The sequence below is a fragment of the Glycine max genome, chromosome 10 (genome assembly GCF_000004515.6).
Source record: "Glycine max cultivar Williams 82 chromosome 10, Glycine_max_v4.0, whole genome shotgun sequence".
NCBI lineage: Eukaryota > Viridiplantae > Streptophyta > Magnoliopsida > Fabales > Fabaceae > Glycine > Glycine max.
In genome coordinates this window covers 1,241,715-1,293,946 of record NC_038246.2, presented here as the reverse complement: position 1 = coordinate 1,293,946, position 52,232 = coordinate 1,241,715, and the positions used below count along the sequence as shown (strand labels likewise).

Below are 52,232 nucleotides of genomic sequence, written 5' to 3'. Positions count from 1 at the left end.
ATGACATCAAACTCATTGTTGGTTGTCTCACTGAAATTGCTATTTGTTATGGTGGTAACTTGGAACAATAAAAAGTAGGTTTAATTTTATATGCTGAAATTGCCATTTTATCCAACTTTATTAGATAAAAATCAGTATTTTTTTTGCAGTTGTGTTTCGCACGAAAAAAGTCAGAAATGGTTTTTTTATTCTACGTTGATAGATAATTCCTTTGGTTGACACTGTACATCTACAAACAAGTCACTACTAACTCTTTAGGTTATTTAAAGCAAGCCCATTTGTATCAGTATCTTTACGTGAAATGAATTTTTTTTCAAAAAATAAAACATAAATCACTTTTCTATGCATTCTTTAAATAACTTGTTTGAAAAGTTCAAGAGCCGTTTGTTTAGGTTTTTAAACAATATGAATTAAAGGAATATAAAAAGTACTTTATCTTCTTTTTAGAGATTTTATAAAACCCAAAGCCACTTTTTTTATTACCAATGTAAACGTACTTTTATTTTCCAACTTAAATAATTACATTTTTTCAAAAACTACTTGAAACAATCGGAAATCTATTTTTTATATTTTTCATAAACTTATGCAAGCATACTAAATGTTCAAAAGTAATTATAGTCAAAATTTAAGTGATTTTTCATTAAAAAAATTAAAACAAGCAGCCTTAGAAGCTCTAAAAACTTAATTAGATTTGTACACATTCTGAAAATCATTTTTTAAAAGCTTAAACCAATGAACCCTTATCTTACTACTCCGTTCGTGTTGAATTAATTTATTTTGAAGAAATAATTACTTTTACTTACAGCTTCCTGAAAGCTTTTTTTAAAATAAAATATATATATATATATATATATATATATATATATATATATATATATATATATATATATATATATATATATATATATATATATATTTCTTAAATATAAACAAAAACATGCGTATAAGGCACAAATTGATTTTAAGATTATGTATATTTGAGTACGAAGATAAAACAAATTTTCAATTCGATCATGGACGTTTAGGGATTAAGTTCATATCTAGAGCATCCTCAAAAAGGCGAAACACATCATAACCAACAAAGAACAGGTTAGCTGAGTCATTAGTTCGTTTCAGTAACTTCATTATTCATCCTTCAACTGAGTCATTAGTGCATTTCAGTAACTTCATTATTCATCCTTCAACTGAGTCATCCACCTCAAAAACCTTCCTCAGTTTCTCTTCGTCTGATTCAAAAACCTTTCTTGCTTGTTTCAGCTCTTCATTCATAGAAAGTAGTTCTGTACAGCGGTTAAGTTTTGGCGAATCCTGCAGTATATAATGGATCTTAGACAAACAACAAAAGATTATCATGAAACGGAAAACAAATATGATTGTAGTGTAATTCTGCTGTTTATAATATAGAGCATATTAACTTATGACTAATGGTATGTTAGCTCATAATCTTCTCTATGAAGGCTGCAACATTCCAGGTTTTTTTTGTTGTGTGAACGGCGTCTAGGCTTGCGTGCCAATTTCAAATTTCTTAACTGCTGTCTCTCCGGAATAAGATCGTCAAGAAGGTTGTTGCATAATCAATCGTCAATACCAACCACCAAAGAAGTGAGTTCAATTTTTTCTTCATTTTAGAACAAAACAGTCTTCACTAGTTTCTTATAGTATCATGGTACATTTGCTCACCTAAATGAAAAATGATGGCGTAACTTTCATGCAGGAAGGTTTTCTGCCAATGCATGTTTAAGCCTTTGACGAACCAGAAAATTAACCTCTGCAAATGTCAGTAGGGTGCAACTTCGACAATCTATGGTACTGACATTTATATTTGCTGGAAATGCTTAATGATCCTTAAGACATTGTTAAATCAACCTAAAATTTGCCTCATATAGATCTAATGCTAATAATTAATGGTCTCATTGCTACAAAACCAAAGTGGGTTCAAGTCTAGACAGGAGTGGAATAAAAAACATTGGTATACATAATTATACATTATGCATTAGTGGTTCTCTGCAGACTCATTTGGTAAAATAATAGTACGTCAGTTCCTAGTCTCAAAATGAGGGTGTTAGGAGTATATAGTCATGAAAATGTCAGATTCCTTGGCTTGCCATGTTAATAGTGCTAATATCCATTGTTAGCATGAAGACAAAGGCAGATTGGAAACATCAATTTCTGGCTAGTATTAGTGTTAGATTACTAATTCCAATTGTGTTGTGAAGTTTTGATTCCGAATAAATTAGGAAACAAAAACTTATAAAAAGATGGGTCAATTAAATAGGGTGTTCTCAATATATAGAAGGGTGTTATAGAGGATTTTTCCTTTAGTTTCTGCTGGATTCCTGTTTAATTCATTTGTTCAGTTTTGCATTACCCTTCTAATAGATTTAAACAATTAACAAAAGGATTTAGGGAGACTAAGATAAAAATTTGCTAAAATATTTCAAGGTTCCCCAATAACTTTTAACCTTCATAATAATTATTTGCAATTTTTTAACAAAAGAGTACCTTGCGAATCAAATAGAGGAAATCCTCAACTGATAGCTTCCCCCTCTGAGATCCAATATCTTGGGCTTTATGTACCTTGGCAGACAAATTTAGCATAAGGACAACCAAGCTATAACTACTCCAGGAGTCCAGGCCACTCAGACAGAGTTGAACAACTAAAAAGTTAAAGAGTCTTACCAGTTCTGTGACATACTCCACAACAATGTCCTCCATAAGAGCCACACTTTCAGGAAGTGGCTAATCAAAGCAGCAAAAAAAAGAGTTCAAGTTAATAGACATTATTCTTTAAAATTTACATGAAAAGAATGTAGTTAAATGTTGCATAACCAAGACAATACAACACAAATTAAGTGTACATCGGAACACAAGCATGGGGGAGGGTTTCACACTCACATTAGGATCATCTCCAAAGCCATACATCATGTGCTGCACTACAGGAACCAAAAAAGAATATTATTAGGATTAGAAAAAACTAGACTAAAATGTTAAAAAATCAGAACAAAAACTCTTACATTCTTTTTGGAAAACTCCTCTTTTGCGCTTGGACGAAGTTTCTGATGGTTGTGAGGAAGCTGTTCTTGGTTTTGATGAGGTTCCAGCAGAGGAATTGCTCATTTTTATTGCCCAATGCTTCCAATGTTATCTTCAGTGAGTAACTGGAGTTAATGAATAGGAGAAACTGATGATATTCTTGTATCTTCCAATGCAGTGTGTAGGTTCTGTTCTGCACACAGAATGCCAGAGAATGAAAACTGGAAAGATGATATGTTTCAACTAAGGAGTAAGGAAAGAATCAGAGACACTGGTCTTAGCAACCGCACACCCCTCAAATGAACTTCCAACTTGTCCCAACCTACCCTTTGGTTTGGGACAAAAACCCACACCCAGCCTACCCCCACACAGTAGTTGTCATCTTCTACCCAAGCACCACAGTTGAAAAATAAACATAACCCACCAAAAATTATGCCAACTGTTTCTTTTATTCCAGTATGGTCAATTTTCTTCCAACTAGTAAAGGGGAAGATTCTTAATTTTTGTCGTAGCTCAAACAAACTTATACATAGTATTATGAGCTCAAACAATTCATTTCGAACGTAAAAAAATCCACCCAATTTATTTGTATTATGAGTTCAAACATAATCTTATACCTCCGCAATTTGAATTGCTCACAAGTCACAAGAGAGAGATAAACTTCGTTCTTCAGTGGTATGGCATAATGAAACCCTAGACAGAAAACGAAATCGTAAAATCAAACTCGAAACACAAATTGATTGAAGAAAAAACGAAACCTAGATCGCAGAGACCAGTGACGAACCACCGTGAGAGAGGAAGCGTACTCTGAAGTCTGAACAGAGAGAGAAAACATACTCTGAACGGAAAGAGAGAGTGAGAACAAAAACGAAAACAACTAGGAATTGTGAGAATAAGAAAGAACAAAAACGAAAATAAAGAACACGAGAACAAGGAGCGAATGAAATATTACCTCGACGAGAATGAGGACACGTGATTTGCTAGTCACTTTAGAGCCAAAGGCGAAGCAATTTGTTGAGTCTCTGAGTGGCGAACCGCGCAAGATTGTAAAATGATATATTTTGCTTCTAACAATTATATATGATGTCAGGGCCTAGTAAACATAAGTAAAGACATTCTACTAAAGCTAACATGATTTATTATTTGTTGACAAAATCTATGTTTCCGGTAAACAAAAAAAATCTACTTTTGAAAATTATTTCTCATATGATTTATTAATATTCATATTTTTTAAATATAGTTTGATGTGTGTTTAATAACTAAAGAAAATAAATTAAATTAAAGAAAATATAAAATAAATAACTATAAGATAGAAGAGAACACAACACAATTGAAATATCTCTAATAAGTTCACAAATTCTATTTTGTTTTGGCAAATCTCTTTATATGTGTTGTTGTTTAAAAAGAGAAGGACTCAATGATTATTTTTTCACCTAAACCAAAAGTAAAAATTTTGGTAAATAGGAATCTCATAAAAACTTCTTTCAAGGAATTGGCAAAACTAGGTCATTTTTCAAGAATAGCCGAGGGACCATACTATTACTTGGACTTGGAACCTACATGCCGATGCTTATGATTTTGATAGCCATACTAATGATTTAGAGGAGATTTTCTAAAAGAAAAAAATTTAGTGTCCATTTCAACTAAGTATCTGTCATCTTTCAGCTGAGTGGCATGTTACTTACTTTTTTTTTTAATAACAACTATTTTTATCAATTAAAAATGACTAAATTTTATATAATTTAAATAAAAAAATAGTTTAAAATCACTTTTCACTTAAAATATTTAAATATAAGTCTCATTTCATATGATTATTTTTACCAACAATCAATTATATGCATTGCTTTTAGGCTAAAATAACATTTTGGTCTTTTATGTTTTAGTTTTTTCTATTTTGGTCATTTAAGTTTCAAAAATATTTTTTGGTCTTTTATGTTTTCGAATTCTTTCATTTTAATCCTTTTAAACATAAATGATAAATATGTTAACAAAGAGTATGATGTATTAAATGATAAATATGTTAACAAAGAGTATGATGTATTCCTTAATGTTAATTGAAATGACATTGTTTTAAATGTTTACATTTAGCTCTTTTATTTATTTTAAATAGTTCCATTTTGGTACTTTAAATTTTAAAAATTATTTAATTTTGATCCTAATAATTACATATGATGTTAGGGTCTAGTTAATACAATTGAAGATATTCTACTAAAATGAACACGCAAATTTTTTATCTTTAACACCTTGACATGTACAATAACTTCAAGAAACACTTTTCTGGTTTGAAGTTGAAGCAAATATTGTGGAGGATTGCCAAAGCCAATTATTTTGCTCAAGAAGAAAGTGTCTTATGATAAAAGTGAATATTGAATTTACTACAACACAACATTAGTTAATTAGGTTTGCTTTAGTCTTTGACGTGTAATATATTTATTGTTTTAAATTTTTTAAAACATAAATAATTGACCTATTTATGTGCAAGTGTGTATACCACTAGTGTGTTTATTTCTAACATGATTTTCATCTCTAGGTAAGTAAGTCAATCAATGAAGTTAAAAAATTTGAAAGCAATAAATATATTACAACATCCAACACTTTTATCTAGAAATAATTTTGATAGAATGCCATCAATTATAAACACAAGATCTTGACATCATATGATTCTTAGGATAAAAAATGTACCATTTTGCAAATTTGATGAATCAAAATGAAACCATTTTTTTTTCAAAACCAAGATGAAACCATTTAAACAACTTAAAGTGCCATAATAGAACCTTTTAAAAAAAATTAAGAACCAAAATTCAACCATTGGGGAGAGGATTCGATGACTTTGTGGCACCAAAGTCATCCTTACTTTCCTATTTTTAGCTCGCGGGATTAATTTTATGATCTAAATTTTGTTACTTATTTTAAAGATGTATTTTCGGTCTCTAACTAATTCAGATGAACCTTTCCCCCTCCTTTAAGATCATATGATCGGCATCCAATTTAGATTGAGTATCGATTATAACATTGATTCAAGAGCACACTACAAGATCCTAGATATTCATTTGGATGTAACCATCCACTATCTAAAAATATCAAGACAAGGACTAGATTAGATAAATTTGGAACTACCCCAAGAATATTGAGATCGTTCGCATGCGATGTACACGCTTATATAATCTTTAATGCTTGACCTAAATATATAAAATATACTTTACACTTGAATATTATTGAATTATGTCTCAGTTCTCTTTTCTTAGGTACGATCTTACTACAATTGCTAATAATGACATCATTTAAGATATACATAAAAAAGAGATGCTAAAATGAAAATGGACTTATAGATAAATATTTAAAATATGCGTTTTGAACAAGGAAAGGGTTAATATGACCGGTATGGCGTTTAGCAGCAACCGATATTACCCGTGACGCAGGGGGCGATCCTCCAGAATAGAAACGATAGGAAGCAAAACTATTAATGCTCTTACCGACACGTCACCGGAAGTACGCGTGCACTTCATCTACGCCTATGAGGTGGCACTTTCATCTTAAAGTTTGGAAACTGTCAGAGATTCACACGCTTTTTCCTACGAAAGTGCAATTGCAACACACTCTCTCTCGCAATTCCCAAACCAAACACGGAAAATCCCCCCTCCTCTTCCCAACGACGCCGTCGCCTCGAGAGAACACTATTTTGTCTATTTAACACTAAAAAACGCCGTCGTTTTGTCCTTAAAACCCGATCCGGTAGACACGTACTCCCATAGCTAATTGTGAGAATTTCGGTCACCTGTTTTATTTTTTTATTTTGCCTTTTTCGGTTGCCCTCTCTTTAAATGCTCCCTCCTATTTTTTTTGTTCTCTCTCTCGTTTTTTGAAGACGAACATTAAACAACCGTGAAGAAGCAGTTAAAGCAAACTGCGAAACGCTGAACATTTGAAGCAAATTAAAAAAAATAAAAGAGAAGAAATCATCGTTGTTGTGGACATTGTGTTTGTTTTCTAAGAAGAATGGAAACTGTGTGTTTAAAATCTGGGATGGTTCCCACGATCTCTATTAGTGGGTCGCTGGATGCACGTGCCAATCCTTCTCAGGTGAGCACGGTGGGGCGCGCCGCCGGGGATAAACCGCCGCAGAGGTCGGTGTTTTCGAGGTTTTCCTTTTGGTACCCTTTGGAATCTCTCTGGCCTCGGGGGAACAACAGCAGGTACAAAGGGCTGGCCCTCGACGACGCCGTTTTGGCGGACAACAACGCCGAAGCGAAGGCCGTTAGAGATGACGGCCAGGGTGACGGAACGGAAAGGCAGACCGGAAACTGGGTTTTGAAGATTCTGCATGTGAAGTCCGTGTGGGAAGGGAAACAGCGCAATGAAGAGGATGGTACGGTTCATGATCAAACTCAAACCAATTTCGACGAGGAGGAGGTGTGTGAATGTGATGCTTGCGGGGTTGATGAAGATGACGGCTACTGTGAAGAAGAAGAGGCTGAATTCGATAGAGGCTCGTTTTCGAGAATGCTTCGGAGGGTATCGTTAGGCGAAGCTAGATTGTACGCTCAGATGTCACACTTGGGGAACTTGGCTTACGATATACCTAGAATCAAGGTATGAGACTTGAGATCTTTCTGCTTTTAATTTTGGTAACTCGTAGGGTTAGGTCGGTTTCATGCTTCTTTCTATTTGTGATTTTTTTTATTGTTTTGAGTCTGATTCGTAGATTTTGAGAAGATTCATCTTGTACTTAACTGATCTGGATCTAGCACACATTGATTGCTTGAAGATCCTGTGTGTTATGATTTGTCTAATTTTTCAAAAACCTATAGAAGGTTTAAGTTTAAACTTCACGAAGCAGTAATCTGAAAATGGAAGCGCTTTGTTATGACACATGTTTCATTTAGCGGAGTGTAATTTATAACAGCTATTGGAATACCCATGGTTTAATATGATCTGATTTATGTTTTACGTATATTTCTGCAAGGAGAGTATGTTGGAGGGGTTCTGTTTGTTTACCATTTACATGAGTCATGAGATCAATTGCATTTTATAACTAGTCATATTTTTGTAAAGCTCTGTTACTGGTTTTTTATTTTTATTAAAATGACATGTTCAGAAATTGATTGATAAATCTAGGAATTTGATTTTCTACTAAATGCATATAAACACTAATTTATAATTTGGATTTGATAATTTAGCCAGGGAAACTCTTGAAACATCATGGTCTGCGCTTTGTAATTTCATCGATAGAGAAGAAGGAATTGGCAGTGGCAGCAACAGCTGAAAAGGATCCCCAGAAAGTTGGATCTTCAATAGAGAAGAAGGAATTTGCAGCAATTGCTGAAAAGGATCCCCAGAAAGTTGGATCTTCAACAGAGAAGAAGGAATTTGCAGCAATTGCTGAAAAGGATCCCCAGAAAGTTGAAACTGATGAGAAGGTAGAAGAAAAAGAAGAAACAAAGGATCCAAAGAATGCTGGATACAAGATAAGTGCAACTGCTGCTTATAATATTGCTGCCTCTGCTGCCACTTATCTGCATTCTCAGACTAGTAGCATATTTCCATTCAAATCCTCAAATGCTGTGACTGGTGAAGGTTCACTTGAAGGAAGCAATGAAAGCCTTGACACTGTTAACATGCTAAACACAGAGGTGGCATCTTTGATGGCAACTACTGATTCAGTGACAGCAGTGGTTGCAGCAAAGGAGGAAGTAAAGCAGGCTGTTGCAGATGATCTGAACTCTGCACATTCAACACCCTGTGAATGGTTTGTCTGTGATGATGACCAGAGTGCTACAAGGTTTTTCGTTATTCAGGTGGGGAAACTTAATTGAGTACATACTCTTGCTTTTTGCACTATAATTGTACTTGTTGGTTGCAGCTTGCAAGTTTGCTGTAATTTGCGAAAATTTGTGAGCTTAAATATGATAAAATCATTATCATGGTGGTTCTCAACATTTATTTGCGTTGTTTAGCTGATGGTATTTTAGAGTGTCTGTATTTCACTGCTAATTTTTTATGTATATTTTCTGGAGTGCTCTTTCTCACTATATTGTTTTAATAAATATATGCAGGGTTCTGAGACGTTGGCTTCATGGCAAGCAAACCTACTCTTTGAGCCAATTAAATTTGAGGTAATTGTCTATATTGCATACTAAAGTAGTAGTTCTTCACATGTCATTCTTTTTAAAGGGGAATTTCATTCTTTTTATGGTTATAAATAAATACTTTTTGAATCTTTCTTAATGTGTATCTAATTATCTATCCTGAAACTGACATAGTGATGTACTCATTTTCCCCCAGGGTTTAGATGTACTTGTGCACAGAGGTATATATGAGGCTGCTAAAGGGATATATCAACAGATGTTGCCAGAAGTACGTGCTCACCTAAAATCTCGAGGTTCTCGTGCAACTTTTCGTTTCACAGGCCATTCTCTTGGTGGAAGCTTGGCATTACTTGTGAATCTCATGCTATTGATAAGGAATGAAGTGCCGGTCTCCTCTCTACTTCCTGTGATAACATTTGGTTCCCCATCCATCATGTGTGGAGGTGATAGTCTGCTAAAAAAATTAGGTTTGCCTAGGAGCCATGTTCAAGCAATCACAATGCACAGAGACATAGTACCACGAGCATTTTCTTGCAATTACCCTAATCATGTTGCAGAACTATTGAAGGCTGTCAATGGGAACTTCCGTAGTCATCCTTGTCTCAATAAACAGGTAAAGTTCTGGTTTTCAAAAAGTTTTGAAGTAGATGAAGAAATTTCTTTCATATAAATCTCTGAAGTAGTTTTATTTGTGAATTTTTACTGCAGAAGCTACTATATGCACCAATGGGTAATCTGCTGATTCTGCAGCCAGATGAGAAATTTTCACCAAGCCATCATCTCCTACCATCTGGCAGTGGTCTATATCTTTTGTGTTGTCCATTATCAGAATCCGATGACACAGAGAAGCGGCTCCGAGCTGCTCAGATGGTCTTCTTAAACTCACCTCATCCACTTGAGATATTAAGTGACCGATCTGCTTATGGATCTGGAGGAAGTATACAACGAGATCATGACATGAACTCTTACTTAAAGTCTTTGAGAACTGTGATTCGCAAAGAACTTAACCAGATCCGTAAAGCTAAGAGGGAGCAACGGCGTAAGGTGTGGTGGCCTCTTCTGTTATCTCGTGGAGCTGATACCAGCATTGTTGCTGGGAGGTCCATGATATCAATCAATGTGGGTCAACGCCAGTCACCCTTCTCCAGCGTGATACAAACAGGGAGAGAGTCCCTGAAAAGGTTCAGTAGGATTGTTACATCCCAACATATGCATTTGTTTGTGTTGCTTTTGTTCCCTGCTCGGTTGTTGCTCTTGGGAACATATAGCGTAATTAACCTCAAATGAATTTATAAGATGATTCATTATTAAGCATGGGGGACACAATTGTATAGGGCGAGGGCACATGCTTTGTAGGACATTACACATTTAGACGATTCTTTATTCATTGATTTCAAAATTGAAATATTGCGTTCTTACGAGTCCTTGCTTGCAGAGGAATATTACTCTAAAATAGTAATTAATATTTAAAAATTTAATTGTATTTTAATTCAAGTTATATGCTTATATTGGTCCCATGTTGAGTGTTTGGTTGGACTAACAAAAAATGGGTTAGACTTATTATGTAAATATTTCTCCAATTCTCAAGGTTGCTTGCGCTTTGTAAGTAAGATATTAAATTCGTCATTTGTGGACCACAGTTAGCTGAATCTCATCGATAAACGTTTTGATCAAGCAATATATATTATTACTCATGTGTTACGTGCGAAATCTCAAATGGGGCTGTTAGTTGTAACTTGAAAAAGTGGAAGATCAAATAGTTGCTTTGCAAGATAGGTAGACAAGGAAAGACAGTGCCAATTCATGAAAACGAGCTAGATTCTGTTGTTTCCACTCGATGTCTCATTTTATGCACATGCTGATTCACATGCCAAACCAAAAATAGCCGACAAACTTTGGAACCAGATTCTTTCGTCTACTCAACAAGTTCTAGTCTGCATTATACGGCTGGTGTTTTCACTCCCAAACAAAAAAAGGAAAAGTCGGCACCACCCAGTCCAATTGGGCTTCATTGCCTATCCATCCAACAAAGCAAAATTGAGTCTGTATTATAGGTCTTGGACCTCAAATTTTCCAATTTTCGCGCTTTTGGCGGCATTACACGACCTACACGTCGATTTGGATATGGTTAAACAAACCGATTTTGCACTCATCATTTTCTTTTGGTACCAACTACCAAGCGGTGAGCAAAAAAATACATGGAATTGGCTTAGAAAATTAAAATCTAACTCTCGGAAAGGTCAAGAGCAATTAGCAGATCAAACTCCTTTAAAAGTTCACCTCAATAATAATAAGTCGCTGGTCAAGAGCATAGTGGATGGATAAGTAGATATTATCTCGGCGATATGCAACATTTTTCGTGTTCCCGTTGATTGATGCGGATGGTGGGTCACTACACACTCGTTATTAGTTGTAAAGATCCGAAAATATCGATGTCTGCTGGATATTATTGTTCGTAGCGTCAAGCAAGCAGTAGTTGTAAAGATTCAAAGTATTGATGATTTCATTGGTTTGGAGTTCAAAGCTACCTATGGAAATAATTAGTCTTCACATAATCGCATCCATACATGCAAAGTAAAGATTAATATTGATTCTTAATGGGACTATCATTTATTTATTATTGTCATTTTTTTTATTTGTAGGTATTAAAATTCATACATAAAGGCACATTGTTCAATAGGTAGATTTTTCTTGTTATTTTATTGTCAATTTAAAATAGAAATGAGATAAAGAAGAATTAATAGAACTTTTTTTTTTTTATGAATGATAGATGCATAAGAGAAATAAAATCGAAAATTTGGATAAGTAGTAGGGTGAATGAAAAGAAAGAAAGAAATTGTATAAAGAACATTTTATAGTAACTAAAAAAATTAAAATACACTGACAATATGATTTTTCTTATACTCTCCTCTAAATCACTCACATTAATAAACCTGTTAAAAATTGTTTTACAATAATTTTTTATTAATCGCACATCATGTAAAAGTTAAACTATTAAAAAAATTAAATTAAAACAAAAACTATTATTTTTTAAATAAAATGAAAAATCAATGAAACAAATATTTAGGGGGATGGTGTTTTTCATATGAAGCCCACAAAAAAACCTCTTTCCCATGCATAATTAGTTTTGGAAGAAAATATTAGATGAGAAAGTTATAAGATAAAACTACTGTTTGGCGCATGATTCTGAATCTTACACTAACTTTGATTCTTATATATATAAAAAAATATAAACATAAATTATATTTTAAAAAATAACTAAGTCTAACTTAACTGGTTGAATAGAGTGTGTGTGAAGATTATAAATCTCGTGGTGTTCATATAAAAAATGTTTAAAAAAATAAAATGAGCGTCTATTTTTGATTTTTTTGTAAATAGACATGGTCAATACGTATTCTTTTGGATCCAACCCAGATGTGTATGGGCCATATGAGCCCATGCCATTTAGGCAGAGTGAGGAGCAAGCAAATTAAGTGCCCTTCCTTTGGGTAACTCGCACTCTCGCAGTATCCCCTGACTCACCCAAACAAAAAAACAAACGCACGCTTCTCATTCTCTCTCTACTCGTTCAGAAGATGTTTCTCACAAGGTGAACTCCTCCCTCACTCTTTTGTTGCAAATTTGCATTTCCATTTAATTGAGGAACGAATTAGGGTTTTTCTGTTTGTTTAATTGCGCGAGTGAAACCTAACAGGACTGAGTATGACCGAGGAGTCAACACCTTTTCTCCCGAAGGCCGTTTGTTTCAGGTTGAGTATGCAATCGAAGCCATCAAGGTTTGTCTCTTTCGTCCATCATTGTTTCATCCATCTGTCAGAATTTTCTTGGAGCTGTTGCATTTCTAAGTTCCCTTTTTGTTTGGGTCTTTGTGTTTGTAAATGGGTTGCAGCTGGGATCAACTGCGATTGGGTTGAAGACCAAAGAAGGAGTTGTCCTTGCAGTTGAAAAGCGCATCACATCGCCGCTCCTGGTCCGTTTTTTAACTTTTTAATTATGTTACTGATTTACTGTAAAAAAAAGTTATGTTACCGATCTTTTTATAATCTCACTCTGACATTTCTACACGTGAATGTGCTACTAATTATTAACTATTAACTATAATCATCAGTATGATGGAATCAAGTAAGACACTTGAGCAAAATATTGATTGCAAACACTTGACACGGATGAGCTTCCCATAAATTGATTTTTGGGGTCAAGCTGTTGGATTTTGGACACACTTTTGAATTTTGATCGTCGTTGTTCATTTTAGATACAATGTGTTCTATGCATATATTCATGAAAAATAATGCTGTTTACCGTGATGTTATTTTATACATGTATTCTTCATTTTTGTTTTTGGGTGAAAAGAGATCCTTTTTTTGTTTTTCTTTTTTTTGGGGGGTGGGGTGGGGGTTGTAAAGGCTTAGATAATTTATTGTTAGGTTCTCTTCTCTGCATACAATAATCATTACTTATATTATATCCGCTTGCATGAAACTTCCATTTCAGGAGCCTAGTAGTGTTGAGAAAATTATGGAAATTGATGAGCACATCGGTTGTGCAATGAGTGGGTTGATTGCAGATGCTCGAACACTTGTTGAGCATGCACGGGTGGAAACTCAGGTATTGTTAACCTTATAGCATATATTAAGGTAGTTGATTAGCTAATGATTGACATATTTTGGTTTATTGTTCACAGAATCACAGGTTCTCCTATGGTGAGCCTATGACTGTTGAGTCCACCACCCAAGCTCTTTGTGATCTAGCCTTGCGTTTTGGTGAAGGTGATGAAGAGTCCATGGTAAAGAACTTCTCAGCTTTGATATTCGCGTCTATTTTTGTTTGCTTGCTTATGAGGCTTCTATTTGGGAAAAATAATTTATGAACATTTCTTGCAAAGTTGCTTCTTATTTATGCATCTGCTAGATATACTGGTGCCTTACATATTGCATTTGACAAATGTTGATTGGAGATGTAAACAAGAGTTATTTACCTGAAAATTTTGGAATGCACAGATATCATCTTATTGCATCAATCATTGAATCAATGTGCAACATTTATAGTTTATAATTAAGCGTCTAATTCCTCATTTAAGATGCTTTTCAGACAGACTGGTTCAGTAGCTGTGCCAATAAAGTGATAAACCTTTGCTTTTGTACAAGATACTAAATGGCAGTGTTTTTGTCACAGTAGATCATCATGTATATATTGTAACATGCACCATTTCTCTTCTCTTTGGCAGTCCCGACCATTTGGAGTATCTCTCCTCATTGCTGGTCATGATGAGAATGGACCTAGCTTGTAAGTACTTGTTCCATCTATTAAGCAATGGCTACTTGTGGGTAGTATGATGGAGTTGTTCTTTTGGCTTGTTTTCTGTGTTTAGCCAGTCATTACATTAAAAGATTGTTTGTCTGAAGCTATGATATTAGTGATCGTTTTAAATTGATGTCATTATTCCGAGTATATTATGATTTTTTTTTTCTGGGGATTAGTGGAATTACAAAAAAAGAATCCTGGACAAAAAGTATTTCAAGAACAATTACAATTTTATGCTGATTGACCTTGACAATGATCAAAGAGGGGTTAGTGAGTAACCACTTATCGACTTGATTAACTACTTGGGTATATTTAATGGTTTCTAAACTGGGCATATTTTTGCTAAACATTCCTTTTCTCTAATTTCTCTCTTTTTCCCCCTTCTTGAGGATACATCCTCTTCTGTTGTCACTTAAAGCCTTTCTTTCTATTCTGAGCCCTTTGTTTATGCTTAAAAAAAGTAATTTTAAGATTGTGAATAATGTGAGTTTTTGTGGAGATTGTTTTAGAAGCTATATTGTAGTTTTGCAAAATAATATAAAATCTGATCTTTTTCAGATTCTATTCTTTCAAAAAAGATTATGGCTTTACACAAACATGTTAACATATTTCAACAATTTTTTTTTAAAAAAACTTAAAGAATGTACTGTATATTTCATCTTCCTTTGTCAAAAGAAGTAGGATCTGTGTCATTTTTCGCAGTTATTTCATAGTCATGTTATCATGTAGCACTGTCTCACCTTATCACTCTTTATGGTTTAAAGAGAATGCTATTTTAGGTTCAACAGTGTACCTTTACCTTCTCCTAGCGTTGATTTGTGATATAAATTAATTGTGTGGTTCAGCTGTCTACCTTGCAAGTTCGACTCTCAAAGTATGCATTGGTGTTTTAGCTTCTGAATGGAAATCAGTTCATGGTTGCAACTTGCAAAATTTACTATCTTAACCAGGAAACAGTTGAGGGGTAGAGTGTAGGACATTTACCTAAAAAGGTTTAAGGCTCAATTGTAAACACTTTCCATTTTCATGTATGTCACAGACACACTAATGCAGATCATGGGTATTCTGTTTTTGTTGGTGCCTAGGATTTATTGATTCAGTCACTGTAGTTTTATATTGCTGCTGGTCTTGTTCCCATCCTTTTTCATTTTGGATTTCTGACGTTTACTCACTACTGAATTGAAATGTTCTGATTATTAGATACTACACTGATCCATCTGGCACATTTTGGCAATGCAATGGCAAAGCTATTGGTTCAGGGTCAGAAGGTGCAGACAGTTCTCTACAAGAACAATTCAGCAAGGTATCAACAATTTAATATTGATTGTTTCAAAACCTTCTGTTTATAACTGTAAATTTATTGTTGACTGGGTTTGGAAAATGAGAAAAGAGTGAAAACGTAAAGAAATGAAGAGACCTCATACTCATCACTCGTGGCAGGGCAGGTAGACTAAATTGAAAACAATGCTATACAGTAATCACCCACCTTTATAAATAATGTATCAAAGAGGTAATACTATTCAAATAATATATTCATTTTATCTGGAATCACAAATTAAACTTCACCTTCCAAGTTTACCTTTTAATTTTTATTTTACTTATTGAGAAGATAAAACAAACCATGCCAATGGTCTGCAAAATTGTTTCTTTAATTTAATCCTATTTTCATATCCCTGTCTTACCGTGTAAGTATACTTAACTGTTCATTTGATACTGTTCCGTTTTTTTCTTCCTGTTTAAATTTCTATGAAGCATAATTACTTTTGTGCAACTTTATGCTCACCATCGTCTTGGAAAATGTTAAACTAGTCAAATTTCTTGTGATCGTCAAATTAATGCAATGCCATTATCATCAATCTTCCTCAATTGTTTTGTCTATGCACTGCCAATGTTGCTCTGAAGGATTATCTCTCATGCTAGACGCTTCTTTTAGCTCCTTGAGAGTGTTTAATGAGTGATTATTTTTCTAAAATTATGCCGAACCATAACATGCTGTAAGATGACTTTAAAACAATGCAATTCGGTGTTAATTTAATATGTTGTGCAGGACCTAACCCTTCAAGAAGCCGAGACTATTGCTTTATCCATTTTGAAGCAAGTTATGGAAGAAAAGGTACGGATAAAATCATATGCATGTTCTGTGAATTGATTGACGCCCCACCCCTCCCTAAAATAGAATGGAAAATAAAAAATAATCGTTTCTTTTGTATTTTTCATCTTAGGTCACTCCCAACAACGTTGACATTGCCAAGGTGGCTCCAACGTATCATCTTTATACACCGTCTGAGGTGGAAGCTGTGATAAGTCGTCTATGATTATCTCTATTCAGCATTGTTTCCTATCCTTCCTGCCGTACGTCTAATTATTTAGTATCATGGGGAACTTCTTGTGGATGATGCTACACTTGTTGCAAAGTTGTATACTGTACGAGATTCTGGTGTTATATTTGCATTTAGTCTAGTTGAAATTGAGGACTAAAAAGGCTTCAATGGTTGGGAAAATTTAGAACTATTACCCGATTGGGGGAGGCAATGAAGGGAAAAAAGATTTACACAACGATCTCTATGCATTATGTATATTTTATTGGAAGAATGAAGATTTATTTTTACCGTTTTCTAAACTTTGAAGTCTAAGAAAATTGCTCACCTCTATCAAATATATAATAAAGATAGTTTGCTATTGGATTTTTTTTTTTAAAAAAAACTTTGTAATAATGGTTTTTATTATAAATTTTTAGAATCTGATTATAATCAAATTTTAAATTATTTTAATTAATTTTTTTACTGATAGAACTTCAACTAATGGACACCAAGGAAGTGTGGTTTAATTGGTTGAAAATCTCCTACACTTGTCTTCTATAAATAAATAAAAAATAATGAACTTATAAATTTTTAAGTTAATTTTTATTGTCTATGCTTTCTCCTTCCTTTCCTTTATTATTTTGCTCTAGATTAAATATGGAGGTCAACTAATGAGCACCAATGTTGTTAATAGATCAATTTTTATTCCATGTTCGTTTTATTTTTCTGTTATTTTATTTTTCATTAACTTGGATGGATATTATTCTCATGGTGACATGCATTATACTCCTGTATTATTTTTAAGTATAATGTAATTTATTTACATTTCATGTTACATTAATACGTATATAGTTATTTTGGAATTTGTTTAATTTGTGCATATGATTTAAAAAAATCTTTCCAGAAGTTTGTAGTTATTTTTTAATAACTGGACGTGGTTTAATACGTTTGGAATGTGTCTAATCACATTGTAAATTGGAAACGGGGATGCAAAGGGATGATTTGTCGTGGCATCGTTTGCACAAGAAGGAAGAGATATGTTAGCCACATGAAATCAAGTCAAGACTCAAGCGTAAAAAACCCTATGAATCGGTACATTTTGAATATGAAGAAAATAACTGATTTTAAAGGGTTCTCCATCCCTTATTTGAGTATGTTTCAGAACTGGTTTGCGCGGAAAACAGAAGCCTACGAATTATATCCAGAAATAATGAGCAATTTTTAATATTTTTTTAAGTACATCTCTTGAATCCGCAATCCGGCTTCTTTTGAGCATTATGGTTTTCTGAAACAGATCTTATGCAATATTGGAGATGGCTCACTATCACGGACCTACAAGGCATCACAACCACGCCGTCTGAAACAGATCTTATGTTAAGCCATCTTTTGTTGTTTGGTAAATGGTGGTTAACCTAGCATTATTATATCGTATGTGTTTGCACCGTGCAAATATACAAGTGCACAACACCTTCTATATAATGAACATGGCTTAACAACTCAAGCCTTTTGTTTCCTTCCAAGTTTTGAGAAAATATTAAAACATGGCTAGTGTTGTCACTCGATGGCCAACAATCATTCTAATTTCACGGATTTGAACTAGGAGTGACAATTCAATCCATTCAAAGATTTATCTTCCAATTTTTACTATATATCCAAACAATTCATTCAATTATAAAGACACAAATTAATGAATTAATTAGATTGGATTATCGTTTCGTTTTAGATAGATAGTGATCCATACAACATATTTTGGTAATCCACTAAATCAAGTAGTTCAAAGTTCATTGAATGAACATAAGTATTTAAGAGATGGAACTTGAACTATATAGTATTCAAGTACAAGAATAAAAACAAATTTTGAACTTTATTTCATAAAAATACTTTTTCAAAAAAATAAAATATGATATACTTTACATAGATAGGTTAAAAAATATTAATGGATGATTATAAATTTATACTTTACTTATTATTAAATAAGTAATGGATGGGTTAAATTTGCTAATACATTTTTAAGGGATTTAGATGTTTTATTTTCAATCTATACATTTTAATTAAAAATTTATCCAGTCCATCCAATCCATTCCACACCCCAAATTTTAACTGAGAGTATCCAAAATGTAAACCGTCTCAAAGAGACTACTTATTTTATTCATGTGAGGTAGGATGATTACATTATGTTTCCATGGCAACCCATAAGATTTTCTTGACCAATCAATATGCTGTAATACTTAGATAGTACATTTCATAAATTGCACAGACATTCTAGACTCTTTTTACTTGGCAATAAAGCAAGAAAGTGGAAGATAGAGAGAACACTGAGATCCTCACTTATACATCTCTTCACAAGAAACTCACTTGTCTTTCATAGAATTGGAAGCAGAAACTGAATCAGAGATCAATTTTACCTGCCAAGTACCAAGAGTGTATTGCTAGACTGCCAAACGACATTATATTGGCAAGGGAAGATAATCCATGAATCATACCAAACTTCTTATTCATGGCTGCAAGCTTTGGGTTTGACTTTGCAACTTCTACATTTTTTGACCACCCAACTTCTTCCCCTATATTATTTTCTCTCTCCACTTTATGCCTCTGCTTCATCATCTGCATCAGAACAACAAAATGATCAATTATAAACTACCAGATAGTAGTATAGTAACCGTTGGCAGCTTAACAGCATAAATTGACATGACTCAGATATTTGTTAGAAGATACGATCAAGACCATTGCTTCAATGCTAACATAAATGTGACAGATGAAATGAAGAAAGGTTAAAATAAAAAAGTAAAAAAAAGGAAGAAGAAAACCAAGGAAGAAAAGAAGTTAGAACAGTAATGTGAACGTGGAGGGAATGAGGGAGCAGATATAAGAGATTACAAACTTCTACAAATCAAGAAGTTTATTGATAATTAAATAAGAAATGTTACTTTTAATTATGGAGACGATACTCATTACTCGGTATATGAATATACATAAGCAATATTCAGGCGTAAGTATGAATGTCCAAAATCCCATACAGCAATGAGTGGAAAGACCAGAAGAGCTGGTAATCAGTGTGCAAACCAGCAGCCAACTTATCAAATTTAAGATGAACACAAGTTATAGATTTGGATGATTTGGTTGGTCTTTATTTAAGCCTATGAAAGATAATAGGACAAATGCTTAGCTTAATTTTGTGAAACATTTCCCCTCTCATATTTGGTTCAATAACAGAATGTTAACACTATTGACAGGATCCAGAAATGAAATCAAGCTTCTTTAACCACTCAAGGTTTTAGACTTTTACTGAACAGCTAAACTTGGTGAGGGTGAGCCCTGGTGCAGCGGTAAAGTTGTGCCTTGGTGACTTGTTGGTCATGGGTTTGAATCCGGAAACAGCCTCTTTGCATATGCAAGGGTAAGGCTGCGTACAATATCCCTCCCCCATACCTTCGCATAGCGAAGAGCCTCTGGGCAATGGGGTACGAAGTTTTTTTTACTGAACAGCTAAACTGTTTCAACTTTCAAGGGCCTGAAATTTTGACAAAATTCATTTTGACATAGGCAAATTAATTTTGCTAAGCATGCATATGAAAACAGACACACACACCAACACTTTGGTCGTCACTATAAACAGTTTATGCCTTTATGGCAATCAATCTGCCATTTTAAGTTTCCAGTTCCAACACATAATAAAATTATAAAACGTTTAACTAATCCAACTCATCAGAAAAGTCATTCGACCCCTGTAATTCCTATTCTATCAAGCTACTTTAGTCATTGTTAGTTTTTTTTTAATCGACAAATGTTAATTGTTAGTTTGTTAGTTTTAGGTCAGCAAGATAGATCGAACCTGATCTTTCCCCCTTCCCTTCTTTCCTGACCATCCAACCAACCTTAAGGCTTTGTGTTTGTTTACTTGCAAGAACAATGCATATACATAAATAAACGCTAATAGAATATTTCTTTACCTCAATGGTCATGGGTGTAAAGACAAACAAGTTGGTAAGATTGAACGCAAAGGAAGAGAGCAAAAACCCAAGTTGGTATCTCTCAGTGGTGGAGGAAGTTTTCCACGGGTGAAGGTAGCCAAAGGAAGCCACCGATACGGCGCAGCAGACACCCACCATCGAGAAATACGCCGGAAACATCTTGCTTTGCAGGTTCCCAAACTGATGCCGCGGCAGATTTCTAAACCACAACATTCAACAAAATCACAATTGTTAGAAAATCCCACATGGATTAGTCATATGATCAAAATAGTGTATATAAGTGACAGCCCTTGTCACTTGAGCCAGCCTTTGGAGTTAAATTAGACTCATCCAAAATTCTAAGAATAATAAATACATAAAATTAGGGATGATAAAAATAAAAATGCGTACTTAAACATGATGATGCCGCCGATGAATGTTACCCACAGAGCGGCGCCGAAGGCGGTGGAGAAGCAGAGGAGGTGAGCGAGTTTGAGGTAGGTGGAAAGTGTGGTTGATTTTGACCCCAGTGTCTCCGGTGAGAATATCACTCCGATGGCTAAGAAAGCCACGGCAGTTATGAACCGACTAAGCCAACCCATAGAAGAAGATTAGATCACACAGTGAGTAAATAGGAAAGGTGATGTTCTGCTTCAGGAGATATAAAGCAAACGAAGATACCTTTCTTTCCAACCGGCGCTCATTGAATGACTAAACCGGTTTAGTTGACTTGCTTTCCTTCTGGAATATTCGGCCCGGCCCAATTATGTATGGGCCAGATGAGCCCATTTATATTTCATGATTTCATCGTCCCGCCTCCAAAATCAAAAAACGAAGAAACAAATAAAAATTCCCTCGCTTTCTTTTTCTTTTTCTATTTAGCCTCTTCCCGCTTCTTCTGGTTACCATATCAAGTCTTCCTCCACAAGCTTCTTTACCATTTCGCTGCCGGTGAATAGTAAAACCGTTCTCTTCAAATGATGGAAGCCACTTACCCATCGCCAATGTTTCGCGGTGTTCGTTTCGTTCTCCGTGGCTTCAATCCCGTCGCCCAAAACCAGGTTTGTCTTCTCTCTCTCTTTTAGTATTTCCTAATAATAGGGTTTCTCTTCTTAATTTATTCGATGAATTGCTGCTTGTGATTGTGTAGATCCGGTTCAAGCTTGCCAATGGCGGTGGAGTCGACGTAGGACAGTACGGCGGGAGTTGCACGCATGTCATTGTCGATAACGTTGCTTATGTGAGTTTGATTCGATTTGCTCTTTCTTTAACGTTATTCGTTGGTCTTGATTTTGAAGGCAGAGAGAACTATGTGTTGTGTGTAGGACGATCCTGTGTGTGTTGCTGCCAGAAATGATCGGAAGACGGTTGTCACTGCATTGTGGGTTGAACACAGTGCTGATATTGGAATGCCTGTTGATGCTACTTCGGTTAGTTTGTTCTTACTTCTTCCATTCCGTTAATTGGACTGCCTTTTTTTCTTATGAAATATTTCTGGTCTTTTTGGAACAACTTCTTTGGACTTATTTTATAGTATAAGCACTTGTGCAAGTTTGTGATGGGGGAGACATTTTGAGAGTAGGTAATGGTGTATTCATAAACAGTTTTTTAGCTCATTTTTTGATAAACTTTCAAGAGTAACTTATGAAAATAATTTAACTCAATTTCTAGAAAAAACTTATACATAATTCATAAGTACTTATATATGATAGACATTTGCTTAATAAGCTCTTAATTGAGCTTCTTATCCAAACATTTATTCTCACTTTGTACCATGTGGCAAATTCACATAGGGGGATAGACTTGGTTAGTTCCACATTAAAAAAATTAGAGAGAAATTATTGAAGTCGCTTGCAGTTGAACAGATTTATGGATATAACCACGAGACCAATTTGTTAATTGGTTTTGTTTACATTCTGTGTCCAGAAATTTCTTGAACTTCTTCGAGTCCTTTTGAGAACCAGTGGTTGGCTTTACTGTTGTGCTTCTTTGTAGGATGAATTTATAGTAAATTGTGTTTTCCATTTAGCAGGTTATGTACAGACCTCTTAAAGACTTAGATGGAATACCAGGTGCGAAAGATTTGATAATGTGCTTGACTGGTTATCTACGCCAGGATCGGGATGACATTATGGTGAGCATCTGTTATACTTTTGTGTTGATTTTTTCCAGGAGTTTGTGCGCATTGTTATGTAACGTTATTTGACTTCACCTTGTTTTACCTCTTCAGACAATGGTTGGCCTAATGGGTGCACAGTTTTCTAAGCCTTTGGTGGCAAACAAGGTTACTCATCTCATATGCTACAAATTTGAAGGTTTGTTCCGTTTTCTAAAATTTTGGCATCACATTCAACTGCATGTGTATGCTATTTTGTTCCTCTTAATTGCTTTCTATTACAGATTATTTATGTTTATGATGTATTTCATTTTGTTTGTTCATGGTGTTTTAAAATTTTACTTTCAATATAGGAGAGAAGTATGAGCTTGCCAAGAAATTGGGCACAATAAAGTTAGTTAATCATCGTTGGTTGGAAGATTGGTACGTATGTCATTTTCATGTTAACTTTACATGGATGTGATGTGAATGAATCTCTTCTATTTGAGCCTTTCCATTTGACTTGTTAGAATTATATAAATTTTTCAATTAAAGTTCTGTTTATTTCTTCAGCTTGAAGGAATGGGTGCTTCTTCCCGAAGACAAATATAACAAGAGGTTAGGGCGCTGTACCGTATAAAAGTGCAATACAATTTGGAATACACTTTTATCCACATCCTAGCATGCTGTGCAAATGTGGCATTCCACGTATTATGCCATAGAGGCTGAATGGGGGCAGAATTGTTCTTTATATGCTTCCATGTTTATCACACACTCTTCTATATTTGGAGATTTCTACAATTTGTTTAATGTTATTGGATGACATTGATAAGTATTGTGGCTAATTATCTTATGGGTCAAGAAATGATAGCATAATTGTATTTGGGTGGAATATAGGATGTCATTTGCTATTCTGAACATCTAAATGTCAGTATGCATAATGCACCTTGAGCTCATCCGTTCTTGCATGCTTTGGGATTTCAATGTGATTTGCACCCATGCACTTGCAATGTTCTCTATCGTATCACAAATTAGGGGGGGGGGGGGGGGTTAAACTGACTGAGGCATGTGGATGAATTACTGTAATAGGCATACAATATGAAAGTTGAGAAACTTAGATTATGTTCTTGTTTGAAATGCAAATTACTGTAATAGCCTGTAATAGCCATTTCAGATTATAGTTGAAGAAGTTTGATAAAATTGCTTTTTTTCCCCTAAGTTGACCTAAACATTACTTGTTTATCTCCCCTAGCCTTTGAAAGCTCTTATCTTTTCAATTAATTACTCAACCTTTGTTCCTTTTCAATAGTGGTTTTGAACTAGAGATGATGGAGGAAGAGGCTAAGGATTCTGAGCAAGAGGCTGAAGATTCTAAGCTGGGACAATCAGGGGGAAGAAAAAGAAAACAAAGCCCCCTTAGTTCGAAAATTGGTATCGCTGCTACTCCTGGATTGTCCAAATCAGCAACAGAGGCATCAAACGCCTTACCAGATTCTACTGGTCCACAGGTCTTGCCAAATGTCAATAATGGTGAAAACTCTTTAACCGTTCCAGGAAATAAGAGCAGACCTGATCAAGGCTCGAGCTTTCATAATGTTGATGACTCAAAGGTAAGCTATCAGGCTGCTGATATTTCTAGACATTCTACATCATGCCAGTTACCTAACAAATATGTAAAGACCAGTGAGTCTAAGAATGCTGATTCTCCAAAGGCACCTGGCTGCCAGGATCTTGGCAATATGGGAAATACAAATTCATCTGATCAGCAGCCTGATCTGAATGGCGACATCTCAGAGTCTAAGAAGGTGGCAAGTGATTTGAGAGAAACTTCTGCAAGTGCTGCTGGAGTTGCACATTCAAATGAAAAGCTTAGAACTGCAAGTTATTCTAGGAAGAACCAAAAAGGATTTACTCTTCCAAGGATCTTAGATGAAAGCTCAGGTAGAGAAGGCAACAACTGTGATAACAGTAAGGTTCAAAAGGCCAGTGAGGGTGTCAAATCTACCAGTGTTGAAGTTTCTGGGAAAGGAAATGATTTTGTTAAAGATGAGCCAATTAGTTTATTGCCTCAAAAGAGGATAAACAAAGCTTCTTTTACTAAATTAAAATCAAGAAAGAAGACTTCAGTCCCATCAGCTAATGGTAAATCTCAAGGATTAAAAGTGACATCTCAGGTTGATGAGCCACCTGAAGCTGATGACTACTTTTCTATAGGTAAAGATGGTATAAATAACTCAAACACTTGCTTAGTTTCGAAACCTTCAGGCTCTACCTCCAACTCACTGGCATTTGATGAGCTTCTTTCAAGAAATGCAAGCCCAGAATCTGTTCAGTGTGATAATGTCTGTCAGAATTCATCAAAAATGGCTGTTCAGAGCTTAAGTGAGTCTAAAATTAATGGCAAACCTGATATCACAGGTTCTGGAATGCAACAAGTTGGTGGTAATGAAGTAGAGCAACATACTGTCACTAAAAATCTTGATTGTTCATCTCTGGGAAACAAAAAATCATGTAATGTGGAATCTGCTGGTTGTACTAAATTGGATTTAGGCACCGAAGAAAGTAATAAACTGGTTAGCAAATCACCCCGAAAGAAGTCGGTTGCCAAGAGAAGTTTGGGTTCTAAACCTAAAGTAGGTGCCACTGCTAAACAGAAAAAATCACTTTCCCTGACTAAAACTACCCTGCAAGGTGAAGGTGAAACTTTTTCCAGTGGAAGCAAAGAGGTTGCAACTGGTGATGCGAGGATGCATCAGGGATGCCCCCAAATCTTTGATGTTAATAAAACAACAGAGCAAGAAACAGTTAGTAAAAATGCTGGTGACAGAACTGAGTTTTTGGACGATGAAACTGAGGCTCCAGATGACAAATGTGAATATGAGTTAGGAATGGCCCTTGACGAAGACTTGGTTCATCTTTCAAAAAAGCCAGATACAGCAAAAGAAGAGAAGTCAGAAGCAACTTACCCTGCAACAAAATGTGAAGAGGCAATGCCTCCTAAGAATGGCACAAATAAAACTGAAAAACAGAAAACATCTTCACTGGCAGTAAAGCATCAAGCTAGAAAACTTCCTGCTGGTAAAGTCAAGGCCACAGTTAGTAAATATGCAGAAGATGATGGTGACAGAACTGAGCTTGTGGGGGATGAAACCGAGGCTCCAGATGGCAAATGTGAACCCGAGTTACGAATGGCACTCGATGAAGAATCTCATCTTTCAAAAAAATCAGATACAGCAACAGAAGAGAAGTCGGAAGTAATTTGCCCTGAAACAAAATGTGAAGAGCCAATGCCTCCTAAGAAAGGCACAAAAAAAACTGAAAAACAGAAGCCATCTTCACTGGTAGTAAAGAATCAAGCAAGAAAACGTCCTGCTGGTAAAACCAAGGCCAAAGTTGCCAAGGAATTACCAAAATCTATGGCAGTATATGGGGAGAAGATTCCTAATGAGACCGAGCATGAGCCAGAGATAGAAACCATGGAAGAAATGCCCCTTCCTGATGATAAAAGTGACCAGCCAGCCATTCAAAGAAATAAGTCAGAGAATTTTGCTGAAGAGAAGGAGAATAGGCCAATTGATGGAGAGCAGGGCAAAAGCAATGGCAGTTCAACTATTAAATCTAGTGTAAGGACAGCAAAGATCAAGTCTAAGAAATCGGGGCTCAATCCATCTATAACAGAATCTAACACGAGAGTGAAAACTGAAGCCGCATGTTTTATATTAAGTGGGCATCGTCTACAGAGAAAAGAGTTTCAACAAGTAATCAAGCGATTAAAAGGAAGGGTTTGCCGGGATTCTCACCAGTGGTCATATCAGGCGACACACTTCATAGCTCCAGACCCCATACGCAGGACTGAGAAATTTTTTGCTGCTGCTGCATCAGGAAGGTATGTACAAACTAAAATAAAGCTCGTATAGCAAGACCCCTGCTAATAATTACAGCAGTGTAGTTTGTTATCTTTGATTATGTATATAAATTGTCTTAACCTCTGGTGGAATGCACAGGTGGATTCTAAAAACTGATTTCCTAACTGCCAGTAGCCAGGCAGGAAAATTGTTGGCAGAGGAGCCTTATGAGTGGCACCAGAATGGTTTCAGTGAGGATGGCACAATTAATATGGAGGCTCCAAGAAAGTGGCGGCTGTTGAAAGAAAGAACAGGTCATGGAGCCTTCTATGGAATGCGTATTGTTGTATACGGCGATTGCATTGCCCCACCTTTGGTATGTTTTGCTTTGAATTTATTTCGTTTAATATTCTTTTACTACTAGCCAATGCTATCATGATCTTCATTTGAATTGTCATAGGCTTTAGGACTGGTCTTTTATATTTTGATGCAGTTAGTTGTCCAAACATAAGGGTGTATAGTCATTAACTATTATCACATGTACGATACTTGCATCTTATGCAATAATAACACAATTATTCTAAGTGTATATATATATATATATATATATATATATATATATATATATATATATGAAACGATATGTGTAGTATACATCTCTAAACATGTATAAGAATTCTTAAGTTTTTTTCGAATTTCTGATCTGACTCAATTGTTTTACAGGATACTCTGAAACGTGTCATTAAAGCTGGAGATGGAACAATATTAGCAACTTCTCCTCCTTATACTCGCTTCCTTAGTACAGGAATCGACTATGCTGTAGTTAGCCCTGGCATGCCACGTGTTGACATGTGGGTGCAAGAGTTCTTAAAACATGAGATACCTTGTGTTGTAGCGGACTACTTGGTTGAGTATGTTTGCAAGCCCGGGTTCTCCCTTGAGAGACATGTATTATATGGCACTCATGCTTGGGCAGAGAGATCATTTGATAAACTTAAAAGCAAGGCAGAAGAGATTGTTGAAGAACTCGTTGCTCCTGAGGATTCTGGTGATGATCATGATCATGATATAATTTGCAAAGTATGTGGATCCCGCGATAGAGGAGATGTAATGCTGATTTGTGGTGATGAAAGTGGTTCCGTCGGATGTGGAATCGGTACTCATATCGATTGCTGCGATCCTCCTCTAACACATGTACCTGAGGAAGATTGGTTTTGCCCAAAATGCAGTAGCAACCGAAACTGCTCAAACAATCCCAGTAAAAGGAAAAAGACTGTTTTATCTTCATCAGTGTATGTGAGGTGATATTCCTTCCCCCTTTTGAGTCAGTCATCGTTTCAATTAGATAACACCTGAATTGTGCCAACAATTTATCCCTGGTCCCTAGAGTAAAGTTGTCATAATAGTTATGTACAATCCTTGGTAATTAACAAAATAATGCTGATTTCAAACATGTTTTGGTCACGTTATGTATGGACTCAGCGGTGAAATGGCAAAAGGTTTCTAAACTGGGAGATATAAGGTTTGTTCACACTAAGTTGGACGGACGATAATGTTAAAAAAAAAAACAGAAGCAATATTATGAGTGGACGGACGATAATCTTAAAATAAAAAAAGAAGCAATATTATGAGTGGTATTGAGTTGAATAGATATAAGTTGTTTAGGTGATTCACAACTTTATTTAATTCTATATGTAATTTTATTGAATTTGTCACGTATTTAATTGATCTTGCTTATCTAAAAAAATTGACCTTGTTGGTTTGGGAATTATCAAATTTCATTAATTTCCTCGATCTTCAGTTTACAAGCCTCCAATTGTATGCAGAACGAGATGGATAACAAAACGAGTAGTAACAGTGATATATTTTTACCAGAAAAAAGAAAAACAGACAAAGAAGCAAGAGTCGGGTTCTAGTCTAATATTTTTTTATTCTTCAGGTTTTACTAATTATTAAATGGATTGGAAAATGTATTGGGCTTTGTTTAACTTTTCAACCTAAAACGAGTACGTGAAGCCCATACACCTTTTAATGGGAAGTACATAAGCAATCAAGCAACCAAATCTATCCCCAATAGAAAGCGTACTACACTGAGTAATTCCAAAAAGCTTTGTTTGCTTACTTTCCCATCCCTCTGACTCAGAGTAATTACTAATTTCATGTTCATGGTACAACATTTCTCATGTTTCTTGCCCATAACAACCTTTCTTTGTTGAGGCAAATCTGATGTGTCTAGTGGATACCTAACATGGTCTTTTTTTTTTTATTGCATGTGTTATGGTCTCTCTGCCTTTAAAGGGAATAATAACGTCTTAAATGAAATTGAAATGCATGTGTCGTGGTCCATTTGTCCTTAATGATGGAACAGTCGAACAAACACATAGATTAATAGGCACTATAAAGCAATACACTAAGGTACCCTCATATTCACTATTCAGAGATCCTAGCTTCTAAATGGAATCTGACTTCAAGCATTGGTTATTTTTCACACTGTCCTCGAGCTTGAAAAGGATTCAAAGCCATTAGTGTTACCATTCAAATCAGATATAAGTTAGCAAATAAATTGATAGGTTTGTTTGCGTATAGTGACATAAAAACCATTGAGCATGTGTTGTAAAGGAATATTGTTCCCTGCAAACTCAAATCTCAATAAAACTCAACACTTTTTTTTTCTTCCTAACTGGCAATGAAACAGTCCCGGCTACTCGGGAAAAAGACACATTCCTCTTTTTACCTTTTCTTTTAACTTTTGTGTCTCTTTCAATTATATTGTTGGATAAAATGATTAAATCAAATAATAACATTCTTCTTTGTGTAAAAAAAAACATTTCTCTTTTTCACCTTTTTTATTAATCTAATTTCAATTATTTTTTCATCATATTACTTACTTTATTTCATAATTTTTTTTATATCTTTTGGGAAAACACGTCATTAAAACATAAGTATTAATCAAAATAGGTAATGTGAAAATAATTTATCAGAAATTTCTTCCAGCGCATTATGCCAATGCCACCCAATTTTGACAAAAGCTCTAGAAAAGACACTATATATTATCCATGATTATCTGGACGGAGAAGAAGACACATGCATGATAGCAGCACATGGTGCCTCGGGCATGATTATATATACCTGGCTACCACTTCCCCTCTTTCAATGTTCCCTTCATTCAAACATCACGTGTTATTTTCTCTCTATATAACACCTCTTATGTCTGTGCCTTACTCTTGATAAAACAGGGAGGCCAAGCCTTTCCTTTTAAAATAACTTACATGGATTATTTTTTTTTTAATATATAATTGTGAAAAAAAATTCTTTTAACCACTTTTTATATATATATATAAGGTGGTTAAATGAATTTTTGTTCAGGTAGTAAAATGAATGATACATATATAAGTTTAATTAAAATTTTCATAAATACAGATAGTTTTTAAATTATTATTTAATAATTTTTTTTTCAATCAAGCATTTGAAAAAAAATTATTTTTTATTTTACTAATTTTGTTGTTAGTTTTTTCTTTCTTTTTTTCGTTAAGTGATAATCAATTTCATTGACACATATTTTTTATTATTTAAAAAATTATGTTCTCCTTCTTCCCCTTCTTCTCGATCGCGCCGCCGCCGTCCTCCGTCGCGGGACGCACCCTTCTCGACCTCGACTCTGTCCCACCGAGCTTGCCAAGTGGTTCAACTGCACAAATGATGGCATAATCTTCGCACGCGACGGCACATTCTTTGCTCGCACCAGAACCCAAATCTGCAACAAGAACACTCTCGCGAAAACTGCTTGGGACTGAGCAAAGGGGAAGGGATTTTTTTATATATATACAAACAGAGGGGAAGGCTTTGTGGATTAAATTCAATTGATTGATTGGGAAAAACTCATCCTATGGATACTTATGTAGATCCCCCCAAAGTTTCTGACTGCAGAATACTAATAATTAAAGAAATGGTTCCCTCGTGAGATGCACCTTTTCCTTCGGCACAAGATATATTATATTGTTATACGCTTTCAATGCGAATATCAAAGTATATAATTCAAATAAAATAATACATTCAGCAGTTCAACAATACCAACTAAAGTTTAACGACTATATAATCCATGTTTTTGCAGAATTAATTAGTAGTATTTTGTTGTTTACATAAGAATGATGGAGATGTGCATACAGTTGGTTCTTTTTTATCATCAAACATATTTTATAACCCCTATACACTTGGTTCATAGTGTATTTGATTTAATGTTCCCTTTTAACGTTTCAGATTTGATCTTCAAAAGCTAATTGATAATTATAACTTCTTAGTCCAAATGCGATTCCTCTCCATTTTGAATGAATTTCCAAACATGCACTCAATCTGTTTGTGTTTGTGATTAACTTATTCTTTTGGAAATTGTCTTCCTCTCTAAGAGGCTGCAATTTTTGTTCAAATTCTTTCATACTTACTTGGTTCATATTTGGTTGTTTTTTACTGTATTGGAGTAATGTGTACAAGCTGACCCACGGTTTTCCATAAACAACTCACCTTCCAACCATGACACAGTTTTTGCTACGATTATTACTTAATGAATTGAATACTTTGAGAAAGAAGACATATATATATATATATATATATATATATATATATATATATATATATATATATATATATATAATACGCACTTGCATTTAACATCAAATTTGGCTACTCCAACTGTTAGCTGATTTTGAAAGCCTTGTTTTCTCTCGTCATCTGGTCAGATGTGGAATACAGTTTGACCTGGTCAGATGTCACATTTGTTGTTATTTGCTGAGTGAAGGGTCTTTCTTTGTCTCTTTGAATAATATTCTCTCACGTTTTAAGTACCTTTCTTCAAAAATATATCAGCGTATATATGTGAATAAATTCAAACTTTTATCTGCAGGCAACAGTTGGATCCTTCCTCCTAAGTGAGATCAGGGAATCAGTGTAATGATGCATCTCTTACACAGAAGAACAAATGCTCAAGCTTTTGCGTGAATCAGAAAGAAAGCACGCCTCAAACAAAAGACAATTAATTATTAGGCTTCGGAGGTTGAAATGTTGAAGCCTTTTCATTGATTCCCAACAACGACCCTCTTCAAATTGTCCATATATAAGCAGTACTGTATAAATTTTTACAAGCATTATTAGCTGTATAATACTTAAAATATACTACAAAAACTTAGGGTTTGTTCGATAGGCAGAAAATAAATTGAGATCAAAATTTTAAATTAAAATAAAAAATATAAAAACATAAATATTATTTCATTTTACTCTTTATTTTTATTATCTTTTCACACAAACGAACATATCCCTAGAAATCTTATTGATTCTTAAACATTTAAACAAAATTGATCGTACGGAATACAAGGGTAAAAGTTGAATTGACGTTCCCTATCTAATCCTTTGTTTTCTTGTATTGAGTGCAGATTAGACAGCTTGTGTGTGCAGAACTGATTAAGAAAAACTGACCACTTTTTCCCTTGTACACGACTTCATAATGCTCATCCAGTTGGCACCACCGCACCACTATCTATTTCCAGCAGCCGTGGAATTCAATTACTATATTCTGCTTCTAAAATTAAGGTTTTAGTTCTTATGGTCTTAATATTTTTTTTAAGAAAAACCTTTAAAAATATTATATAGTTTAAAACATTCTTTGTCTCTAGAGTTTCATATATTTTACTCTTTTAATTCTCACTATCAAATTTCAAATAATACAGTTTGAAAAAGCATGAACAAATTAAGAAAAAAAATGAAAAAATAAATTCAAAGGTTATTGAATGTTGTCAAGTTTCTACTAACATTGTTTTTATTCAATCGACATTAGTCAAAACATAAGAATGAGGATTAAAAGAGTAAAAATCACATCTATCAGAACTTAAATAGGATGTTTTAAACTATAATGACTAAAATTAAACAAGGATAATTTAACCTAAAATTAGCAAATCAATGAACTTTTTAAGAACTTGGTGGCATTGTATGTAATATCGGGATGAACATTCTGTATATGTTATCTTATAACCGTTGTACAATGTGGATGTCTTTTGAAACTTTTGGAAATTTTTCACAAAATTTTTTAGATTTGTTGTATATATAATCGATTTAGAAATTACTTTTGACATTAATTTATTCTTATAATTAATCTAGATTGTTAACATTCTTTTCAAATTTTAAAATTCCTGAAATATAAATTTTAACATATATAAAATCATTTTTCACTCTAGTTCTCAGAACACTCGTTTTAGAAAATTCATTATATATTTTTTATTATTTTAGTAGTTTGTTCATATTTTCGTTGCTTGAATGTTTTCAACACGGATATAGGAAAGGATAAAATTGTTATATAAATATTTTTATTGCGATATTCTTGAAAAGTGTGATTATTTACTTTAAAACAAACAATACCTTCAAAACTTACAACTCTAAAATAAATAATTCACTTTATGCAAAGAAAAGAATAAGAAATATCAATTATACTAATGAAAGCTTTACTAGTCAATTTTAGGTATACACACGTAATAAATTGTAAACATGTTAAAAATATAATAATAATTAATTTTTGTTCACTAACAGCTAAAATTACACATTTTGTGTGTATTTGATTTCACGTTCGAGAATTGATTTTAGATATAAAATTGATTTTAGATCAATTTTTATATATTTGATTTTATATTATAAGAGATTTCAAAATTGATCATGAATTTAAAATTGAAGTAATTTTGAGTAATTTTTGTGATAAATAAAAAAATTGTTAATTTTTTTTCTTAATTTGATTATATAATAAATATATTCAAATTAAATCACATCTATTTAAAATAAATTTTAACTAGAATTAATTATATCAATAATATTGATTCAAACACGCATTTTATGTTTATCATAATAATTAAAAATACTTTACTCAATTCAGTATTATAAGAATTATACCAACCGAAGCTAACCACATCTATGCCCAGTCAAATATTATTTTGCCGTCACATTAAACTCGCTAGAGCCAGTAAGCGTGAAGTGAATGAATTATATCAACCCAGAATCACCAAAGGCTACACACACTTGGAAGGAGCAAAGTTTATGGTGTACACAATTACAAATGCTAACTTTCTAAGAAAATCTATAGAATGTCAGAGAGGTCAGTTTCTTGGGTGACTAACCACAGGAAAATTGAATGCATTTGTACCAAACATAGGAAGCTACAGTAACTGCTGCAATGAAGCATGCTTTACCTCCGGTTTGATAGTAGAGAAAGAAATTTCTCCTCTCTTTTGACAAATAAATCTTTTTATATGCAACTCGTCATCTTTATACTTCTTTCCCATTTGTTTCATCACAACTAAATAACCTCAATTCAATCATTTCCTATATCTTCCTCTTCTTAATTTTCATATTAATTATTTCAGCTTTGCCAAATAGAGGATTAAAATATTTTCAAAGTGAGTTGTCAAGTTCTTAAACTAAAGAATAAATTCTTTTACAGATATCGTTATTATTTAATAAGCAACATTTTTAACAATGTTTTAAGAATGGTAAAACAATTATTGTAAAAAGCCTTTTAAGTTTTATTTTTTAATACAACCATTTTAATTTTTTAAAGAGATTTGTGTAAAATTTCATGTGATATTGTGTGACTCGTAAAAAATGAGTTAAACAACTCTATTATGATTATATCATTAAAAATGCTGATAAAAGTAGTAACTTGTCATTATGACTCCATTCACCTTCCCTAAATAGCATAAGAGAAGGATTGTGTTTTTCAGGGTTTTTTTTTTTTTGAAGGTATCATTTTACTAAATTCGTTAGACAAGAGATGTCCCTTTTAAAAAAATTAAGGAGAATTTAATGAAAACATAACTTCTTCTAAGTAGTCAATTAGCCATTGCAATAATGCAACAAATTTTAAAACTTAGCAAGATGTAAAATGATTTAGTTTTGCGGCAGAAGTAAACTTTGAAATTTAATTCTGTGTACATCTAAAGAAATGAGCATTAAAATGTAGAGCAAAATAGAAAAATAAAGGGTGACAAAATTGTCGAACTTATATCTGTACAAGAAGCGACGAAGCATAGATTCTTTGGGGGAGGAATCAGCAGCTCAACGCCTCGTACTTCACCGGAATGGAGCGGTTGAACCCCGATTGCGAAAGCAAGTTCCCAACCACCGCAATATCGCGGCAAAACACTCCCTGATAGACAGAGGGGTTCGCCGTCGAAGGCGAGGAAACGTTGCACTTCTTGTCTTCCAAATTCTCATTACTCATCAATACTTGAGCTTCTAGAACCTTCTTCCTCTGTTTCTCAGCGGCTTCCTCATCCATGATGGTTCCCATCACGTTTGTGTAACCCTTCTGGAGCAGCCTGTAGAGCAACAGCGCCGACATTTTCGCCCTTTCCTTAACCGAGTCGAGGTCGCGCTCGTCCGCCAGCTCGCACCGTTCGACGAAACACGTGGCCTTGTCGGGTTTGTGTTTCAGACACAGCAACAAATGAGCCCTCTGCAGCTCCGAACGCCCACAACCGCGCCGCAATCCGATGAGCGAGTAGTAGTCGACGTTCCCGGTGTCCCCGGAAGCGATCCTCTGTTTGAGTTCTTGTGTTTTTACGGTGAGGGCGCAGAGCTTTCCTGGGATTTCTCTGTAGCGCAGGTTGTTGTGGTGGCGCAACTGCTTCCAGGTGGGGCCCGCGAGCTTGCGGTCGCGGAGGATGGTGTTGTAGAGGAGCTTGAGGTGTTCGAGGTCGTGGAGGGAGTCTGGGAAGCAGCGAATGGATTCGAAGAGTGAGGCTCGGGTTTCGAGGGCTTGGATGCTGGTGGGGTCCAGGGCGAGGGTTCGGTTGCAGTCGGCGATTGAGTCGGCGATTCGCCCGGCGGAGCGGTTTGCGGAGGCTCTGTGCATGTAGCACTCTGCGAGGAAGCCCTGAGGGGCGCCGCGGCGGCCCTCGAGGATTTTGGAGAAGTGGCGGATGGCTTCAGAGTGGAGGCCGGCATCAATGGCGGCGAGGGCGGCGGCGCGGCGGCGGAGGAGGAGCTTAATGTGAGCGAGGAGTTGGGTGACGGCTTCGGACTCCGGGGGTGGGGTGGTGGGGGTGTCGCCGGAGAAGAGGGGGTTGGAGAGGGAGAAGCTGTCGTCGGACCAGCAAACGCTCTCTCGGCGGAAGGCGGCGGTGGCTAGACGTTTGCCGGTTTGGAGAAGGACCATGGCGTCTTCCATTAGGCCTAGGTGGCAACATGCTTTCCCCAGAACCAAGTATCTGTTGGAAATTATAATAGAAAATTAGAAATCCAGTCAATACAAAAATCCATACAAATACTACATTTGAAGCTATACACATGCATCTATCAATTACGTTTAAAGATTTTAATACAATCTCTTAATTATAATGAAAATCACAAATATTTATCTAGAATCTAACAATATATTTTCTAACCCATCCTTCAGAACACTTTTTCTATGACTACTAAAAATCATGGCTAAAATAGAAGAAAACACACAAACAAAGTATAAATCGTGTGTTAGAATACAAGTATAATACGTGTTTATATAAGTTATTTACATTAATTACACATAAATAAAAAAATATTTTATTTTCTCCAAATAAAAAAATAATGTACTTATTCTGATTTTCAAAATATTAAATCCCATTCGTTGCGTACAATTATTATTATTATTATTGATAGAATCAAAATATTAATTCAGATTTTCAATAACTCATTACATATTTAATAAATCCTATATATAATTTTTTACAATATTCAATGATTAGCGAGCACACTATTAAAGACTGTGTTAACAACACTCATCATTTTTTTAATTATTTAAAATAGTAAGCACCAATTTAAAATATAAAAAGTAATTTTCTAGTCAAAGTTTTTATTCATGTAAGTGTCTTTGCTGATAAGAAAAATATTGAATTACATAAATCATAATAACACAGTATTTTTTTAAGAATGCAATTATGATTTCATTAAAATAATAAGTCAATTTAAAATATAAATAAATAAGTGAAAATATAAATGACTTTCCTAGTTTTAAAATTTTTAAAATGATAAATATTTTAAAACAAATTAATAGACCAAGTTTTTGTATATTTTTCAAAAAAATTAAATCTTTTTATAACATCACTTGTTTTTAGTTTATAATTTTTCTTTTTATAATATAAATTATTGTGAAAAATATGGTAAAATGTCAAAGACATTTGGACCTAAAAAAAAGACACTGAAATCTGAGAAGTGAGAAGCCTTTGAGGCCAAAATTATATTTTCCGTGGCATTCCACGCTGTGCATTTTATGGAGCATTAAATTTAATTTGATTTTTGAAGGTTGGAGTTGGGAAACATTTCATTATGGCAGGCAGGAGCATTTACTCGGAACCCCATCCCCACATGACAACAAGTACTACTTGGGACTCCGATCTGATCCAAAACCAGTAAAATCCATTTTAATCTTAAAAAAAGTAGTAAATGAAAATTGACAGATTGTATATAATAATGGTAATTAATATTTTTATAGTGATGTTTTACCTCCAATACCCTTCGTTGTTGCAAGTTTTACACAGCCCTGCCATAACCTTCTTATTCAAGTCAGAGACAGAGAAGCACTTGAAACTCTGATCGGAATCGGAGGAAGGGAGAAGCTTGACACCTTCCCTCGAAAGCGAACTATCCGAAGAAACAGAAGAACCAGAGTCGTCGTTGTTCGCCATTCTCAGGCTCGGAATGTAGTCCTGAAGCATATCCGCCACGTCCTTGAACCTTCTCAGATATAGCAGACACCTCGCTCTCAGCTCCAGCGCTTCGTCCAGCCGCGGATAGATCGCCAGAGCCGCGTCGAGAAGGTTCAGCGCCGAACCGATCTCGCTCTGTTCCTGCGTCGCTATCAGACTCCGAGCGTCTCTCATGTATTTCTCTACGATCTACACAGAAAACGGCGCGTTTGGATCAATCAACAAAAAAACAAAAAAAGATGTCTTAAAAAGGTCCTGGAACGTTCTTTACCTTTCGGTTGGTGAGCCACCAGTGCTTCTTTTCTGTGGCATTGATACAGGGAGTGGTCACGGCCATTGATGATGGATTGGAGGAGGATGATGGTGTATGTTGTGGCAGAAGATTCAACTTTGGACCATATAAATATCATACACCTTCTCCTTTGGCCCCTTCTCTTTCTTTCTTCTCCCACCTATTAAGGTAGGAGTGTAATCTTTCTCTCTCTATCTCTATCACTGACCTTGTAATAAAAGGAAGAGGAATTATATATAGAGGGGAGAAGAGGGGGCAATGGACTAGTGACGAACAAACTAGGGATTCTAGATTCTATCAACGTTATTCACATATTACATCACATCCTTTACCTTACTTTTTCTTTTTTATTTCTTTGTTTTTATCATATTTTATTTTTATTTTTACTTTATTAAAAGTATAGCTTTAATACCATTTTTGTATTTTCTACTAGTATTAAATAAGCATGTCATTTCCAGTGTGAATTTCAAGGAGCGTAAATGATTAAATTATTTTTTTAATCTAAAAAAACATTAATTCCTTCAAACTAACAATTTTTAAAATAATTCATTCAAAATGCATGCAGTTTTCCAATCATATTAGTTTAAAATTTAAAATAATAATATGAATATATATTTAAGGATTAAAATCATAGTAAGTGATTAAATTTAAATTTTGAATAAAATAGTAAAAAAATTGATTTTCTTTTGTTTTAGAAATTAATATGAGAATATTATAGAGTTTCAAATATTAAAAGGATTATGTACTCAAATGTAAATACACAGAGCAAGTGGGAGAAAAAATACTATTAAAAGTGATTTAATTCAGTGGATGCGTCATATGCGTCAAAGATTATGACTTAAGATAAATATTTATATAACTTTGACTTTTTTATAAGCTTTTATCCTTTAACCGTCATAGCTCTTAATATGCCATAAATTTAAATTTTCTCTTACATTAACAACATTGCAACTTGTTTTTAGTTTATGATCGTAAATTTATGAGTTACATTTTTTTAATAGAATATAGAAAAAAGGTGATTTGATTCGGTGGATGCGTCAAAGATGATGACTGACACCCTAAAAAAAACGCCTTGAAATAAATATTAACATCTTTAATTTTTATGTAAATTTTTTTCCTTTAACGTCACTGTTGCCAACACATTATAGATTTAGATTTCTTCTCACATTAACAATATCGGTTTATGACCTTAAATTTATGAGTTACAATTTTTTCTTTTTTAATGAAATATACAAAAAATGAGACTTAACTCAATGGGCGGGTAAAAAATTATGACTTACACCTAAAAAAATGCCTTGAAAGAAATATTAATAATTTTGATTTTTGTGTAAACGGTCATCCATACAATAGTTGCCAACACACCATAGATTTATATTTTCTCACACATTAACATTATTACAACTTGTCGGTTTATGACTCTAAATTTATGAATTGTATTTTTTAATATAATGTAGGAAAATTTTGACTTGATTCATTGAACCGGTCAACGATCATAATTGACATTATGAAAAAAATATAACTTCCAACACAACATAGATTTATATTTTTTCACATTTATAATACTGTAACTTGTCATCTCATGACTCTAAATTTATGAGTTTTTTTTTATAGAATATAAGGAAAATGTGAGTTGATTAAGTGTACAGGTAAAAGATTATGACGGACACCCTAAAAAGAAAATATCTTAAAAGAAATATTAATATCTTTGACTTTTGTGTAAACTTTCATCCTTTAACATGATAGTTGACAACACACTACAATTTAAATTCTCTCTCACATCAATAATATTGTGACTTGCAGATTTATGACCCTAAAATTATTACTTGTATTTTTTTTATAAAATATAGGAAAAATGTCTAGTTTGTGACTTGATTTAGTGGGTGAGTGAAAATTTATGACTAATACTCTAAAAAAATAGCCTAACATATTTTGACTTTTGTGTAAACTTTCATCCTTTAACATTATAGTTGACAACACACTTTAGATTTAGATTCTGTCACACTTTAAAAATATTGTGACATGTTGTAGGTTTATCTCTAAATTTATTATCATAGTTTTAAAAATAAGTCCAGTGACTAACTTGGTCATGACACTGGATCATTGGGTCAGTGATTAAATCGGTAGGTCACACTAATTGACTCACATGATCTGGCCTATAATAAAAAAATATAAAAATTTTATACCTGCCTTAAAATTATTTAAAAATAACACCACAAATTAATACAATTTCATAACATAGATAATTAGATACTAGAATGTTAAAAAAACATCATTGTCCAAGTTCAAACAAACAAGTAACAAAGATCACAAATATAAATAAATAGTTAAATAAGTTTAAGTTCAACATATGTTCCTAAACAAATTCAATTTTTTTCTATGGCCAAGGGGTATAAACTAAGTCATTGTCATTTTCTGAAACTCCTTATTCATTAAAGAACTCAAAACAATCTCCCATTGTAACTCCATGATCAACATTGCTTTCATTTAAATTCATGTTTTCCATGGGATTGCCTTGTGCTTCTTCATCATCATCATCCAAATTTAAAGGACCTATGGAAAAAAATTAGATAAAAGGTAGTGATTAGCATTTAGAGATAACAAGTATGAAACAAATTTGAAATAAAAATATGATTAAAATATACCAATATCATTTGAAAGTGGTTGGATGGTCATATTTGCAAGGTCTTTGCGTAATGCATCCACCTCCTCATTGGTTCAGAATGATGGTGAATCTTTCATTACCTAATCAACATGGTCATCAAGTGCTTCCAAATTAATAGGATCATAGCTTTGTTGTTGCTTTTTCCTAAGCACATAAACAAATATGTAACCATATGTAATATAGAAAGATAAACAAAAAAAAATATAATAATACCTATTTTGCAATGTCAAGTTGTAACAAACATAGACTAAATCATTAAGTTTTGGGTGCTCCAACCTATTTTTTTTAATGAATGTGCTCAAATACACTCCAATTTCACTCTCAACCTAAAACACAATAAGTTTGACTTAAAATGCGAATAACTAGCTTTTGCAAATGTGATACCCCACATCCATAAGATGCCCACCATTGATCTAAAATATTGCATGTCATAAAATAAATTAATAACAAATAAAGTCACAAATAAATATTAAGAAGGATTACAATTTACAAGTTATGAAAGTTACCTAGAATGATTGTATTTCGTTCATCCAAAGCAACTTGTCTTCCAAAATCCAACTCAACATTGTCGTAAATTCTCTTCGCACTAGTTAGCTTAGTTTGCAACTAACTATCTCTGTGAGCATATCTTTCAATGACATCCAACAGACCAGTTGTTGTAGTCATATGTTGTTCAAATTCTTCCTCATTAAACCGGCAAGCAGGCTTTAACCAATAACCTGAAGCATGGAGATTTTTGTGAAGCTGTGGATCCCAACGACAACAATGCATACTTGGAGCCTTGTATCTTGGACTCATGCTACAAAGATCATCGATCATAGGCTGAAAATATGCTGAATTAGCTGCATTAAATGGAATAGATGCATCAATGAACCATTTAGCAATAGCAAGGTCACACCTTCGTATCACTTGTTTATTTTGCATCACATTTTTCAAGGTAGGTTGAGCTCTAGGAGTGGTTCTAGGCTGAAAATAATTCCGAATGCGACCACTTGTCTTCACCTCATATGTTGTCCTTTGTGTTTGTTCACTTTGTTGTTCACTTTTATTGGCACTTCGCCACCTTCTTCACTAGGTGGATACAAATCATGTTCTTCATCAATTATTCTCTTCTTATTCTTGTTATTATTTTCTTCAATATTCTGTTTCATTTGATAACGAACATCGGGGGACACCTTTTTGCACAAAGAAACTTGATCCCTTTCACTAGCCAAGTGATCTTTTAACATTGATTCCACCTTCCCTAAAATTTTATCATAGTAAATACACATCATAGAAATCTTGTCACCTTTTTGAATGAGTTTACAATGTGCCCAAGCAATGAAGAAAACTCTGTGTGCTATTAATTGCGCTGCTATATGTGGCATGTCAATAAAAGCTGGAAGGTTAAAGAAAAGGTAATCTATGGATGAATGCTCTCCTAGAACCTAAGTTTTGCATCCTAGAAAAACCATGAATTGTTCTTAGCCCAACCTCATTACAAGTCAAATAAAGTCCTTTAGATTCATTTTGTGTGTTTATGACTATATGGAATGAGATGAAATGCAAAAGTTGAAAATTGTGTTAGTTGTCTATTTGAAGAATTACCTGAAACACCTGTGCAATTGAGAGAAACTGTGGCCGTGAGGATTAAGCTTGGTTGACCTTCCTTGATACTTGTCATGTCTGCTAGCCTATTTCATTTTTTCTACTTAATGCACATGCTCATGTCTTTAAATATAACGCACTTCACTTCGGAAGATTGTTGGTTGATGCATGTTTAGTCATCTCTGTTTGTGTGATTGATACATATGAGGCAAACACCATTTTGGTTAACCACTCTTGATTCCTTTTGCTTGAGGACAAGAAAACTGTTATTTTCTTTGCTTGAGGACAAGCAAAATTGTAAATTTGGGGGAGTTTGTTAATTGTTATTCTTGAGCTTTTATTGCATTGAAAATAAGTGAAAAAAATAGCAATGTGCCTCTAATTTATGGTTTCTTTTGTGTAGATTGTAAATATTTTCATTCTTGTATGAATTTATAAAGTAGAAACTTCATTTTTGTGAACTAATGTTGAATTTAACTCAGTTTATAGACTAGAGAAGAGAAAGTGTGAAATGTTGTTGAAGAACTCGCTTAGCGAGACAGATTGGCTAAGCGAGCCTCATTCGCTTAGCAAGACAGCCAATTCGCTAAGCGAATGCAAAACCCTAGAAGATGTTAAGCTAGAGAGCAGCGCACTTAGCATGCGGCCAGCCCGTTCAGCGAGGACGTTGTCTCTACTCATGCTTAGCGCACCCAGGCTCACTTAGTGGAAATTTACTTACTCTCGTTTAGTGAGACATGCTCGCTGAGCGCGCCTTCGTATGTTGAGAAGTCCAAGAGCCTTTAAAACACTAAGTTAGTGGAAAATGAAAGGGACGAAGCTTCTACTACATGAAACAGAAGGAAGAAGACACTTAGGCTGGAGAGAAGACATTTTCTTCATCCTTTACCATTTCCTTTCATTCAAACACTATTTTCCTCTTTGTATTAAGTCCTCCTTGTTAATGGAGGGCTAGGAACTTCATTGTTGGGGAGTTATTCTACTGATCACTCTTAATGTAAACTTCTAACTATTTGTTTAATGTTATTTTATGGTGTTCTTTGCTTCTATCTATGTTTATTTTACATGCTTGTTGCTTGATCATCCATTTGTATGTTTAGTTAGGTTTTTGAGTGTTGGAAAATACTTGGAATCCTTAGAACTTGGTAGAGCAGGTAGAGACATGTATATCTATGAATAGAATTTAGTAATCTAGTATATTTTGCATTGTGTGTGCACTGTAACTCCCGTAGAACGAGTTTGTTGAGGAATCAAGAACAAAAACCGAGAGAGTTAAGCTCATTTTTATGAGGAATCATGGTTTGAGTAAATAGGTGGTGCAAGAGCATTATAATAATGTTAAATAGAGAAAAACCTTTTAATACAGCAAGAGAAAGTTTGGTACAAGACTCCCCGACGCTTTTACCTTGATATTTATCACATTTTACAGCCTTGTGTTTATTTCGTCATTTGTTTAAGTAACATAGTTAATTACAAAAAATCAAACCATTGATGAACCTTTTATTTCATTTCCAAAGTTAAAAGTGTTTACATACTGAATATACAACATCTAAGTGAAACAAATTCCCTGTGGATACGATACTCGGTCTTACCGTTTTAAATACTACTTGTGCGAATTGGTACACTTACAAACAAGTTAACGGTGAGGGTGAGGGCAACTTAACGACATCGTGCAAGGAAGACCCGACGTTTGTGTGGACATGTGGCACGACAATGCAGCAGTAGCGATGGGGAAGACTTGCTGAGGTAGAGGTAGAAGGTGAGGTTGTGAGGGAGACCTCGGCGGCGTAGCACAACAACGCAGCGGTGGCGCAAACTCGTTGGACTTGGAGAGACCGAGAGAGAGATAAAGGTGCTATGAGAGCGAGACTACAAGAGGAAGGAAGGAGACTTAGGAGAGAGTCTCTAAAATGACTTGAAATTGAAACAATGTCGTTTCGAGTTGCATGGTGTAAAAAAAAGATAAGAGACTCGGTTTGGGTCGACATGTCACCGATTTGACCGCAAACTTGACTGGGTTCCTTTGAGTTGAAAGCACACCCGATCAAACATAAGACTCAACTCGACCCAACTAGTCAGACCAGTTAGACATGTTCGAGTTTTAAAACTATTTTTATTACTTGCAATTTTTTCTTTTTTTCAAATAAAATATAGTAAAAGTGTTTAGTTTGTGACTTGATTTAATGGGCAGCGAAAAATTATAACTAACATCCTAGAAAAAATGTCCTAGAGAAATATTGATAACTTTAATTTTTGTATAAACTTTTATTTTTTAACATGGTAGCTAGCAACACATTACAAATTTATATTTTTTCTGACATTAACAATATTGCAACTTAGTGTAAGTTTATGACCCTAATTTTATTACCTGCATTTTTAAAAATAGAATATAGAAAAAATATTTAGTTTGTGACCTGATTAGTGGGCAAGTGAAAGATTATGATTGAATATATATAACTGACAAGCCATCAACTCATTGGAATAACCAATGAGAAACGATGAATCAAGCAAATTTCCCTAAACAATATGCAAAGGGAAGCAAAACCGATTACTTATGATAACATTGAAAGTACGATTTTACCCTTACATACGTTGACATGCTAACTTGTACTTATATCCGATCGTTGATCAATCATCTTTAATCATTGATTCTTCCTTTTTATCTATCTGGCCTTAACACTCATCATTAATTCAATTTACTCTATATTGCTTGATAATACAAGAGAAATATTGAGAAATAGTATATCCACATGTGATTTGTGAGATTAATTAACGAAACGAACACTAGCCTGCAAATTTTCACATCCCACGTAGTATAAAGCACTAAAACAGAGAGTGATCATGAAGTTTCAGAAAATCGCTAGAAGTTGGCTGATTAAGGGTATTTTCTAGTGATTTTCAGCATTTTTATGATGACTTTAGACTTTTAAAAATGAATATGGCGAAAAAATAATTGATCTAGATAATCGATTAACTTTTGTTTCTTATTTTCCTATTATATGTTTATTCTCTATTTCACTCAAATAAAACACCTCTGATAAACTAGTTGTAATATTAAGAATGTATTTGGATCAGATTATTTTTTCAAATTATATTCTGATTAATAGAAAAAATCATTAATATTATTATGTAAATTATATAATGATTTAGATTATAATTTAATTTTACAACTTCTATTTTACCAAAAAATATTATAACTTTAACAAATAATTTTTTCTGTGATATTTTTTTTTTCTTAGAAATTACGGTTAGAATTTAATATTTTTTAATTAATTGTTTGTTTTTCATTCCATCCTTAATAGTAATCAATTCAAATATAAACTAACAATTGTAAATAATTTCAGATAATTGTTTGTGATTTTAACATAAAACACTGTTTTTATTTTTAACAGGATGAAGAGGGATGGATATGGAGCAAAATAATACGAAAAATGTTAAGAATATATTTTTTTATCATATTTTTATAGATTAAAATATATTAAAATCATAATATTTTTATTAGTTTCACATCTTATTTAATAAATATCTTTCAATTTTATAAATTTTAATATATTTTAATCAATACTAGATATTGTATTAGAATGAATGTGTTATTAAGGTTCCTCAAAAAATAGATAAGGGTAAATTGGTGATAGAAGAAGGAGCAAGGAGGAGTTTGTGATAATGATGAGCATATTTATGGGCAATGGAAAGAGAGGCTTCTCTTATAAGCCACATGAATCCTGCTTTTTTTTTTTAGGGTTTGCTACTTTGCTTTGGGTTGCTTTTTATTTCACCCACATTGATTAATGAATGCACGTGAATGGGTTTGTCTGAAAGGGCTCTCTCTAACAGTAACTTGTTGTATTCCAATACCTTGTCTCACAAATATCCCATTATAAAATGGCACAGTTCGCGATTTCGGGCCATCTCCCTAGTACCCCCGTTTGCCACGTCACCCTTTAATGCTAGCCTGTCTCCACGTGGCATTCCTGGATTTGGGTCCCACAGCCCAAGTACCCTTCTCCATTCCACTATATATCCGGATAAGCCTTAGCTTTTGGACTCTACCCTTAGTTTTTCTGTTTCATTGTTTTATTTCGGTCCAGTGTTATTATTGTTTTTCCCCTTTTTTAATTATAGCATTTATTTTTAAGACGTTATTATTGTTGCATTTTGTGGATGGTACAGTGCATATTTTCTATGATAACATGATCAATGATTTGACCCTTGCATATAAACCCAGGAACAGTTCCATAAATTAAAAAACGTTTTGTTTTACTTTTCTTTCTCTTCATGATGCAGAGTTTCTTTCCAGCAAAATTATTCTAATTGTCAACAAGAAAAAAAAAACTAAATTCACTAATAGACAGTAGTATTATAAATCACTATTAATGCTAACAAACAAAAAAGAGAGAATCATTTCATCTAAAACTGATATTCAATTTAATTATTGAGTACTTGAGTAATGGGTTGTAAATAGCTCTTATAATACTTTATATGACATATGTAATGTTTTAGAAATGTAATATACACTGTATTGTAATGTTTAGCTAATCAATGCATTACAATGTTTTCACGCAGTTAAAAAAAAAAAGAAGCTAAAAATCAATACTGTGTACAAATATTCGATTATGTAATTAGGTGTGTTGCTCATTACTAAAACTTATTATATTGAAAAGTAATGCAAAAATTCAAACTCAAATAACGACCTAGTTACGTTTTCTCTGCAATGTAACAACAAACAAACACAGGATTGAGTTGTGCCATATTTCAACTTCAACAATATTGTTTGATTTAATTTCTTTTGTAGTTTTCATTGCATTATAAAAATAAGATTGATGAAAATATTTGAAAGAGTCATTATTTCTGATTTTCGTATCATACTTCATATGTCACTATATTATGATGACATGGTTGCGTAAGGAAATTATAAGAATAAGTTGATGTTGACATCTTTCGTTAACAAAGTATCTATCTTTCTTTCTTGCTAATGATGACCCTCAAAAGATGAGTTAACAAGGAATTCAGGAATATTAGCACATTTTGATTGGCGGCTTTGAAAAACGCTAACATAACTGGGTTTGATTCAAACTTTGTGTTATTTTTTTTTTCATTTTTTTATTTCTTAAGTATACATTCAAAGTGTATCCAGACAGATAGTGAGTTAAGTTGGATCACTCAATTAAATATATAAGATTAAAATTAAAGGTAAAATAACCCTAATCATATTTAATAAAGCAAAAGTATCCCCTATAAAAAAACGAAAATATCCTTTTACACTTTTCACAAAATTCATTCGAAAAAAGAGATTATTGCAACATGCTATTATATTTTAGTTAGAGAAATGTTATTAAATAAAAGGAAAAAGGTTTATCCACCTAAAAAAGTGAGCTAGTACAATTCACTTAAGAAACAAAGAACATGTTTTTGTTAATTATATTTAACGCTTGTAACATCATTGAATAAATAATATAAATGTATTATCATATTTAGATTAGCTTTTTAAAAATAAATACTTTTTAATAGCAATTTTTTCTTATCATTTAGGAACTTCAAAGTGACTATTAGGCTTCAAGCAAAGATTTGGAAATAGCAACTAAAATTATATTCCTTACCAGAGTTTGGTATAATAAATTTTTAAATGTTTCTTAATGATGTTTTAGTTTTTATATATGATGTAATATATTATTTTGTTTTAAATTTTTTTAATATGTGTTTGTGCATATAATTTTTAGGTAAAATTAATTACTTGGAAACGGGACAAGAGAAAAAAATTACCCTGCAATAAAAATCGAAAACGGGGAATGAAAAATAATGTAGACGTACAAGAAGTGCAGTTTCTCATCAGAGCAGTTGCAGCTGGTACTTTTTGAGAATCTTTTATAAACTCCATTAAAAAAAAAAAGAATCTCTTATAAATAAAAATTTATTCGAAGTAAAAGAGGGTTTTTCCAAACAAGTTATTTTTAGCGATTAAAATACACATGCAATGCACATAAACTTTACTAGAGAAATTAGATTAGATTAGACATGAATCTAGAGATGTAAGCAGCATTTGTATTGGTGTTGTTCCCACAGGTTTGGGACCATTAATGAGATGCCCAAGGCAAGGACACAAACGGGGTCTACATAGTTTGTTATCTTCCACACATGTAGTTGTTACTCTGCTGTGCTAGAACAGCTAAGGGGATCCAGGTTGTAAGGAATTGGGGTCCATCATTGTGATGAGATCGATGTTCCGTTTTATTGGTAGAGATCATCAATGGTGGAAACTAAGGCATGGGCGAGTTTAGGTCCATTTATTTTATGTAATGTTTGTGCTTGTCCCACATCCCAAAATTCAATTTTTTTTCATTGAGTTTTTGTTTTGGATCTTTCCGTTTTAAAGTTCTTCACTACTTTATCCACTACCAACAGCTACTATTCCTAAGTTAAAATGTGATCGATCTTCCCCACTTCCTGTTAAATCTTTTCCCCCAAGACGAGCTAGAGTGGATATTTGTAACTTTTTGAATAGGTCTGTTAAGAAATATTTGTTTGTTTGTGTCACAATGGGGTCCTAGCTAGAATTTATTTGGAGTATCAATTTAAATTTACAAAACTAGCTAACTATATCAAATGAGAAAAAAATATTATGCACAAAAAGTCTTACACAATTATCTAATCATAATTCATTATATGTATAATAAATTTATTAATTTTTAAAATAATTATAATTCAAGACATTAAGCTAATATCAAATACCCATTTAAGTTTAGTTATGCTTCTGCTATGACACACATGTTGTGTCTCAACTTCTTATTGTTAATGAAATGACAAGTTTTACAAGATGGCCTCATCCTGTACCCCATGGCAGGGTCTAATGTTCCTTCTAGGGTACTGTTTGATTGGTTCAGCCATTATTGGTTCGTTTTTCTTTCCTTTACTTTTGGATCTACCCTTGTTTCGTTTTCATTCTCCTCCTATTATTGCCAATTATTGTTTTTTTTATCCACAATTCAACAGGTAAGGTTGATGGTCCTTCTGATGCAACTGCATGTCTGAATACCTACCAATTAGTTTTCGATTCCTCTTTCTTTCTGATCCCCTCGCCCCTTGTTTGTTTTCCAATATGGATATCATATGCTTATAATAAGTGTTGTTGACTTAAATGCAGAAAAGTATGCTACCAATGCCCCACTATGTCAATAAGAGGGAATCGAATTTATGTCAGTACAAATATGACAACAACGTAGATAATCACAACATCGCTAAAAAGAAAGTCCACAACGAAGAGAGAAAATGTTACATTTAAAGGAGAAAAATTTTCTTACACTGTGATTTCATTATTCAATTGAAAGAAAAGAAAATGTGAACCACAAACTTCAATCCTATAACTGTCTATAACACCTCAGGTTAATTTTTAAAAATTAATTAATATTTAATTTTTTTTATAAAAAAAATCTTTAAAAATAAGTTATAAGATAACAAAACAACTTGTAGTCACAATACTTGCATATAAAACCTGTTGTAGTATTTATAAAATTTATAAATACTCGCTTAACAAACAACTGTACAAGTATGACACATTTTTTTTATCTAACAAAGGTGACAAATGGTTACTATTCATATACCCACACCACCTCACTGTCATCCTAGTTCCAACAAACAAGTAACATGGAAATTTAGATTCTTATATAGGTTGTTGTATGCCTCTTAATTAGTTATTTACGCCTATTTTTATTCTAATTCCTATAATTGAATTACTTGGTAATTAAATATATATCACTTACCTAGCTAAGAAGCGAAATTATATGACAGATGATTAATATTTTCTTTACACACACACACGGGTTCTACTTGTATAGAGTATTTATGTTAAGGGGAACCATTTATGTGATTGATGGGTATGCTAATATGGTTGAATTATATACCAAACTACATTTCATTATGATTTTTAAGAACACTCATTATTGGTGCAAGGAGGACATATTTAATTTATGTGTAATTCTTACAATACTTTTTTCTTGCTAATTAGAGAGAAAAAACACAGAACTACTTAATTATTGCATAGATACACCAGAAGAATGGCCCAATAACTGAAATCCAATTAATATTCTAAAACCGAATATTTTTGGTACGAAATCATGAGTATTTTTTACAGATACAATCTTTTTTTAAAAAATATACCACAGGTATTTCTTTTTAAAAAATTACTATAGGTATCCGTTTTTATTATAGCATTTAACGTATTACATGTTCAATACTTAAATTTAAAACCTCTCTTTCAATAAAAAAAATTAAAACCTCTTATTAAATTAAAATAATCATTTGTGATTGATCCATATTCTTAGTAGTTTGCGGGACCTACTTTTAGAATTTAGGTTGTTAAGTCCTACGGCTACACATAGGCATTTTATTTTAAATATTAAACAAAATCAGGAAAACTTAGGATTCCCATAAAGTTCCAACTTTGTACAGGGTGGCCATTTATCGGTTATATCCTTATACAATAAGATCCTTTAGGTATAAATATAATCATTAAAGGGATTGCAGCCTCAGTTGGCAATCTTAGTAATTGCAAATTAAAATATTGATTAAACAAATAACTTGGAGATTAAAAATTCAGAATTTATAGGAAACGCTTTCCATTCTCAAAAAAGACATGTTTGTATATAAGGAGGCAGAGTGTGACGCACATCACTTAAGATTCTCTTAAACTACCATTCTTGGATAAGGTTTTTCCTCTACTTCATTTGCATAAGGCCCGTGTGCCTATGCTCTTATTTCCCGTGGAACAGCAATACATAATCATTTTTATTATTTGAAAAGTTTGTTCTTTTTAAAATGTAAACACTCACAAAAATGCATTAACCATTCAATGCTTAAATCGATTTTAGCACTACCATTTTCCATCATTCCTTTGACGGCAAAATAAACTAATGACTTCAATATTCTCTAATCTATTTTTTGTAATCAAAATGCATCTTTATTTTTTGTTTGAACTCAAGAGAAATGTATCACTGTAGTTGTTAAGGAATTAATTATAAAAATAATAACATGTTTTTTATATTAAAAAATGAATATATTAAATATTTATTTTTATTTGTGACAAAGCTTTAAAAAAATCCTTAATTCATTAGTATTTGATTTGCCTTGTATTCGCCAGATGAGTTATCCAATGTGGTTATCTTTCCAAAGGCTTCTCTGCAAAAGCTCAGGGAACCTCTGTGGGAAGCACGTGTCTTGTTGATGGAATTTCACGTGGAGATGCTGACCCATGTGTAGCTTTCGCTTTGCGAGCCAACAGTAATAATAATACACTAACATATACATATTGCTATGCATGTGTAGTTTCAATTGATTTTTATGTTATGGCCAACAAGGCCAGCTTAATGAGGGTGTGATTTGCTCACTCTGCTGTTTATCTCAAAAACTTTGCCAATAATGCATCTTACTCTCAAAATTCAAATTTGAATTTCAGATACACATTATGCTCCAGTTTCTCTTTTTTATTTAACTTTATGTTGGTTATTTTTGTAAATGATTTATATATCTCTAGCTAATCATTTAGTCTTTTTAAATATAAGCATTATGCATTAGATGTGTGTAGGTGTGTCTATTAATTCTCTGAATCTGTCAGCTAATTGTATATAAAAAAAAAATCTGTCAGCTAAACATTATATTAAACTTGATCAGGCTATTAAGTCGCAAACCATTATGAAGGAGTAAATATATGTACATAAAACTATTTGTTTCAAAACCATGATGAATCATAATAAACGGTTGAATTAGAAGACTTAGATCGATCAGGCTACAAAAATTGACAAGTGTCCCCTAGAGAAGGATTCTTCTATCATAACATGCTAAGGTCTTTGACACATGAGGATTATAGTATTGGTTTCCCTTCCAATCATCAATCAAAGTGGCACAGATGTAATAAAGGTTTCAAAAAAAGTAACAAAAAAAAAATGAGAAGCTGGCAAGCTAATATCTGAAAGGTGCTCTCAAACCACACTGAAAATTAAAGCTAACCACTCGCCAGAACATTAATTGGAAATTACTACAAATACAAAATAACACCATACTTGTGCAGAAATGAGTATACAATATGGGATCAGATTCCACCGTTAGGAATTCTCGCATTCACACATTCCACTAAGAAGAGTCAGGGGATGAAGATTCAGCGATTCAAATTTTATTTTGATAAATTTAATTTAAAATATGTAGTTGATGTTTGGATTAAAATTTATAAATTTATGTAGTACAAACTTAAATTTATAAACTAAGTTTGTAAAACTATCTCAAGTCTAAGTTTTCTAAAGCTAGCAAAATTTTAATCTAAAACATATTTTTGGAACACTTCCATCAGAAATCCAAACATACCATATTAAAAATATGAAACGTA

The 52,232-nt window shown here is 33.5% G+C and overlaps 6 protein-coding genes across 8 annotated transcripts; 3 read left to right on the top strand and 3 right to left on the bottom strand.

Annotated features, from left to right (window-relative positions):
- Positions 1 to 976: 976 nt before the first annotated feature.
- LOC100789657 (transcription initiation factor TFIID subunit 13) lies at positions 977 to 4,090 on the bottom strand. 3 transcript variants are annotated; one of them, XM_006588514.3, is made up of 9 exons: positions 3,986 to 4,090; positions 3,818 to 3,871; positions 3,651 to 3,726; positions 3,015 to 3,226; positions 2,896 to 2,933; positions 2,680 to 2,739; positions 2,503 to 2,577; positions 1,140 to 1,308; positions 977 to 1,094 (listed from the first exon to the last, which is right to left on the bottom strand). In XM_006588514.3, the coding sequence occupies exons 4-8, from the start codon at positions 3,115 to 3,117 to the stop codon at positions 1,174 to 1,176; spliced, it is 411 nt and encodes a 136-aa protein (XP_006588577.1). In that variant the 5' UTR covers positions 3,118 to 3,226; positions 3,651 to 3,726; positions 3,818 to 3,871; positions 3,986 to 4,090; the 3' UTR covers positions 977 to 1,094; positions 1,140 to 1,173. The 3 variants fall into 3 exon arrangements, with proteins under 3 accessions (XP_006588577.1, XP_040862226.1, XP_006588576.1); XM_041006292.1 differs by having other exon boundaries at positions 977 to 1,106; positions 1,152 to 1,308; XM_006588513.3 differs by having other exon boundaries at positions 977 to 1,308; positions 3,015 to 3,221; positions 3,986 to 4,089.
- Positions 4,091 to 6,600: 2,510 nt separating this feature from the next.
- Positions 6,601 to 10,524, top strand: LOC100786628 (phospholipase A1 PLIP2, chloroplastic). The gene is made up of 5 exons (XM_003535917.4): positions 6,601 to 7,623; positions 8,211 to 8,828; positions 9,087 to 9,146; positions 9,316 to 9,732; positions 9,828 to 10,524. Exons 1-5 carry the CDS (start codon positions 7,030 to 7,032, stop codon positions 10,404 to 10,406), a joined length of 2,268 nt encoding a protein of 755 aa, XP_003535965.1. The 5' UTR covers positions 6,601 to 7,029; the 3' UTR covers positions 10,407 to 10,524.
- A 2,070-nt stretch (positions 10,525 to 12,594) lies between these two features.
- On the top strand, positions 12,595 to 17,172 carry PAE1 (20S proteasome subunit). The gene is made up of 9 exons (NM_001248230.2): positions 12,595 to 12,708; positions 12,814 to 12,895; positions 13,009 to 13,089; positions 13,611 to 13,724; positions 13,801 to 13,902; positions 14,344 to 14,402; positions 15,621 to 15,723; positions 16,468 to 16,533; positions 16,643 to 17,172. The coding sequence occupies exons 1-9, from the start codon at positions 12,695 to 12,697 to the stop codon at positions 16,733 to 16,735; spliced, it is 714 nt and encodes a 237-aa protein (NP_001235159.2). The 5' UTR covers positions 12,595 to 12,694; the 3' UTR covers positions 16,736 to 17,172.
- A 1,756-nt stretch (positions 17,173 to 18,928) lies between these two features.
- On the bottom strand, positions 18,929 to 21,299 carry LOC100305973 (uncharacterized). Its single transcript, NM_001248784.1, has 3 exons — positions 21,082 to 21,299; positions 20,671 to 20,890; positions 18,929 to 19,324 (listed from the first exon to the last, which is right to left on the bottom strand). The coding sequence occupies exons 1-3, from the start codon at positions 21,270 to 21,272 to the stop codon at positions 19,109 to 19,111; spliced, it is 627 nt and encodes a 208-aa protein (NP_001235713.1). The 5' UTR covers positions 21,273 to 21,299; the 3' UTR covers positions 18,929 to 19,108.
- Positions 21,300 to 21,506: 207 nt separating this feature from the next.
- On the top strand, positions 21,507 to 28,063 carry LOC100783461 (BRCT domain-containing protein). Its single transcript, XM_003535912.5, has 10 exons — positions 21,507 to 21,731; positions 21,821 to 21,910; positions 21,996 to 22,100; positions 22,703 to 22,804; positions 22,901 to 22,985; positions 23,140 to 23,209; positions 23,339 to 23,383; positions 24,075 to 26,651; positions 26,770 to 26,986; positions 27,334 to 28,063. Exons 1-10 carry the CDS (start codon positions 21,648 to 21,650, stop codon positions 27,913 to 27,915), a joined length of 3,957 nt encoding a protein of 1,318 aa, XP_003535960.2. The 5' UTR covers positions 21,507 to 21,647; the 3' UTR covers positions 27,916 to 28,063.
- Positions 28,064 to 34,531: 6,468 nt separating this feature from the next.
- On the bottom strand, positions 34,532 to 38,018 carry LOC100780225 (uncharacterized). The gene is made up of 3 exons (XM_014762886.3): positions 37,594 to 38,018; positions 37,120 to 37,511; positions 34,532 to 35,849 (listed from the first exon to the last, which is right to left on the bottom strand). The coding sequence occupies exons 1-3, from the start codon at positions 37,657 to 37,659 to the stop codon at positions 34,688 to 34,690; spliced, it is 1,620 nt and encodes a 539-aa protein (XP_014618372.2). The 5' UTR covers positions 37,660 to 38,018; the 3' UTR covers positions 34,532 to 34,687.
- Positions 38,019 to 52,232: the final 14,214 nt, after the last annotated feature.

Bases quoted from the DNA above. Each gene is read 5' to 3' on its own strand.
- LOC100789657 (XM_006588514.3), bottom strand. From the start codon at position 3,117: ATGAGCAATTCCTCTGCTGGAACCTCATCAAAACCAAGAACAGCTTCC. The intron at 2,578-2,679 runs GTAAGACTCTTT...TTGTCTGCCAAG, and splicing joins TGGAGTATGTCACAGAACTG to GTACATAAAGCCCAAGATAT. The intron at 1,309-2,502 runs GTACTCTTTTGT...TATATACTGCAG, and splicing joins TCCTCTATTTGATTCGCAAG to GATTCGCCAAAACTTAACCG.
- LOC100786628 (XM_003535917.4), top strand. From the start codon at position 7,030: ATGGAAACTGTGTGTTTAAAATCTGGGATGGTTCCCACGATCTCTATT. The intron at 8,829-9,086 runs GTGGGGAAACTT...AAATATATGCAG, and splicing joins CAAGGTTTTTCGTTATTCAG to GGTTCTGAGACGTTGGCTTC. The intron at 9,733-9,827 runs GTAAAGTTCTGG...TTTTTACTGCAG, and splicing joins ATCCTTGTCTCAATAAACAG to AAGCTACTATATGCACCAAT.
- PAE1 (NM_001248230.2), top strand. The intron at 14,403-15,620 runs GTAAGTACTTGT...TCTGATTATTAG, and splicing joins GATGAGAATGGACCTAGCTT to ATACTACACTGATCCATCTG. The intron at 15,724-16,467 runs GTATCAACAATT...TATGTTGTGCAG, and splicing joins TACAAGAACAATTCAGCAAG to GACCTAACCCTTCAAGAAGC.
- LOC100305973 (NM_001248784.1), bottom strand. From the start codon at position 21,272: ATGGGTTGGCTTAGTCGGTTCATAACTGCCGTGGCTTTCTTAGCCATC. The intron at 20,891-21,081 runs GTACGCATTTTT...GTTGTGGTTTAG, and splicing joins GGCGGCATCATCATGTTTAA to AAATCTGCCGCGGCATCAGT. The intron at 19,325-20,670 runs GTAAAGAAATAT...GTTCTGATGCAG, and splicing joins TTACACCCATGACCATTGAG to ATGATGAAGCAGAGGCATAA.
- LOC100783461 (XM_003535912.5), top strand. From the start codon at position 21,648: ATGATGGAAGCCACTTACCCATCGCCAATGTTTCGCGGTGTTCGTTTC. The intron at 22,101-22,702 runs GTTAGTTTGTTC...TCCATTTAGCAG, and splicing joins TGCCTGTTGATGCTACTTCG to GTTATGTACAGACCTCTTAA. The intron at 23,384-24,074 runs GTTAGGGCGCTG...CCTTTTCAATAG, and splicing joins GAAGACAAATATAACAAGAG to TGGTTTTGAACTAGAGATGA.
- LOC100780225 (XM_014762886.3), bottom strand. From the start codon at position 37,659: ATGGCCGTGACCACTCCCTGTATCAATGCCACAGAAAAGAAGCACTGG. The intron at 37,512-37,593 runs GTAAAGAACGTT...TTTTCTGTGTAG, and splicing joins GGTGGCTCACCAACCGAAAG to ATCGTAGAGAAATACATGAG. The intron at 35,850-37,119 runs GTAAAACATCAC...AATTTCCAACAG, and splicing joins AACAACGAAGGGTATTGGAG to ATACTTGGTTCTGGGGAAAG.